General features: G+C 38.8%; 1 protein-coding gene across 8 annotated transcripts; it reads left to right on the forward strand.

The window, feature by feature from the left end:
* The first annotated feature begins 25,446 nt into the window (after positions 1-25,446).
* Positions 25,447-56,983, forward strand: CD163 (CD163 molecule). Of its 8 annotated transcripts, none has more exons than XM_004766614.2 (17): positions 25,447-25,602; positions 26,921-27,007; positions 27,946-28,266; positions 31,084-31,404; positions 34,731-35,051; positions 35,769-36,089; positions 45,976-46,290; positions 46,390-46,704; positions 47,085-47,177; positions 47,259-47,573; positions 48,707-49,027; positions 50,186-50,494; positions 50,839-50,874; positions 51,078-51,185; positions 52,601-52,711; positions 53,509-53,642; positions 56,775-56,983. In XM_004766614.2, the coding sequence occupies exons 1-16, from the start codon at positions 25,572-25,574 to the stop codon at positions 53,583-53,585; spliced, it is 3,402 nt and encodes a 1,133-aa protein (XP_004766671.1). In that variant the 5' UTR covers positions 25,447-25,571; the 3' UTR covers positions 53,586-53,642; positions 56,775-56,983. The 8 variants fall into 8 exon arrangements, with proteins under 8 accessions (XP_004766671.1, XP_012919064.1, XP_012919066.1 ...); XM_004766615.3 differs by having other exon boundaries at positions 25,562-25,602; positions 52,616-52,711; XM_013063610.1 differs by having other exon boundaries at positions 45,976-46,704.
* The last annotated feature ends 15,106 nt before the right edge of the window (positions 56,984-72,089 follow it).

Here is a 72,089-nt window from a genome sequence, read left to right on the forward strand (position 1 = left end):
TATATCAGTTATAAATAAAGTACAGTTCAACTGATTACTTTAGAACTTTTAGTATGTGCATGGATGTGTCTGTGCAAATATTTTCAGACATTTGTAAAATGTAATCATACTATAATGTTCTGTATCCTGATTTTCTCACTTATAAAATGGCATGGTTTTTACAAGTTCGTACATAAAAATGTGTCATATATTTTTTTAAGATTTTATTTATTTGACATAGAAAGAGCACAAGCAAGGTGAGTGGGAGAGGGAGAAGCAGGCTTCCTGCTGAACAGGGAGCACATTATGGGGCTCGATCATGACCTGAGCCGAAGGCAGCTGCCTAATGACTGAGCCACCTAGGTGCCCCCCCAAAATGCCATATTATTCTTAACAACTGCATGGTATTCCACTGAATGGATTTTTTTTTTTTAAGAGAGTGTGAGTGGGGACAGGCAGAGGGAGGAGAGAGAATCTCAAGCAGGCTCGGTACTCAGCACAGAGCCCAACACAGGGCTCAATCCCACAACCCTGAAATCATGACCTGAGCCAAAATCAAGTTGGATGCTTAACTGACTAAGCCATTCAGGCATCTTTAGATGTCCTAAATTTTGCTGACAACTTTCTTCTCTTACTGGAAACATGCTTGTTTCAAAATCACGCTATGCTAAATAATTTTGAGTAAATTTATTGGTATACTTGTCCACTTGCTTCCCTAAAATCTAAGTCTGTGGGTAAAATCTTAAATTTCGTGGACGTAAGATTTAATAGTAAACGCATGGGGGGGGGGGAATCTGTGTTGTGTACATTTTGTACTCAATTCTTATTATGGAATAAAAGAGTGAGGTTTTCAGCAAATAACTGGATGTGATGTTCCTGGTTTTCACAAACAGCTGCTTTCAAAAAGGGAAGAACATTACACTCCTAAAAAAATCAGTGTATGAAAACATTCAACTCTATGCTGACAAAATATAAGGCAATTAATTGTACAAGGATGAAGCTAGAGCCCACATACCACTGTTGGAACTCAATAGGAAGACTAAGTGTGGTTCTCACCTAATTTATTGCTTTTTTTTTTCTAGAGAGAATTAGAGAAAAGATTCATTTTACCAAAAATAAGTAACAACACCTTTATACCAAGATTATTAACAATAAGAAAAATCACAAATACCTCAGAAACCCACGAAGTTATAATTTGCCCATTTGTACTGGCACTTTTCTCAGGATTTAAGTTTTGCTAGGGATGTGGATTTTCCCTTCTTTCCACTCTTTCAGCCTAAATGAGTTTCCAGTTTTGGGAAATGTGGTCTTCACAATGGAAAGCCATTGTGCAATTTTCTTTCTCCTTGCTCTAAGGATTGGGAATCTTTTAAATTTTTAAAATATTTTTAATTTTAATTTTTTAAAAATATTTTTTAAAAATATTTAATTTATTTATTTATTTGACACAGAGAGAGAGACAGTGAGAGAGGGAACACAGGCAGGGGGAGTGGGAGAGGGAGAAGCAGGCTTCCTGCTGAGCAGGGAGCCAGATGCGGGACTCGATCCCAGGACCCTAAAAAGATCCCAGGTGCCCCTAAAAAGATATTTAACTATTTATTTGATGGAGAGATATAGAGAGAACACAAGTAGCAGAGTGTCAGGCAGAGGGAGAGAGAGAAGAGGTCAGGGAGCCCAACTTGGGGCTCCATTCCAGGACCCTGGGATTATGACCTGAGCTGAAGGCAGACACTTAACCAACTGAGCCACCCAGGCGCCCCTGGGGATCTTTATTATAGAGTTCCAAAGGTATTTTAAATCTGAGGAGGATATATTTAAATGGAAAGGAAAATGGGCTTGAAGTCAAAATGTCAGTTTCAATCCTTATTCTTCTACATAATAAGCAAGTTGGGCAAGCCATTTAGTTTATAAACCTTGGTATTCTTATCTGCAAGATGAAGAAATTACTGTTTCACAAGGTAGTTGGCAAGATTAAATGAGGCAACCTGCCTGAAACTGAACAACAGATCACCTGAGTAAGAACGGGTCATCTGCAATTGTTAGCAGACAAGATTGGCTTGATTTTCACTAAACCTTAGTTTCCTTCTCTTTGTTCATTACACGCCAGAATTCAGTATTTGCTATTCCCATTTGTCCCTGGGAATGTTTTGTTTTCTCGTGTTCAATATCTGATTTTTTAAAAGATTTACTCGCTTATTTTAGAGAGAGAGAGAGACAGAGAGACAGAGCACAAGCAGGAGGGGCAAAAGGAGAGGGAGAGAGAATCTTGAGCAGACTCCCAGCTGAGCATGAAGCCTCACATGGGAATGGATCTCATGACCCTGAGATCACGACCTGAGCAGAAACCAAGAGTTGGTGGCTTAACCAACCACACCACTCAGGAAACCCTCAATATCTGATTTTTGAAGTGACTTTTTCTTAATTTTAATAGAAAAGGTCTCATGCTTTCCAATTTTAATATCCATTTTCCAGACCTTATCATTTTGCAGGAAGTATAAAGACTTCTGCAATGTCTTTTTTCTCTTCTGTATATCCTATTCTGCAACCCACTCACTGGCACTCCTGCTTTCTCACATGTGTATAACATCAGCGTATTCTAATGAACCAAGAGAAGTGCCCTCATTCCTGCAGTCTTGCCTGACGGACAGCTACAACTGGTTTCCGCCCCGCCTCAGATTCTGTTTCGGGTATTAGCACTCAAAGGAACGCTTGCTCGGCCCTACATCCAAGGCAGTCTCTCTTACTTGGTCAGACTGCCCTTTTTTTTCCCCCCACTTACTTATTCCTGCTCTTTCACTATTTACTGGACCTAATTTTGAAATGACTTACTTTAGATCCTGCTTTTTTTTTCTTTTAACTTTAAATCATTGAGAATTAACTTATTAATGTGTGCAAGGTTGGCCATGAAATAATGAGGCCGAAAAGCCAAAGCATCTAGCTCCAAAGACATATTTGGAAATGCAGTGAAACTCCACCATTTGGGACGGTCTCCAGGGGCAACTTCTAATGTAATAATATGCTCAGCTTAAATATTTTTTAGTTTTCTTTCATTTTATTACTTATTTACTCATATCATTATTTAAGATGGGGTCATCTCACATTATTGAATCAGAATTTGTTTTGAAGACTTAAGTAATAAGAACAGAGTTAATAGACTCTTTTTAAAAAACATGCTCTTATATGATTTGTATATAAACCTAATGACATTGTGGAGTGTCTGAGTGACTTGGTCAGTGAGCAGCCAACTTTTGATTTGGGCTCTGGTTGTGAGGTCAGGGGTATCAACTGAGGCCTGGGTTGGCCTCCACACTCTGCAGGAAGTCTACTTGAGATTCTCCCCCTTGTCCCCCAACCATGCACTCCCTCTCTCTCCCTCTCTCTAAAATAAATAAATCTTTAAGAAAGGAAAATAAATCTTGGATGCCTTAGTGGCACAGGTGTTAAGCATCTGCCTTCGGCTCAGGTCATGATCCCAGGGTCTTGGGATCCAGCCCTACATGGGGTTTCCCGCTCAGAGGGAAGCCTGCTTCTCCCTCTCTCACTGCCCCCTGCTTGTGTTTCCTCTCTTGCTGTGTCTCTCTCTGTCAAATAAATAAATAAAATCTTAAAAAAATAAAAATAAAAAAATAAATCTTAAGACATTGTAATTGACTAAGCTCTAGATTAGATTGTGAATTCTTTGAAGGTAAGGATTATGCTTATTTTATTCCTTGCACTCACCAGAGCTGCTGGCATACACCAAGCTGCATGAACTAAATTACAGAATGAATGTGCTAACAAATCCATTAAGTGAAAAGTTTCTCCATGGCATACTCAGACATTATCTTAGAATAAGACTCAAATGAGGTATATTATAAAAAAATGTTGAACAAGATACTTTGAAACTACAATATATTATTTTATTATTTATTAATTTATTAAATATTAAACACATTTTCATTTAGTGCTTAATATTATGTGCCAGGCTCAAACAAATTAGTGATATATGAGTGGCTCTTAACTCTATCCTATGGCCAGTTTTGTAGAACTAAAATTTTTTTTAAAAGATTTATTTATTTGAGAGAGAGAAAGAGCACACATGCATGTACGTGCACGCACGCACGGACACACACGGGTGCACAGTGGGGAGGGAGAGAGAGAATCTCAAGCGGACTCACTTCTGAGCATGGAGCCAGATTTAGGGCTGGATCTCACAACCCAGATCATAACCTGGGCTGAAACCCAGAGTTTAACTGACTGAGCCACCCGGGTGCCCCTAAATTTTGTTTTAGATAATTTTGTTCTGGGGTTTACATTCTACATGTCTATTGCTATTTTCTATCTCTTGCAATTTTCCTTACAGCTCTTGATGACACAGTTCTACTATCCTCTATATTTTATTCCAAGATCTTAACTTTTTAGAACTGAGCTTTTCTTTACCTCCCCTGAGTTTCACTTGCTGTTAGCTACTTATTTGGTAAAGAAATTTCTGTTAGATTAGTAGTAGATACCAATGAGTTTATATGTTATTACTTTGTGACATAATATTTACATTTTTATCTCAGAATCAGCTCATTATATTTTCCCCCATAATATTCCCTGATTCAGATAGTTTTTCCCCAAGTAAAATTGCTTTGTACACATCTTAGCCTTGTGTATGAAAAGGTAAAATTTGACATGTATTTCAAAAATTGTTTTATCCAGATAGTTTAATGTTATAAATTGTCACCCAAAGGTGAAGTTTTTACTATCTGAAAATATCCTCGTAAAAACTATTGACTTTTAAAAAAATTTTTATATTATTTTATTTTTTCCTTAACAAAACAAGGACTTTTTAAAAAATTTAAATTCAATTAATTAACATTATATTGTATTATTACACTATGGTTTCAGAGATAAATTCAGCGATTCATCACTGCATATAACACCCAGTCCTCATTACATCAAGTGCCCTCCCTAATGCCCATCACCCAGTTACATCTTCCCTCTACCCACCTCCCCTCCAGCAACCCTATAGTTTGTTTCCCATTATTATGAGTCTCTCTCTCTCTCTCTTTTTAAGATTTTTATCTATTTATTGGATAGAGAGAGAGATCACAAGTAGGCAGAGAGGCTGGCAGAGAGATGGGGGAAACAGGCTCCATGCTGAGCAGGGAGCCTGATGCCAGTCTCTATCCCAGGACCCTGAGATCATGACCCGAGCCGAAGACAGATGCTTAACCATCTGAAGCACTCAGGTGTCCCTGATTGAGAGTTTCTTATGATTTGTCTCCATCTTTGATTTCACGTTGTTTTATTTTTCCCTCCCTTCCCCTATGCTTCTCTGTTTTGTTTCTTAAATTCTACATATGAGTGAGATCATATGATAATTGTCTTTCTCTGATTGACTTATTTTGCTTAGCATAATACCCTCTAGTTCCATCCAACTTTTTAAAAAATATAGACATAAAGTAAGTTGTAGGAAAATTTTGGCCAAAAAATAACTAGAAGGTAAAAGTCATGTTTGATTGGACAACTTTTGAAAGTGGGTCAAAGAAGAGAAAAAGAAAATTTAAAAATCTGTGGAAATATTTTTCTGAATTAAAAATAGTAGATAAGCAAAAGATTCTTTTTTTAAAATTTTTTCAATTTATTTATTTTCAGAAAAACAGTATTTATTATTTTTTCACCACACCCAGTGCTCCAGGCAAAAGATTCTAAAATATAATGTTTCTGTACAAATACAATGTTCTGTAAGCTATAGAGTGTCATAGCACTAAGTATAAACCTCAGATACACATGCAGATTTTAAAGGTGTCTTTTTAGGAAGCAAGTGGCTTGAATGATCTTTCAGAGCTCTGGCAAATAATAGAACTCGAGCTTCTCCCTCCTCCTCTTACCAGTTCAACCTAGCACACCAAGAATTCAAACTCCTGTTCATGGTGATTCCATTTACATCTCAGCACTGGTTACATCTATAAACACTTTCTCCTTTCTGCAAGATCCCATTGGAGTTCCACACATGCTATAGTGTTAGGACTCAAATCAGCGCAACTACCTGGGGCCTTTCATCCACTCCAGGTGGTGGTTTTTCTCCTCACTCAACTGATGAGAAGTTAAAAATTATCTTCCTGTAACTGAGACCACACAAGTTGAACTCTTGGACATTCCTTCAAGACACACTATATTCCCATTACTGAAACCACTAACCCTTGAGTTTCCTTTCAGCCACACTGTGCATGTTGCTGGAAATTGCAGTGGCCAGTTGAGAATGAGATGAGAACTTGTCATCCCTAGCGTTTCTTTAGAATGTCTCACAGGAGCTAGAAATTATTTATGCAATAGGCTGTTTAAAAAAAAAATAGTGGAATGGAAAGAATGGGAAGTAGCCTTTTCTTGGTAAAATTGCAGTGTCACTGCTTCTGGAATTAGTAATGACGAATTGTTACACAATGATGGGGAAGTGACCCAGAGAGATACTGAGTCTAGATTTTATTCTGCCCCCATTGCTCTTCTTGTTTACCTCCCCTGGCTGTGATCACTGCTGGAAAAAAAAATGAGCAGGTAGAATCACTTTAAATAATAATATCAATCCTCCTCTGGGCCTTCTGTTTGGTTATGGCCTCACTATCCCACAATCTGTGCTATGTCATGTGTTCATACTTCACACATAAAAATAAAATTACTGGGCACCTGGGTGGCTCAGTGGGTTAAGCCTCTGCCTTCGGCTCAGGTCATGATCTCAGGGATCAAGTCCCACATCGGGCTCTCTACTCAGCAGGGAGCCTGTTCTCACCCCCCACACCCCCACCTGCCTCTCTGTCTACTTGTGATCTCTGTCAAATAAACAAATAAAATCTTTAAAATAAAATAAAATGAAATTTCTTCGCTGACATTCTACACCAATTCATTATTGAGCTCTACATCACAAATCCAAAAAATTCTTTAGAGTCCTCATCTCATTCAATATGTCAAATCATTTGACACATGGATTGTTTTGTTTTTGTTCCTAATATTTTCTTTTCTTGACTATACAGCCTCACTCTCCAAGATTTTTCTCAAGGCATCCGAGCGTTCCTTCTCTGTTTCTCTGGAAAAACTGTTTCTTCTCTGTCCCATCATTCCATGTTGGAGTTTCTTGGATATTCATCACTACCCATGCTCTCAGGGAAAGTGATCTCATTAATTTTTACATCTTTAATTGATAGCTAAACACTTTAAAACTTACATCTCCAGTCTCATCTGCTCCTTTGCAATTTTAAAAAAAATTTTTAATTTAGTTTTATTTCTTTCCAGTGTTCCAAAATTCATTGTTTATCCACCACACCCAGTGCTCCATGCAATATGTGCCCTCCTTAATACCCACCACCAGGCTCATCCAACCCCCCCACTTCCCTTCCCTCCAAAAATCTCAATTTGTTTCTCAGAGTCCACAGTCTCTCATGGTTTGTCTCCCCCTCCAATTTCCCCCAACTTACTTCTCTCCATCTCCCGATGTCTTCTGTGTTATTCCTTATGCTCCACAAGTAAGTGAAACCATATGATAATTGACTCTCTGCTTGACTTATTTCGCTCAAGGTAATCTTTTGTGATTCTTTTTTTTTAATTTTTGCAATTTAATTTTATTATTTATTTGATAGAGATCACAAGTAGGCAGAGAGAGGAAAGCAGACTCCCTACTGAGTGGAGAGCCCAATGTAGGGCTCAATCCCAGGACCCTGACATCATGACCTGAGCCGAAGGCAGAGGCTTAACCCACTGAGCCACCCAGGCACCCCAATCCTTTGCAATTCTTAATTGCATGTATATAACTTTCTCATTGTTTCCTCCTGGATGTTTGAAAGAAACTTCAACTGTCGCATGCCCACTTCTAACCCACTGCCTTTTGTTCCAGTCTTCCTCCAGGATTCCTTACCATAGTTAATGACAAACTAATCTGTTCAATCCTTCAAACTTTAAATCCTCTCACCCCTCATCATCAACCATCAAAGTTTATCTTTTAGACTACCAATATGCATTTTGCCCACATCCACTTGTTTTCTTCTTCCTCTTTTCTTGGATTTCAGGTAGATAAAGTCAAATCAGTGATAATCCTTGAGCTATGGCACATTGTCATTATTGGTACCCATACACATCTTATTTATTCAGTCATTTAAAAAAAAGATTTTATTTATTTATTTGACAGAGAGGGAGCATAAGTAGGCAGAGCAGTAGGCAGAGGGAGAGTGAGAATCAGGCTGCTCAACTTAAAGGACGCTGTTCTTGGGTGTCATACAAATCCTTTTAAAGTTGTTTGCAGGATTATAAATCCCCTTGCTATCTATGCTCCTGCCCTCTATCTTACATAGAATACTTTATTAGTATTATGTCTCTTCCCACCATTCCTCCTAGACTAAATGCTCAATGAGATCAGAAGTCTTGAAGGAATTAATTTCTAATGCATTCCAAGAAACTAACAGAGTACTTGACACAAATATCACTTAAATGTATTTGTTTATTAAATGCAAAAACATAAAATAGGGAGTAGAAACCATATTGAACTGAGTTCAGTTGGATGAAAGGAAAGCAAATTATGAGTATGAATTGCTTATTTACAAATAAATTATAAAAGGGGAAAGCTTGAGTTGCAAGTCTATGCTGAGGAACACTGGGAAATTCAAATATCAAATTCTGAAAGTATTGGGTGCAACATTAAATCTAAGCTCCCAGGGATAAAATCAGAGACCAGATGGAGAGCAAAAAGTTTCTATTCCAGGAGATGTGGAGAAAGAGCAAGAAAAGATTTTGAACAAGGAGAAAGGTCAGTATGGGATTATCCATCACATGTAATTCAAAAGCTGTTCCGTACATAGGGTGCAGTTGTGTTTGACTAGCTTAAAAAACAAAATAAAAGCTAAGAAAATAATAATTTTCAGGAAGCCATAAATGCATAGCAGCATTTATAATGTTACTTTGTAGAGAAAAACAATTTAGACTCAATATGGGAGTAATATATTCTATTTATAAACCATAAAACTGTGATATTAGGTTAGCTTAGCGATGGCAACTGCTGGAATAAAGAGAAAGATATCCAGCCTCTGTCTGGTAGTAAAACAGCATGAAGACAGTATCTTGTTTCTGTTTCCTACATATTGCTTGAGGCACTCCTTGATCTGGAGAGGTAATCAAGATAGTAAGTGAAGCATAAATAGACATCTGAAAAAATTACTGGAATTACTTTGGTACATGACAAAGGCTGTTGCAAGGCTGGAGCAAAGCAGAAGTCCAATTACTAGAATTGGGGAAAAAATACCAGAGAATGATGGAATCACAGCCAGCTATTAGGCAATAAGCAGCCTGTGATGTATTACTCATATGCAACATGCACATTTTTTATGTTCAATGTAAATGAAGAGTTTCTGTAGTTTAAATTTGTGCTCAGTGTGGTAGAGTGTTAAAAATAATCTGAGAACAAGGGCAATATTGACTAAGGGCCAAGAGGACAGAGGAGTCAGAAGACATTGAACATTGGGGTTTTGAGGGGGAAAAATAAAATCAGATACAAGGGGTGAAGAACTTTCCAGAAAGGCTAAAAAAAAAAAAATGATAATTGAAGAACCTGGGACCAAAAGAGTTTTCGCATTCTGTCACAAAGGATAATCAGGTATAAGTGACTATTCTCCATTAACTGCAACAAAGATTGGACAATTAATGTAACTGCTTATTCAGTGAATGGCAGAACCTAAAGAAAGGAAAAGTTGAACTTGAGCTTGCTCAGCTCTATGGAGGCTGTATCTTAGACACATTAGGAAGAGAACCCAGATATTCTCTATGGGTGGGTGATGGAAGACAAAGGAAAAAGCATTAATTTGTTCCTGACTTGTATAATCATGCTATCAATCTGCAATTTATATGTAGAGATTTTAAACACAATAATAAAGTTTATTTCATTATAAGCCATTAGGTGAAGCTAATGACTTTATTTATAGAAGGGACACAATGAGAATATGGGCACAGTGGCTTTACTAATAAGCCCCAAATCTGTTTAAAAATTCGAAAGAAGGGGGTGCCTGGGTGGCTCAGTGGGTTAAGCCTCTGCCTTCAGCCTTGGTCATGATCTCAGGGCCCTGGGATGGAGCCCTGCCATCAGGCTCTCTGCTCAGCAAGGAGCCTGCTTCCTCCTCTCTCCTTCTTTCTTTCTTTCTTTCTTTTTTTTTTTTACAAGAATATTACATTTTTATTTTTTATAAACATATATTTTTATCCCCAGGGGTACAGGTCTGTGAATCACCAGGTTTACACACTTCACAGCACTCACCAAAGCACATACCCTCCCCAATATCCATAATCCCACCCCCTTCTCCCAAACCCCCTCCCCCCAGCAACCCTCAGTTTGTTTTGTGAGAGTCACTTATGGTTTGTCTCCCTCCCAATCCTATCTTGTTTCATTTATTCTTCTACCCACTTAAGCCCCCATGTTGCATCACCACTTCCTCATATCAGGGAGATCATAAGATAGTTGTCTTTCTCTGCTTGACTTATTTCACTAAGCATGATACGCTCTAGTTCCATCCATGTTGTTGTAAATGGCAAGATTTCATTTATTTTGATGGCTGCATAGTATTCCATTGTGTATATATACCACATCTTCTTGATCCATTCATCTGTTGATGGACATCTAGGTTCTTTCCATAATTTGGCTATTGCTATAAACATTCGGGTGAACGTGCCCCTTTGGATCACTACGTTTGTATCTTTAGGGTAAATACCCAATAGTGCAATTGCTGGGTCATAGGGCAGTTCTATTTTCAACATTTTGAGGAACCTCCATGCTGTTTTCCAGAGTGGCTGCACCAGCTTGCATTCCCACCAACAGTGTAGGAGGGTTCCCCTTTCGCCGCATCCTCGCCAGCATCTGTCATTTCCTGACTTGTTGATTTTAGCCATTCTGACTGGTGTGAGGTGATATCGCATTGTGGTTTTGATTTGTATTTCCCTGATACCGAGTGATATGGAGCACTTTTTCATGTGTCTGTTGGCCATCTGAATGTCTTCTTTACAGAAATGTCTGTTCATGTCCTCTGCCCATTTCTTGATTGGATTATTTGTTCTTTGGGTGTTGAGTTTGCTAAGTTCTTTATAGATTCTGGACACTAGTCCTTTATCTGATATGTCGTTTGCAAATATCTTCTCCCATTCTGTCAGTTGTCTTTTGATTTTGTTAACTGTTTCCTTTGCTGTGCAAAAGCTTTTGATCTTGATGAAATCCCAATAGTTCATTTTTGCCCTTGCTTCCCTTGCCTTTGGCGTTGTTCCTAGATAGATGTTGCTGCGGCTGAGGTCGAAGAGGTTGCTGCCTGTGTTCTCCTCAAGGATTTTGATGGATTCCTTTCGCACATTGAGGTCCTTCATCCATTTTTAGTCTATTTTCGTGTGTTGTGTAAGGAAATGGTCCAATTTCATTTTTCTGCATGTGGCTGTCCAATTTTCCCAGCACCACTTATTGAAGAGGCTGTCTTTTTTCCATTGGACATTCTTTCCTGCTTTGTCGAAGATTAGTTGACTGTAGAGTTGAGGGTCTATTTCTGGGCTCTCTATTCTGTTCCATTGATCTATGTGTCTGTTTTTGTGCCAGTACCATGCTGTCTTGATGATGACAGCTTTGTAATAGAGCTTGAAGTCCGGAATTGTGATGCCACCAACGTTGGCTTTCTTTTTCAATATCCCTTTGGCCATTCGAGGTCTTTTCTGGTTCCATATAAATTTTAGAATTATTTGTTCCATTTCTTTGAAAAAGATGGATGGTACTTTGATAGGAATTGCATTAAATGTGTAGATTGCTTTAGGTAGCATAGACATTTTCACAATATTTATTCTTCCAATCCAGGAGCATGGAACATTTTTCCATTTCTTTGTGTCTTCCTCAATTTCTTTCATGAGTACTTTATAGTTCTCTGAATATAGATTCTGTGCCTCTTTGGTTAGGTTTATTCCTAGGTATCTTATGGTTTTGGGTGCAATTGTAAATGGGATTGACTCCTTAATTTCTCTTTCTTCTGTCTTGCTGTTGGTGTAGAGAAATGCAACTGATTTCTGTGCATTGATTTTATATCCTGACACTTTACTGAATTCCTGTACAAGTTCTAGCAGTTTTGGAGTGGGGTCTTTTGGGTTTTCCACATATAGAATCATATCATCTGCGAAGAGTGATAATTTGACTTCTTCTTTGCTGATTTGGATGCCTTTAATTTCCTTTTGTTGTCTGATTGCTGAGGCTAGGACTTCTAGTACTATGTTCAATAGCAGTGGTGATAATGGACATCCCTGCTGTGTTCCTGACCTTAGCGGAAAAGCTTTCAGTTTCTCTCCATTGAGAATGATATTTGCGGTGGGTTTCTCATAGATGGCTTTGATGATATTGAGGTATGTGCCCTCTATCCCTACACTTTGAAGAGTTTTGATCAGGAAGGGATGCTGTACTTTGTCAAATGCTTTTTCAGCATCTATTGAGAGTATCATATGGTTCTTGTTCTTTCTTTTATTGATGTGTTGTATCACACTGACTGATTTGTGGATGTTGAACCAACCTTGCAGCCCTGGAATAAATCCCACGTGGTTGTGGTGAATAATCCTTTTAATGTACTGTTGAATCCTATTGGCTAGTATTTTGTTGAGTATTTTCGCATCTGTGTTCATCAAGGATATCGGTCTATAGCTCTCTTTTTTGATGGGATCCTTGTCTGGTTTTGGGATCAAGGTGATGCTGGCCTCATAAAATGAGTTTGGAAGTTTCCCTTCCATTTCTATTTTTTGGAACAGTTTCAGGAGAATAGGAATTAGTTCTTCTTTAAATGTTTGGTAGAATTCCCCCAGGAAGCCATCTGGCCCTGGGCTTTTGTTTGTTTGGAGATTTTTAATGACTGTTTCAATCTCCTTACTGGTTATGGGTCTGTTCAGGCTTTCTATTTCTTCCTGGTTCAGTTGTGGTAGTTTATATGTTTCTAGGAATGCATCCATTTCTTCCAGATTGTCAAATTTATTGGTGTAGAGTTGCTTATAGTATGTTCTTATAATAGTTTGTATTTCTTTGGTGTTAGTTGTGATCTCTCCTCTTTCATTCATGATTTTATTTATTTGGGTCCTTTCTCTTTTCTTTTTGATAAGTCGGACCAGGGGTTTATCAATTTTATTAATTCTTTCAAAGAACCAGCTCCTAGTTTCGTTGATTCGTTCTATTGTTATTTTGGTTTCTATTTCATTGATTTCTGCTCTGATCTTTATGATTTCTCTTCTCCTGCTGGGCTTAGGGTTTCTTTCTTGTTCTTTCTCGAGCTCCTTTAGGTGTAGGGTTAGGTTGTGTACCTGAGACCTTTCTTGTTTCTTGAGAAAGGCTTGTACTGCTATATATTTTCCTCTCAGGGCTGCCTTTGTTGTGTCCCACAGATTTTGAACCGTTGTATTTTCATTATCATTTGTTTCCATGATTTTTTTCAATTCTTCTTTAATTTCCTGGTTGACCCATTCATTCTTTAGAAGGATGCTGTTTAGTCTCCATGTATTGGGGTTCTTTCCAAACACCCTCCTGTGGTTGAGCTCTAGCTTCAGAGCATTGTGGTCTGAAAATATGCAGGGAATGATCCCAATCTTTTGATACCGGTTGAGTCCTGATTTAGGACCGAGGATGTGATCTATTCTGGAGAATGTTCCATGTGCACTAGAGAAAAATGTGTATTCTGTTGCTTTGGGATGAAATGTTTTGAATATATCTGTGATGTCCATCTGGTCCAGTGTGTCCTTTAAGGCCTTTATTTCCTTGCTGATCTTTTGCTTGGATGATCTGTCCATTTCAGTGAGGGGAGTGTTAAAGTCCCCTACTATTATTGTATTATTGTTTATGTGTTTCTTTGATTTTGTTATTAATTGGTTTATATAGTTGGCTGCTCCCACATTGGGGGTATAGATATTTAAAATTATTAAGTCTTCTTGTTGGACAGACCCTTTGAGTATGATATAGTGTCCTTCCTCATCTCTTATTATAGTCTTTGGCTTAAAATCTAATTGATCTGATATAAGGATTGCCACGCCTGCTTTCTTCTGATGTCCATTAGCATGGTAAATTCTTTTCCACCCCCTCACTTTAAATCTGGAGGTGTCTTCGGGCTTAAAATGAGTTTCTTGGAGGCAACATATTGATGAGTTGCTTATAGTATGTTCTTATAATAGTTTGTACCGCACTCCTTGGTAGGTGAACTTGGTATTGGCTGGATTTCTTGTTGTTGTTTTTATCCATTCTGATACCCTGTGTCTTTTGGGCATTTAGCCCATTAACATTCAGGGTAACTATTGAGAGATATGAATTTAGTGCCATTGTATTGCCTGTAAGGTGACTGTTACTGTATATGGTCTCTGTTCCTTTCTGATCTACCACTTGTAGGCTCTCTCTTTGCTTAGAGGTCCCCTTTCAATATTTCCTGTAGAGCTGGTTTGGTGTTTGCAAATTCTTTCAGTTTTTGTTTGTCCTGGAAGCTTTTAATCTCTCCTTCTATTTTCAATGATAGCCTAGCTGGATATAGTATTCTTGGCTACATGTTTTTCTCGTTTAGTGCTCTGAAAATATCATGCCAGCTCTTTCTGGCCTGCCAGGTCTCTGTGGATAAGTCAGCTGCCAATCTAATATTTTTACCATTGTATGTTACAGACTTCTTTTCCCGGGCTGCTTTCAGGATTTTCTCTTTGTCACTGAGACTTGTAAATTTTACTATTAAGTGACGGGGTGTGGGCCTATTCTTATTGATTTTGAGGGGCGTTCTCTGAACCTCCTGAATTTTGATGCTCGTTCCCTTTGCCATATTGGGGAAATTCTCCCCAATAATTCTCTCCAGTATACCTTCTGCTCCCCTCTCTCTTTCTTCTTCTTCTGGTATCCCAATTATTCTAATGTTGTTTCATCTTATGGTGTCACTTATCTCTCGAATTCTCTCCTTGTGGTCCAGTAGCTGTTTGTCCCTCTTTTGCTCAGCTTCTTTATTCTCTCTCATTTGGTCTTCTATATCACTAATTCTTTCTTCTGCCTCATTTATCCTAGCAGTGAGAGCCTCCATTTTTGATTGCACCTCATTAATAGCTTTTTTGATTTCAACTTGGTTAGATTTTAGTTCTTTTATTTCTCCATAAAGGGCTTTTATATCTCTCGAGAGTGTTTCTCTAATATCTTCCATGCCTTTTTCGAGCCCAGCTAGAACCTTGAGAATTGTCATTCTGAACTCTAGATCTGACATATTACCAATGTCTGTATTGATTAGGTCCCTAGCCTTCGGTACTTCCTCTTGTTCTTTTTTTTGTGTTGAATTTTTCCGTCTTGTTATTTTGTCCAGATAAGAGTATATGAAGGAGCAAGTAAAATACTAAAAGGGTGGCAACAACCCCAGGAAAATATGCTTTAACCAAATTACAAGAGATCCCAAATCGTGAAGGGGGAGAAAGGGGATAAAAAGAGGTTCAGAAAGGAAGAAAGAAAAAAAAAAGAAAAAAGATTAAAAAGAAAAGAAAAGAATTAAAAATAGAAAACAAATAAGAAAAATATAAAAAAAGAAAAAATATATATATATTAGATAAACTAGTTAAAAAACGTTAAAAAAGAAAAAGGAAAAGTTAAAAAAATTTAACTAGAAGGTGAGAAAAAAAACAAAAAATGAAAAAGAAAAAAATTAAATTAACTGCAAGACTAAAAAAAATCACAGGGAAAAAGCCATGAGTTCCGTGCTTTGCTTTCTCCTCCTCTGGAATTCTGCTGCTCTCGTTGGTATTGAAACCGCACTCCTTGGTAGGTGAACTTGGTATTGGCTGGATTTCTTGTTGATCTTCTGGGGGAGGGGCCTGGTGTAGTGATTCTCAAGTGTCTTTGCCCCAGGGGGAATTGCACCGCCCTTATCAGGGGCTGGGGTGAGTAATCCTCTCGGGGTTGCTTTTAGGAGCTTTTGTCCCTGAGCGCTTTCCGTAGAGTTCCGGAGGACAGGAATACAAATGGTGGCCTCCAGGTCTCCGGCCCGGAGGAGCCGAGAGCCCAGGGCCCCACTCCTCAGTGTCCTCAGAGAACAGTGCCCAGTTACTCCTGTCTGCCTGACCTCTGGGCGCGCTCCGAGATCACCAAGCCTGTGACCGGTTCAAGGTCACCCCGAGCTGCGAGCTTACTGTCAGCCTGTCTCTCTAGCCGGCTTTCCCGTTACAATACCCGCAAGCTCTACGACACTCAGACACCCCCGATCCTTCTGTGACCCTGCGGAACCTGAGGCCACACTAACCCCGCGTGGGCTTCGCCCTGGTTTAGTCTCTGGAGCGATGTCCCTCAGCGGAACAGGCTTTTAAAAGTCCTGATTTTGTGCGCGGTTGCTCCGCCGCTTGCCGGGAGCCGGCCCCTCCCCCCGGGGTCTATCTTCCCGTCGCTTTGGATTCACTTCTCCGCCAGTCCTACCTTTCAGAAAGTGGTTGTTTTCCTGTTTCCAGAATTGCTGTTCTTCTTCTCTTCGATCTGCTGATGGATTTTCAGGTGTTTGCAATCTTTAGATAAGCTATCTAGTTGATCTCCAGCTAGCTGAAATAGTCTCAGCCTGCTACTTCTCCGCCATCTTGACTCCTTTCTTTCTTTCTTTCTTTCTTTCTTCTTTTCAGCATAACAGTATCATTATTTTTTGATCACACCCAGTTCTCCATGCAATCCGTGCCCTCTTAATACCCACCACCTGGTACCCCGACCTCCCCACCCCCACCACTTCAAACCCCTCAGATTGTTTTTCAGAGTCCATAGTCTCTCATGATTCACCTCCCATTCCTATTTACCTCACCCCCCTTCTCTCTAACTCCCCATGTCCTCCATGCTTTTTGTTATGCTCCACAAATGAGTGAAACCATATGATAATTGACTCTCTCTGCTTGACTTATTTCACTCAGCATAATCTCTTCCAGTCCCGTCCATGTTGCTACAAAAGTTGGGTATTCGTCCTTTCTGATAGAGGCATAATACTCCAAGTGTATATGGACCACATCTTCCTTATCCATTCATCCGTTGAAGGGTATCTTGGTTCTTTCCACAGTCTGGCGACTGTGGCCATTGGTGCTATAAACATTGGGGTACAGATGGCCCTTCTTTTCACTACATCTGTATCCTTGGGGTAAATACCCAGGAGTGCAATGGCAGGGTCATAGGGAAGTTCTATTTTTAATTTCTTGAGGAATCTCCACACTGTTCTGCAAAGTGGCTGCACCAACTTGCATTCCCACCAACAGTGTAAGAGGGTTCCCCTTTCTCCACATCCTCTCCAACACATGTTGTTTCCCGTCTTGCTAATTTTGGCCATTCTAACTGGTGTAAGGTGATATCTCAATGTAGTTTTAATTTGAATCTCCCTGATGGCTAGTGATGATGAACATTTTTTCATGTGTCTGATAGCCATTTGTATGTCTTTATTGGAGAAGTGTATAAGAAAACCACTGATTTCTGCACATTGACTTCGTATCCTACCACATTTTTGAATCTTCAACAAAACAGGAAAAAATATACAGTGGAAAAAAGACAGTCTCTTCAATAAATGGTGCTGGGAAAACTGGACAGCTATATGTAGAAGAATGAAACTTGACCATTCTCTTACACCGTACACAAAGATAAACTCAAAATGGATTAAAGACCTCAACGTGAGACAGGAATCCATCAGAATCCTAGAGGAGAACATAGGCAGTAATCTCTTCGATATCAGCCACAGCAACTTCTTTCAAGATATGTCTCCAAAGGCAAAGGAAACAAAAGCGAAGATGAAGTTTTGGGACTTCATCAAAATCAAAAGCTTCTGCACAGCAAAGGAAACAGTCAAGAAAACAAAGAGGCAACCCACGGAATGGGAGAAGATATTTTCAAATGACAGTATAGACAAAAGGTTGATATCCAGGATCTATAATGAACTCCTCAAACTCAACACACACAAAACAGACAATTATATCAAAAAATCGGCAGAAGATATGAGCAGACACTTCCCCCTCTCTCTTTGTCTGCCTCTCTGCTTACTTGTGATCTCTCTCTCTGTCAAATAAATAAATAAAATCTAAAAAAAATAAAAAATTAAAATTCAAAGAAGTTCCAAAATCTGGTACCACCCTCCTTCTTTATTTCTCTTCCTTCTTCCATATGCCACGCACACACTGATATAAATATGTCACAGATTTCCTACCAAATTAGGTTCTAATTTCCAGATCCTCCTACATCTTTGTACATATCTAGTTCCCGCAAACATGATTCTCACTGCAGGGTTTGCCCTGCCCCATAATGTGTTGTAAAGATGGGGCTGACTTCTCCCTTTCCTTTACCTTCCACTAATAATTGCTCACTGAAATTTTCCAAACAGCTGTATAAGGGTATAAATGATAGACACCAAGCTGTACATGCTTATAGGATTCAATTTTTTTACTTTTGTTATAGGTGTACACCTAAAGCCATCAACACAATGAAGACAATGAGCATATCATTTGCTCTAAAAAGTTTCATCATAATTACCTCCTATTGTAATCCCTCCTTCCCACCCTTCCCAATCCATGTCTAAGTGACCACTGCTTCCAGTCACAAGAGATTGCTTTGCATTTTCCATAATTCTTTAGAAATATAATCACAAAGTATGATTCATTCCTGCTGTAGCCTGTTGCAATAGTTCATTCCCCTGCTTGCTCACCCATTCACTGGTTGAAAGACCTTTGGTTTGTTTCTAGTTTTTGTCTATTACAAATAAAACTGGCATAAATATTCATGCACAAGTCATTAAAGGGACATATGTTACCATTTGCCTTAAGTAAAAACTGAAGAATTTGCTTAAACTTTTTTTTAAAAACTGTCAAACTGTTTTTTAAAACTGGTTGCATCATTTAAATGCTCTTTAAAACTATATGACAGTTCCAGTTCCTCAGCATTCTCGACACGTGGTATAGTCAATCTTTGTAGTTTTAGATGTTTTAAAAGGTATATAAGTTGTATTTCATTGTGATTTCTCAACTTGCATTTCTCCTGTTGAGAATCACTCCATGTGCTTATTTGCCATCTTACACATTCGTTGGTGAGGGGTCTGTACAAAATTCTTGTATTATTTTTTTAATAAGGCTGGTTGTTTTCATAGTATTGAGTTTTGAGAATTCTTTATAAATTTTGAATATAAGTCCTTTATCAAATACATGATTTGTAAATCTTTTCTCTCTTAGTCTGTGGCTTGCCTTTCATCCTTTTGTGACTTTGAAGAGCAGAGTTTTAAAATTTTGATGCTATCCAATTTATCAAATTACCATTTTATGACTCATGCTTTTGGTATTAGAACATTTTATAGAACTTAAGGTCACAGAGATTTTTCTCCTCTCTTTTCTTTTAAAAGCTTTCCCATTTTAGGTCTTCAGTTTATGTTTCTGATCCATTTTGAGTTAATTTTTGTATCATAAGAGGTAAGGATTGAAATTCATCTTACATGACTAATTGGGAGCTGGAATCAACCAATGATAAAGCAAAGCAAAACCAGAAACAAAGCAAGGGGCCTACATTTGGCTAGTAAGAAGGTACAGGGAAAGAAATGATGGGGTAAAGAAAAAAAATAAATTCACAAGAGAAAATATTTTATCTGTAAGTCAGACCCTGAACAACCCTTCTCATCCCCTTAAAATTCCTAAATCTCAATGCTCTAAAAACCCAAAGAACAATAATTACTGAAAACCTAACAACTTACCCTGAAAACTCTTCTGAAAAAGCAGTAGGCCACCCATGGAATGGGAGAAGATATTTGCAAATGACAGTACAGACAAAAGGTTGATATCCAGGATCTATAAAGAACTCCTCAAACTCAACAGACACAAAACAGACAATCATATTAAAAATGGGCAGAAGATATGAACAGACACTTCTCCAGTGAAGACATACAAATGGCTATCAGACACATGCAAAACTGTTCATCATCACTAGCCATCAGGGAGATTCAACTTAAAACCACATTGAGATATCACCTTACACCAGTTAGAATGGCCAAAATTAGCAAGACGGGAAACAACATGTGTTGGAGAGGATGTGGAGAAAGGGGAACCCTCTTCCACCAGGTGTGGGAATGCAAGTTGGTGCAGCCACTTTGGAGAACAGTGTGGAGATTCCTCAAGAAATTAAAAATAGAGCTTCCCTAGGACCCTGCAATTACACTACGGGGTATTGACTCCAAAGATACAGATGTAGTGAAAAGAAGGGCTATCTGTACCCCAATGTTTACAGCAGCAATGGCCACAGTCGCCAAACTGTGGAAAGAACCAAGATGCCCTTCAAGGGACAAATGGATAAGCAAGATGTGGTCCATATACACTATGGAGTATTATGCCTCCATCAGAAAGGATGAATACCCAACTTTTGTAGCAACATGGACGGGACTGGAAGAGATTATGCTGAGTGAAATAAGTCAAGCAGAGAGAGTCAATTATCACATGGTTTCACTTATTTGTGGAGCATAACAAATAGCATGGAGGACATGGGGAGATAGAGAGGAGAAGGAAGTTGGGGGAAATTGGAAGGGGAGGTGAACCATGAGAGACTATGGACTCTGAAAAAACAGAGTTTTTCTGGTTTTGAAGGGGTGGGGGGGTGGGAGGTTGGGGTACCAGGTGTTGGGTATTACAGAGGGCACGGATTGCATGGAGCAGTGGGTATGGTGCAAAGATAATGAATACTGTTATGCTGAAAATAAATAAAAAATAAATTTTAAAAAATGAATACTGTTATGCTGAAAAGAAAATTAAAAATAAATAAATAAATAAATAAAGTTTTCCAAAATATTTTCATTATTGATTTTTAATTTCAGTCTGTTGGATCTTTTAAAGATTTACTTATTTATTTTAGAGAAAGAGTGAGAGCAGAGGGTGGAGTTAGGGAGGGGTGTGTAGTGAGAAGGAGACAGGCAGACTCACTACTGAGAGGGGAGCCTATGCAGGACCCTGAAATTATGACTTGGGCCAAAATCAAGAGTCGGACACTTAACTGACTGAGCCACCCAGGAGCCCCTAATTTCATTCCATTGTGATCAGAGAAGATATTTTGTATGTTTTGAATTACTTTAAATGTGTTGAGAAATTTTATATGTCCAGAAATATCTTCTAGGCAAATGTTTTGCTTGCACTTGAAAAGAACCTATATTCTCTAGTTATTGAATAAACTGTCCTCTACATGATTAATTTGATTGATAATTTTAATTCTACTGTCTTCTTACTGATTTTCTGTCTGATTTTCTATCAATTATTGACAGAGAGAGATGGAAATCTCCTACCATAATTATGGATCTGCTATTTCTCCTTGCAGTTCTATAAATTTTTGCTTAGTGGGTTTTGAAGCTTTCATGTTAATTTCATAAACATTTAGGATTGTTATGCACTCTTGATAAATGGACTCATTTACTATTATGAAATGGTTTTCTTTGTTACTAGAAATATTTTTTGCTCTGAAATGCACATTCACTGATTCTAATATAGCTATTCTGCCTTTCTTTTCATTGATGTTAGCATGGCATATCTTTTTTCATAATTTTACTTTTAGCCTATTTTATTTTTTATTTTACTCAGGCATTGTATAGTTGAATTGTGATTTTTAATACAAGCTGCTAATTTCTGCCTTTTAATTGGGTGTGCCTAGATCATTTATAGTTAATGCAATTATAAATATATTTGAGTCCAAATCTATTATCTTGCCTCTGTTTTCTATTTGTCCAATCAATTCTTATTCCTTTTCTCTATTTATGGCTTCTTTTGGATTAAATACCTTTGATTCCACTTAATCTACTTTTTTGGCTTATTAGCTACGACTCTTTGTTTTGTTATTTTAGTGGCTCTTTTAGGTTTATAGTATACAATGTAGCTCATTATAGTCTACCTTCGAAAGATATTTTGCCAATTTATAAGTATAGTACCTAAATTTTATAATAATATTCTTCCATTTATCTACTTATTCTTTGTGTTATTATTGTTACTATTACTATTGTCTTTTCTTATTTATTTTTTTTAGAGAGGGAGCGAGGGGGAGCAGAGGATAAAGAGAATCTCAACCAGGCTCCACGCTTGAACATGGGACTCAGTCTCATGACCTTGAGATTATGACCTGAGCCAACATCAAGAGTCAGATGATTAACTGACTGAGCTAACCAGGTTCCCCTTTTACTTTTTAATTATAACATACCATTTATGTAATTTAAAAACACAAGCAGGCAAAACTCATTTTACAAGTCTGTGTATATGTGTATTTGAGGATCTGCATCAAATACTGGAGTGTTGGTCCATGACAAGGACTGGTGAGAGAAAAACGTGCAGGCAGCAGGATTGAAGGGCAAAGGGAAAAAATCAAAGTGACAAGAAATAATAAATAGAGGAGTCATATATTCAACTTGTTGAAAAATAAGACACTCTTCTTATCCTTGGTATATTGACTAATGTAAGATGAACAATAATTATATAAAGTATGAGTTACCATTTTCAAAGTACAGGTTATATATAAATAAATAATGACAGTAAATGTTTTTCAAAATTATAGTATCAAAAAGATGTTTTTTGGGAGAAGATATTTGCAAATGACAGTACAGACAAAAGGTTGATATCCAGGATCTATAATGAACTCCTCAAACTCAACACACAGGAAACAGGCAAACATATCAAAAAATGGGCAGAACATATGAACAGACACTTCTCCAATCAAGACATACAAATGGCTATCAGACACATGAAAAAATGTTCATCATCATTAGCCCTCAGGGAGATTCAAATTAAAACCACATTGAGATATCACCTTACACCAGTTAGAATGGCCAAAATTAACAAAACAGGAAACAACATGTATTGGAGAGGATGTGGAAAAAGGGGAACCCTCTTACACTGTTGGTGGGAATGCAAGTTGGTACAGCCACTTTGGAGAACAGTGTGGAGATTCCTCAAGAAATTAAAAATAGAGCTTCCCTATGACCCTGCCATTGCACTCCTGGGTATTTACCCCAAGGATACAGATGTCGTGAAAAGAAGGGCCATCTGTACCCCAATGTTTATAGCAGCAATGGCCATGGTCGCCAAACTGTGGAAAGAACCAAGATGCTCTTCAATGGACGAATAGATAAGGAAGATGTGGTCCATATACACTATGGAGTATTATGCCTCCATCAGACAGGATGAATACCCAACTTTTGTAGCAACATGGATGGGACTGGAAGAGATTATGCTGAGTGAAATAAGTCAAGCAGAGAGAGTCAATTATCACATGGTTTCACTTATTTGTGGAGCATAACAAATAGCATGGAGGACATGGGGAGATAGAGAGGAGAAGGAAGTTGGGGGAAATTGGAAGGGGAGGTGAACCATGAGAGACTATGGACTCTGAAAAAACAGAGTTTTTCTGGTTTTGAAGGGGTGGGGGGGTGGGAGGTTGGGGTACCAGGTGTTGGGTATTACAGGGGGCACGGATTGCATGGAGCACTGGGTGTGGTGAAAAAATAATGAATACTGTTTTTCTGAAAATAAATAAATTGAAAAAATTGAAATAAAAAAGATGTTTTTGGCGTGTGTATTTAAAGTTTTATTTATTTATTTTAGAGAGAGAGAGAGCAAGTGAGGGGAGGAGCTGAAGGTGGGGATCTTCAACCAGACTCCCTACTGATCACAGAGCCCAATGTGGGCTCAATCTTACCACCCTGAGATCGTGACCTGAGCTGAAACCAAGAATTGGATGCTTACCCAACGACACTACCCAAGCATCCTAAGCATCGTGTTTTACATTTTACCTTGGTAGCAATATTGAAGATGATTGGAGGCATGGATGGTAATAGAAATGAGGGCAAGAATAAAATGCAGTGAAAGTAGAATGTTATTTATTAAATTTGTTAAGATTATAAGAAAAGCCTAATTGGAAAAAAAAATGTAGTAGCAGAGTGGAAGGACTAGACCAGTGCAAAATTCAAAAGATAAAAATCTTAGTGAGCAAAAAATTTCTGCTTCCATTAAGAAGGAAGAAAAAGGAAGTGCATTTATTCTCCCACCAGAAATAACTGAAAAACAGATGAAATAGGCAACAAGAGACAGTGATCCATGAGAGATGAGAAACTAACAAGATAAGTCCCATGGTTGCTCTAGTTTACTGCCTCGAGAGAGTTCCATGCCAAGGCATAGGACTTTATAACATAGGATACAGGATGCCTTTCTTCATGTAAACTTCATGTTGCAGTTTATCTCTGCAACAGTAGCAGCATTATCATTTTTCACAATAACAAAAAAATAAGTATTATCAAGTGCCTACCCTTTGGCAAGGGCTGATGGATGTCTTGCTGAAAAAGAAGACACACTTCCTCTCCTTAGTGTTTTAAGACCAACAAGTAAGATGAACAATAAATAATTATAAAAACTGTAAGTTATGATCTCCAAAGCACAGGTTACCATGGAGAACACATTTTCCTGAATAATTCAAGGTTAAGGTTCTTTTTCCTAGCAAAGTGGTTTTTAACTAAGAAATAAAAGCTGGATGAGTAAGGGTTAGCTCATGCAAGAAGACAGTGGTGGGAAGCAATACATACAGAAGGAAATGTAAGTAAGAGGTTAGTTGTGTCCAAGAAATGGAAAGACTCCAGCATGCCCTTGTTGACCAGATTGTAGGGAATATCTCCTTGTAAAACTGGTGATGCTTCTTAAACTTCCCTCTTCTGGCCCACCACTAATACCTGAGAATATTTATGCCACCATGGACCATCAAATTTCCATGTTTTCACATGGTTGTGTTGTTTTGTATGTGTTTTTTCTTATGCCTTAAATCCCTTTATCTTTTTTCTTTGAGGCAAAGCCCTTCTCATATTTCAGGACGTAATTTAAGCATCTTCTCACAGAAAAGAGTTTTCTGACTGTTCATTCCTGTCTCCCAGTTGATATAACCATTTTTTTCTCTATTTTTCACCTTTTGCTTTGAACTTCTGCTTATTATTGCTAATGTATGTATTCCTGTCACTTGAATTTGAGATATTTAGAGCTTAAATTATGTCTTATAAATTTGTATTGCACCATTTTCAGACTCCATAATGGTCATGGCTAATTTTATTGCTGCTCTTCATCTCATTAGCAAAGAAAAAGCAAGTTCTGTACATAGTCTATAGAAAATTATTCATTTGGTACATTTGATTATAGTAATAGTATTACAAATGATTTATAATATTATTTAATTATGCTTTGCTTATTTCACTTTAGTTTTTTGACATAACTACATAATGATTGCCATTTTTGTTTCTATTAGTCCAAAACACAGTACTGAAATCTAAATATTCATTTCAATAACAATAGTACATGAGTTAATATTTCGCCTTAATTTCTATAAATCTGTAGTAAATGTTTCTCAATTTATTTTGGTTATTTCATATCCCATATTGAAGAAAACGTGAGTATGAAAGGGAACCTCAGTTTATGAATGACTTCCCTTTTTTTATTGACTGACTCCACCTCCATTATGTAGCCTTTCTGGTTTTTTGTTTTGTTTTGTGGAAGTGAGATGATTTTTAGAAGTCTTAGTGGTCCTCCTCTTTAGCAGAACATTTCTAAAGAAAAATACAAGAAGATTTAGAAATCATTAGAACTTTGGACTGGACAAACTCAGAATGGTCCCACATGGAAACTCTGGATCTGCTGGTAAACTCTTCTCATTTATTCTACATTTACCTTTAAATGTAGTATGAAGTTAACAGTCAGTGAATCTTATTTAATAGTGATTGGCATTGGGAAAGTAAGGAATGGAAAGTGGGCATTAAGCTTTTATGGCAGTAACTTGTATCTGCCATAGATTCAAAATTGAAAATGGGGGATAAAGATTAGACTTGGCACCAAAAAAGATTACTTGGCATCAGTTTTGTAAAATTGCTGAGGCAAAATTAAGAAAGGAGTTGAAATGAACTGAACCAGATTGAGTAGGAAAGCAACAATTGTTAGAAAACATGGACAGACCATACAAGAATGAATACTGATTACAAGTTGATCACTTAGGGAAATTTAAATAGCATCCCTGAGTGTTAAAATCTGCATTGTGATTTTTATGGATATGATAGACTTGTTTAGCATTTAAAATTTTTTCAGAGCTTTTCTTTTAAAAGAAGATTTTATTTCTTTATTTGAAAGAGAGAGAGCATGAGCAGTGGGAGAGGGAGAGGGAGAAAGCAGACTGTCTGCTGAGCAGGGAGCTGGCTGATTGGGGACTCGATCCCAGGACGCCAGGATCGCAGCCTGAGCCGAAGGCCAGTGCTTAACCAACTGAACCACCAAGAGGCCCATTTTTCTAAACTTTTTAATCGCAGTATAGCGTACCACATGAAAGTGTGTCCAAAGGGCACACTTCAGTGACTTATCCCAAAGTGTGTGCTCCTGTGTGGCCACCAACGCGTGCTAGCTTTTATGTCAGGTTAGAGTAAGTGAGAGTAATAAAAGCTTTAGAGCTTTATGCTCTATCTAGGGATAAGATCCAGTAATTTAGTTTTTCACATATAAACATTGTCACTTTAGTCCATCAGTGTTCAGCTACTGTTTAACAGACATGGTGTCAGTACTGGTGAAGCAGAGCTGAACTTGATACAAAGAATCTGTTCCCTTCTGGAACTTAACCATCTGGATCCAGTGGGCTTGGAGATCTCAGTAGTTGGCTATCATTCTGTGCCCCTGCTAATCTTCATCGGTGCTTTTTTGATTTTCCAGGTTTTAAGGTCTGCTCTTGAAATTCTTTTCCATACGCAACTTGCTCCTAACTCCTCATCCCTAGGTCGCCTGTAAACATGAACATGTCCAAAGCTATTTCACTGAGACTATAGGATCCTGATCCTATGAATATTTCCTGTCCAACTTGCCATTTTGACTTTTCTTGCTAACCTTGAATCTCTGAAACCATCTGTCTTCTCCAAAGCCTCTTTTTGGGAAGGCAATACTTTTGTCCTTTTCTTCCTTTTTTTTTTTTTTTTCACAGACTGTAGAAGATGTTTCACCCTCTTGAGTCCCTCCACTATGGCTGTGGTCTCCATCCTTGGTACCTGTTTGATCACCAGTTCTATCGGTGAGTGCTTTGTCAAATGCAAATAATGCTTCATGAAAACATGCTTCATGATTTCAAGGGATCAGATATTAAAAGCAGAAAATAGGTCCTAACCATGTGACACTAAAATATGAACAAAATAGCATGGTTTCCCCCAAAATAAAATAAACTTTCACAGGAAAAAAATGTTCACTTCGCTTAGAGATTTAAAATATGTCTACCTAAAAAATAGGGAACAATACAGAGGAGGAAAAAACTCAGAATTATTGGGATGAAATGGAATTTGAGGAACACTTTAATAAATTCAGTGCCAAAATTTACCTTAAAATGTATTGAGGGTGGCCAGATAGACATCAGTGAGGGCACAGGTTCCTATGTTAAAGTAATCATAGGATGGTAGCTGGGACATTTGAGGGGGGTAGTTTGGGGGAGGGTGAGGGATTTTTTTCAAGATAGGAGGTAATAGGAAAATACCTCCATCTCGACTTCCATTTAAGTAGAAAAGTTTCAGCCAGATTTCAACTAGTATTTTAAAAAATTCTTGATGTTTTCCCTATATGTGTATAATGGGCATTAAATTACTTAAGACTGGTTTTTTCATCTTCATCAGGAGCCTTCTTTCTATCCATCTTAGGAATTTGGAGAAACTTACATGGCTGGTACCTATAAAATTTTGTAATATATTATTTACATAGTAAACTCTCTGTGGAGATTATATAAATCAGCATTATTGCATTACTTAGCTTAGCTGGTTTTATGTCCTTGCTTCATCTGAAGCCTGTGATGCTGATATTTGTACTTGGGTACCCATGAAATAGCATTCTCCTATTATACCATGGATGAGTCTGGGAATGCTTCTCAAATCTGGCTTTGAAAAAATAAATAAATAATCTAAGAATGATAATTCTCCACGTGCTCTTTGGATCCTGACAAATGGCTGTCTTTATGCATTGTTGCAGGGGGAGAAGAGAAGGAGCTGAGGCTCAAGGATGGTGAAGACAAGTGCACCGGGAGATTGGAGGTGAAAGTCCAGGAGGAATGGGGAACTGTGTGCAATAATGGCTGGGGCATGGATGAGGTCTCTGTGATTTGCAGGCAGCTGGGATGTCCCACTGCTGTCAAAGCCACTGGATGGACTAATTCCTGGGCGGGCTCTGGACGCATCTGGATGGATCATGTCTCTTGTCGAGGGAATGAGTCTGCTCTCTGGGACTGCAAACATGATGGATGGGGAAAGCATAACTGCACTCATCAGCAGGATGTTGTAATAACCTGCTCAGGTAGGACTTGCGAAAGTCAAAGCCTCGACATGAAATGCTTTGTGGGGGAGAAATATGTAGATGGGTTAAAAATGAAAAGGAGCCAGTTTTCATAAGTCGTCTGTTTCCTATATAAAATCACCCAAACGGTTACCAAAAGAGCGGATGAAAAGAAATCATTGAAAAGAAATCAAAAGAGATTATGAGTACCACAATCGATGAGGAAGTGACCAGCCTCATTTTACAGTTAGGAATCTTACTGTAAGTCTCTACTCCTACTTAAAAATATCATATCTAAGTGAATTCTTTGTCCTCTTTCTCAGTATTGCTTTTGGACTTTGAACTTTTTGTCCATTCCCTGATAATCAACTTACTAAATTGAGAAATAAATATTCCTAGCACTAATCCTTTGTTGAAGGAAGGATGTTTTGCTAAGTATAATTACTTTTTTCAGTATATAATTCTATTCATTTCATTTAATGGTGAATTGTTGTATGTGGGGGGGGTTAAGATTTCTTTATTTGTGAGAAGTGAGAGAGCTGGGGAGCACAGAGGGAGAAGGAGAGAGAATATAGAGAGAATTCTCAAACAGCCCCCCTCCCTGAGGGCAGAGCTCAACACAGGGCTTGATCCCAGGACCCTGAGATCACGACCTGAGCCAAAATCAAGAGTCAGATGCTTAACTGACTGAGCCACCCAGGTGCCCCATGGTGGTTTTGATTTATAAAACATTTCAAAAATTTCACCTCAGTTGACCTTACAATAACTCAGAAAGTTCTGTGTCAGACCTTTCTTCTATAAATCCCAAGGTCATATTTATGACCTAGTTCAGAATCTTGGGCTTCCCATTTCTCCTTGTTCATTTCTCTGGCCTCTCTCTCCTATCCCCCTTCTCAGAAACCGTCTCCTCTACGGGATTGATTTTTAGAAAGGACTCATCTCTCCCCAAGCATTGGGGTATATTGGGAACAGCACAGGCTAATATCTAGAAAAATGTGGAACTGAATTCCAGCTCAGCCACTCATGAATGTTATTTTGAGCAAAGTTCTTAAAATTTTTTAAACTTCAGTTTCTGAAAACTCGGTGCTTTAATACATGTAGAGCTCTACCTTTTTCTTCTTCCTTCCTTCCATCCCTGCACTCCCCACTCCTCCTCTTCCCCCTCCTCCCTCTTCTAATTTTTTATTGTTAATCATTACACCAGAAAGATAGGGAAGAACAATAGTAACATCTGCAGCAAATTTAAAAATCATAAGTCTTGCCAGGCTCAGGGAACCTAGGTGGCTCAGTTGGTTGAGCATCAGACTCTTGGTTTTGGCTCAGGTCATGATCTTGGGGTGGTGGGATGGAGCCCGTGGTCTGGCTCCACACTCAGCACAGAGTCTGCTCATTCCCCTCCATCTGCTCCTCCTCTCCACACTCTCTTTCCCAAATAAATGAATACATAAAATCTTAAAACAAATAAGCAAACAAACAACTCTTGCCAGGCTCTTACTAGTATTATTGCAGCCTACAGAGCCAACGGTTTAAGCTAAGCCATCAGTGTAGCACTTTAAACTCTTGTTTTCTGTTTTTTCATACTTAAGGATAGATTTTATCAAATTTTCTTTTTGAAGTTTATACAGTGAATGCGTCAACTGGTGCATGCCTAGCCACCCAAGGACTCCCTAGTTTCATGAGATTTCAGAGGCTGTATCTAATGCTTAATGCTCAGAACCTCTGTCTCTCAGGAGGTTTTGCTATTACCACACACACAGGGACAATAGAGCATAGCAGTCAGGAAAATAAACGCTGGTGTTAGACTGCTTTTTCTTTTCACCTCCGAGCTTTGCTCTTTTCTGGGTGGGTGACACTGTGATGATGAGGCGTATCAAGAATACTTATCTGTGAAGTAGAGTTAATGGGAATAACCCAAAATGTGCAGTGCTGTGAAGATTGATAGCATAGGTGATACACTGGAGTGCCAGATACATATTTTAATTGTGAACTATTGCTTTTATGATTATTAATTGTCCAGAGTAAAAAAGAAATCCTGTTAAGTAAGAGATCTTTGCCTGGTATTTAGAGCTTTTAAAAGCAACTCCCTTTCTCAAAAAGAGAGCCTCTAAAATTTTGTTCAAGCCCAAATAGTTTTTGCTTTTCAAGTGTCCCCAGATTTCATCCCACATCTCCTTTTCTTGGGTATTTTAGTCCTCATAGAAAATCTAGGGAAGAGTGTATAGAGAGATTTTCCTTTATGAAAAAGCTGTTCTTTGCTAAAAATGGTACCAGATGCTTTGGGGGTAGGGGAAGCTTTGATTCAAACAGGAGATGGGTAAGAAATGAATTATTTTGATTTATTTTTCCTTAATTTTTATTAATTTGGTATACCATAGGATGATTTGCAAACTATTGTGCATGCTTAGGCATTTTTATTTTTCCCTTTTTCCTGTTTTCTAATTTTATACTTGACCTCAGTTTGCCATTTTTGCTTCTTTGTTGGAGGAGCTAATTTTACTTTCTCTAGTTTTTAAAATAAGTGCTTTAAGTCAAATTGACCAATTTCTATATAAAAGGGTGCTTACTTTGTCTTAATAATGGAAGGAAATAAAACAAAGCAGAAAGAAAATTTTAATCTGTAAAACATTTTCCTTGGTGAGTAGGTGTAGATGAAAGTGCTAGTTGTTAGCTGGTCTTTAAACAATTACAATTTTCCAATATGTAAAGATGGGCAACATCCAAAATGAGGCACCATTTTTAAGGACAGCATCAAATCTCAAACACACAGAGCAATCTTGTTTCCTACAGTCACTTCTGAATGAATATGACTTCTGAACTCTGGTCTTTTCTCTGCTCTAGATGGATCCAATTTGGAGATGAGGCTGGTGAATGGAGGAAACCGGTGTTCTGGAAGAATAGAGGTCAAGTTCGAAGGACAGTGGGGAACAGTGTGTGATGATAACTTCAACATAGATCATGCGTCTGTGGCTTGTAAACAGCTCGAATGTGGAAGTGCTGTCAGTTTCTCTGGTTCAGCTAATTTTGGAGAAGGTTCTGGACCAATCTGGTTTGATGATCTTATATGCAGTGGAAATGAGTCAGCTCTCTGGAACTGCAAACACGAAGGATGGGGAAAGCATAACTGTGATCACTCTGAGGACGTTGGAGTGATTTGCATGGGTAAGGACTGGTCTGGGTTTGTTCTGTTCTTCCTGAGAGGACAAAAGAATGGGGGTGAGGGTCTGAAAAGCCTGAACTCTTAAAAACAGATTGAGACGTGCATCCTCCATCATCTTATTATGACCCATTTCAGGTTCCCCACCTGATACCTGTGGAGATTTTACCTTAACTGAAAGGAGAATAACTAGGTTAGGGAGGAAGGATGAGCAGTGAAACTGAGATTCCAGTCATGAGGAAAGAGGGAGGTGTTTGGAGAATACCCCAGTCCTCCTCCTTCACCCCAAGCCCCCCAAAAAAGAGAAGAAAGAAAAAGAAAAAGGGAAAAAAAACAGCCTAACTAGCAAATTGTACTTTTGGGATGAGTTTTAAAAATGAATCACACTCCTTACCATCCTCTCCCTGCAAAAAGCTTAACCGACACCTTCCCAAAAATATTAGTTCAAATTTACAGAATCAAATGATAAAAAATAGTTTGGTTTTCTATTAAAATCTCATTTAAGCTAGTGTTATGATAGGAACAGACTCTGTGTCTAGAGACTTCCGTGTTTCATGCTTGCTCAGGGGACAGGGACATTGAATTTGTGTGTGCAGGGATGACACCCCTTTTTCACCTGAGTTCTTAGTCTGAAGCTGACCTAGTAGGTCCTGAACCCCAGAGAACATTCAGAAAAATATAATAGAGTAAAAATGTCTCTGTATTCACCAGATATCTTTTTTTGTTCTAATCAAGAAAACTTGATTCAAACTTTAACTAACTAGCTGACTTTAAGGAAAGAGGATACTGACTCAGAAAACTGGGAAATTGAGAGGGTACGCTTGGCTGCAGGCATGGGGGCACTCAAACACTTACACAGTGTCATGGGGATTCTGGCTCTTTTTCTGTTTCTTACATTGGCCTTTGTTGTTGTTGGACAACATGACCATCTATTATTTAAACTACAAAGAATGAAATTCCTAAGGAAGAGATGGAATTTGTTAGCTGAAGAAAGCAAGAGAGACTGGGGATTGAAAAGAGCACAGGACTTACCTTTCATTCTCCTTTCTCCACCAAAATCTTTCCAGGTCCCCAGTCAGCACATTTCTTCTCAATGCTTAGCACTCACAGTAAACAGTACTGGGGCAGCAAATGCTAAAATTGCCAGAAGGAAAAGGCAACTTATTTATTATAAGACATTGCTCAAGATCAAGCTCTGTTCTCTGAGGAATATTGATTGGGGGAGGTGAAAGTGGTAATGCTGAGGTCCCCTTTTCTCTTTGCTTGCTTTTAGACTTAGGAAGTGGTCACAAAGGGACCAGGCATTTGATGCAAACTAGGTAGTTACAGATACTTAAGGAGTCAGAGGCAGAAGTCATTGTTGAGTCCTGGGCAACCAGGAGTATGCCCAGGTTGTCCTGGGCAACCAGGCATACCGCCTGAATGCATGCAAATATGGATTTAGCAAGAAAAAACAAATAATTCCAATAAAAACTCTGTGATAGTCAAACAAATCTCTAGATAAAATGTAGCCCCTGGATCTCATTAGGAAATTTTTACTTTCCTTTTTTTTTTTTTTTAAGATTTCATTTATTTATTTGATAGAGGGATTGAGAGTAGGGGGAGCGGCAAAGGGAGAGGAGAGAAGCAGACTCTCCAGTGAGCGCAATACCTGACATAAGGTTTGATCCCAGGACCTCAAGACATGACCTGAGCCAAAGTCAGACGCTTCACTGATGGAGCCACCCAGGTGCCCCAGGAATTCTTTTTATAGTACATGTTCTCTGTACTGAAAAGTCCTGTCTTCTTCTTCCAAAAAAGTTATTATTGAAGCATCATTGACATAAATGCTACATTAGTTTCACGCGTACAGCATATTGGTTCAATGACTCTATAAATTACTCGCTGTTCATACAATAAGTGTGGTCACCATCTGTCACCATACAGAGTTATTACAGCGTCATTGACTGTATTCCCTATGCTTTACGTTTTATCTCTCTGACTTATTTTATAACCAGAAGTTTGTATCTCTTGATCCCCCCCACCTCTCTTCTGGCAACTACCAGTTTGTTCTTTACAGTTAAGAGTCTATTCATTTGTTTTGTTTTTTAGATTCCACATATAAATGAAATCCTATGATATTTGTCTTTCTTTGTTTGTATTATTTCACTTAGTATTATACCCTATAGGTCCATCCATGTTGTTACAAATGGCAAGATCCCATTCTTTTTGATGGCTGAGTAACATTCTATCGTATATATACACCACATCTTCTTTATCCATTCATCTATAGATGGACATTTGGGCTGCTTCCAAATCCTGACTATTGTAAATAATGCTTCAGTAAACATAGAAGTACATGTATTTTTTCAAATTAGCATTTGCATTTTCTTTGGGTAAATAGCCATTAGTGGAATTATGGGATTATATGGTATTTATCTTTTTAATTTTTTTATTAAGTGTTTTATTTAAATTCCAGTATAGTTAACATACAGTGTTATATTAGTTTTAAGTGTACAAACTGGTGATTCAACAATCCTATGCATTACTCAGTGCTCATGTTGATAAGTGTACTTCATCTGTTTCACCCATCCTCTCTCCCACCTCCCCTCTGGTGACTGACACTTCTCTGTAGTTAAGAGTCTGCTTCTTGGTTTGCCTCTCTCTTTTTTCCCCTTTGCTCATTTGTTTTGTTTCTTAAATTCCATATATAAATGAAATCATATGATATTTGTCTTTCTCTGACTAACTTATTTTACTTAGCATTATACTGTCTAGCTCCATCCATGTTATTGCAAATGGCAAGATTTTATTCTTTTTATAGCTGAATAATATTCCATTATAATATAATATATTATAATATATAATATAATATTCCACTACACACACACCATACCTTCTTTATCTGTTTATCTATCGATGGACATGGGCTGCTTCCATAATTTGCCGATCATAAATAATGTTGCTATAAATATAGAGGTTCATAGATCCATTCAAATTAGTGTTTTTATATTTCTTTGGAAAATAACCAGTAGTGCAATTCCTGGATCATAAGGTAGTTCTATTTGTAATTTTTTGAGGAACCTCCATACTGTTTTCCATGGTGGCTGCTCTAGTTTTCTTTCCCACCAATAGTACAAGAAGGTTCTCCTTTATCCGCATCCTGGCCAGACTTGTTATTTCTTATCTTTTTGATACTAGCCATTCTGAAAAGTCCTATCTTCTTGCCCAAGCTACCCTTTTCTCCACCTTTAATGATTTCCAGTGTTATTATATGTTTCTCTGTCCCTACTTAGAGTCCTCCCTTATTTTTGTTTTTTTAATCATGATTTGTTTTGTGCCTCTCTTACAGATGGAGCAGATCTCAGCCTGAGATTGGTAGATGGAGTCACTGAATGTTCAGGAAGATTAGAAGTAAAATTCCAAGGGGAATGGGGGACAGTGTGTGATGATGGCTGGGATAGTCATGATGCCGCTGTCGTATGTAAGCAACTGGGATGCCCAACTGCCATCACCGCCACTGGTCGAGTTAACACCAGTGAGGGAACGGGACACATTTGGCTTGACAGTGTTTCCTGCCATGGACACGAATCTGCTCTCTGGCAGTGTAGACACCACGAATGGGGAAAGCATTATTGCAATCATAATGAAGATGCTGGTGTGACATGTTCTGGTAAGTTAAAATAAAAAGAAAAACAGAGAAGGAAAGACCTGTGTTCTTTAGGAGTAGGAATGGGCAAGATGGGAGAGATAGAAATAACTAATTATTTCCTTGTTGTAAGGAATCGTAAACACATTCTTTTTTTTCCTTTCTTTTTAAAAAGAGTTTATGTATCTATCTATCATCATTTGGAGAATATGGGCAGAGGGAAAGGGAGAGAGAGAATCCACAAGCAGACTCCATGCTGGGGCTTGATCCCACAACCCCAAGATCAGGATCCCAAGATCGCAGATCTGAGATCACAACCTGAACTGAAACCAAGAGTTGGATACTCAACCTACTCAGCCACTCAGATGTCCCCATTCTTTATTTGACTAGTTTGGAGGGTCGTCTGATTATTTTCTGTAGTAATTATTCAGGGTGCTCTTAGGGACCACATTTCAGATTCTAAGTCCGAGACACAGAATGTTATGTCTTTTTAACAAATCTCTGACTTGCTCATATTTTTCTGCCATCAACAGTTTTTATTAACCCTTGCAACTATAATCCTGTTTATAACCAAACTCATGGCCTATACTGGCTATTAAAAAAAAGTCAGGAGATGGATATGTCATCATTTCCAATGCCTCAGTATCTGGGAAGGAGCAAGATAAAAACAAACAAACAACTCTATCCTTTGGTTGCTAACTCCATATGTCTCTATGGACTAAGTTTTTGTTTCTTTTGCAGATGGATCCGATCTGGAGCTGAGACTTGTTGGTGGAGGCAGCCGCTGTGCCGGGACAGTGGAGGTGGAAATTCAGAAGCTGCTAGGGAAAGTATGTGACAGAAGCTGGGGACTGAAAGAAGCCGATGTGGTTTGCAGGCATTTGGGATGTGGATCTGCTCTCAAAACGTCCTATCAGAGTTATTCCAAAGTTAAGGCAACAGATACCTGGCTATTTTTAAGCAGCTGTGTTGGAAATGAATCTTCTCTTTGGGACTGCCAGAACTGGCAGTGGGGCGGCCTTAGCTGTGATCACTATGAAGAAGCTAAAGTTACCTGCTCAGGTAAGACTTTCAGTCAACGTGTGAAGATGTCGAATTCCAGGAATGTAAATTTCCAGTAAGATCCTTGAAACTGATGAGAAACATTGGTCCTTATGACTAGCTCTCAGGAAGGAAACCAGAAAATGTCTATTTCATCATGTGTTTCAGATGAATTATATCTTTATAATGCATTTTGTGACTTGGTCAAAGGTATGACTTGTTTTATTTTGTGTTTGTTCACTTTAGTTTTTCAGTAATTTTTTAAAAAGATTTAATTATTTATTTGGGAGAAAGAAAGAGACTGAGCAGAGGGAGGGGCAGTGGGAGAGAAAGAGAGAAACCCAAGCAGACTCCCCACTGAGTGCGGAGCTCATTCTCACAACCCTGAGGTCATGACCTGAGCTGAAACCAAGAATTGGATGCTTAACCAACTGCACCACCCAGGTGCCCTGTTTTTGTTTTTATTTAAATAACAATTAGTTAAGGGGCACCTGGATGGCTTAGTTGGTTGAGTGATCACTGCTTGATTTCGGCGCAGGTCATGATCTCACGTTCATGTCAGCCCTGCATTGCGCTCGTTAGGGAAATGAGTCTGCTTGGGATTGTCTCTCCCTCAGCCCCTCCCTCACCTTTCCTTCTCTCTCTCCCTAAATGAATAAATAAAATCTTAAAAATATGCTAGTTAACATACAGTGTAATATTAGTTTCTGATGTACAAATAAGTGATTGGACACTTACAAAGAACACCCAGTGCTCTTCACAAGCGCCCCCTTCCATCTCATCGGCCCCACCTTCCCTCTGGTAACCATCAGTTTGTTCTCCGTAAAGAGTCTGTTTCTTGGTTTGCCTCTCTCTCTTCTTTTCCCTATGCTTGTTCATTAAGAAACAAAACAATTGAGTCATTTTTAAATCCATGAAAGTATTGAAAGATTAAGGATTAAAATTTTGAAGATAGAACTTAAATGTGTTTCATGGGAATGTCTCCAAATGATTTTAAAAATATGTTGGATTAACATGCATGACTAACCCTTGGGCTCCATCTTTCTATGTAAGAACTTCTTTTTTCTGAATGCTTTTGTGTATTTCACTGCAACCTCTGTTAGCAGTTCCAAAGTGAGCTGTGAGTTGGCCAGGTTTAAGGAAAATCTCTAATATTTTATATTAATCACATTTACACAAATGCTAACGTTGAAAAGTGATGCCTTCTTTAACAACTGTCAGGTAACATATTGACGTAACGATTACCAATATGGTAAAAGAAAGACTCTAGGGAAAGCCACCTAACAGCAAAACCATTCACCATGTAGAGATGTGGTCATGTGATGCTCTGTGTCCAGTAACCGAAGGCTTTACTTCAGATACATCCTGATCTACACGTGCTCCTATGTGCATTACCTGATGTTGTAAATGGTGTCTACCTCTAGTTACATAGAAATTATCCTCTGATTGGAAAATGACAGTCTTCTAAGGTACAAATCTGAATATACATATCTGCTTTTCAACCATTCTTCTTTACCTTTTAAAAGAGATTTCTTGATTAGACAATATAGTCACATGGTTCACACTTTGTGTGTGTGTGTGTGTGTTTAATGGTTCACACTTTGAAACGAAAGTGTAAGCTCTTTCTGAAAGATATCCCCAACTGTCTAGTTCTGCTCTTCACGGGCAACTTCCATGGCGCATATATATATATATATATATGTTTGTATTTACACAATATATCTCCAAAAGAAAAAAATACATATATTTTATATACATATAACATATATATAGTATATATTGTATTTACATTAATATGTATAAATGTATTTATATGTATAATAAATATAATAAATGTATTTATATGTATAAATGTAAATACAAACAAATCTATATATAAGTTTCATGTCATTTTGTTGTTCAAGTGATGGCATATTTTGTAAATTGTTCTGTACCTTATATTCACTTAGTACAATATCTTGACCATAATTTCATATCAATATTTAAAGACCTTTCTGAAATTACTTCTCTATCAATAACATTTCTCTTATCTTTTATTATGTGTGATTTTATTTATACTTTTAATTTCTTTTATTAGATAAAATTAGTTTGGTTTTGCTTTTTTTTAATGAACCAGCATTTGGATTTTTGAAGATTAATACTATTTTCATTTTCTAATTCATTATAATTTTTCTTTCTTTTAATTCCTTTCTTATTTCTGACTGATTTAACTTCTTGAGTTCAGTGCCTAATTAATGTTGATTCTTTCCTAGTTCATAAATTCATAAGGAAAACCTTATAGGTTTTCCACTGAGTATACCAGTGACTATCATATAATTGATGAATTGATGCTCTGTGCATCTCAGACATAGATCTTCCTATGACCTTTATGTGGTCATTATGAATTGTGCTTTTTAGTATTGCAGACTTTCCCATTTTTTATGGTTTAATGATTCTTGTTCTGAATCAAATTGTCTGATGTTAATAACACAATTGCTTTATTTATTTTCTATTCTCTTATTTTCAATCTTTCTGTATCATTTTGTTCTAGGCACATCACTTGTAGTCATCCTAGAATTCAGATTTATTTTAAAAAGAACTCTGATTGGATTACTTTTTAGAGATGAGAGACATATCTGACCTTAACTTAGTCATATTATGCAACTTTATGTTGTCATATTATGTCTCCATAATATTTTGTCATCATATATCAGGCTACAACTAACTATGGACTATATTATCTCTACATAACTTTTCTGGGGGGACTTTGCCTGTATTTGGGCATGTGTAAGCATTATTGTATGTCAGACTGATCATTTTCTTCTAAATGTTTTCCTATGAATTGTATTTTATATTAGTTAGCATGAAGTTTAACAGCAACCAAAAGAAAGCCAAGTAAGAGTGGATAAAAAAAAGTTTATTTTTCTTACTAAAATAAGCCAAATAGATAAGCAGTTTAAAGCTGTTTGTGTGATTCTGTGGTCACCAAGAAGTACCTGGAGTTGTTTTTCTGCAGTAATTATCAAATCCTGTTGGTCAAGAATGATAAGTTGAGAGGCGACCGAGGGAGCTCACAGTAAACCAGTCTGATAGGCCAGGCTCTGCCCTCTGAGAAGCAGTCCTCTGTCCATGTCCTTCATGGGCCCAAGTGCTATTCTCGGGGCAGTTCCTACTACTGCATGCTCTCCACAGTCATATCTGAGTGTGGTTTGGAGGCTGCACACCTTTCACAACCCACTTTCTGCTGACATCGGTTTAGAGACCTTTGGATTGCTTTACAGGTTGACTCATCATTGGCCGATATCCACTGTCCTCAAAGTCAGCAAAAACAATTCTCCCCAAACTTAGTGCCCTTCTAGACAATTTTCTTTCATCTAATGCCACATGAAAGTAACCAGAGTCAAGAAATGTATTTACAAACTCTGATCTTTGCTATGACCAGCCCCTTCCTCTGAATTTATTGGCTGCTCCCCTAAGGTCATTTAAAACCTAGGGTTTGGGAGGAAAAACAAGACCACAGCCCCGGTCTTGCTGGTAGGCTATGAACTTTGTATGTGGAGTGTCGGTTCTATGTTCTGCTAAGCCTACAGTTTTATCACCACCTCAGTTTGGGGTGTAGGATACTTAGGGTTTTGTTTTTTGTTTTTGTTTTTTTTCAGTCCTGCAAGTTCCAAATTACAGATCTCTCATTACATTATGTAGTAGTTGTAGGCAGAACATGTCTTCCTTACAAAATTGGTATTTTTCCTTCAATTTTTTAAAAAATATTTTATTTATTTATTTGACAGCAAGAGAGGGAATACAAGCAGGGGAGAGGGAGAAGCAGATTTCCTGCCAAGCAGGGAGCCCAATATGGGGCTCAGTCCAAGGGCACTGGGATCATGACCTGAGCCAAAGGCAGATGGTCAACCACTGAGCCACCCAGATGTGGTCTGGGTGGTTTTTTTCTTGTAGTCTGGCTACTTCAAGTCTGAGTTCAGCTCTCTCTTGTAAGTACTAGAAGTGGCAAGGAGGATTTATGCCGTGCCAGCATTCCAATTTTTTTTCCAGTCTTTTTGTTCTCCAAGTATATCCTCTGATTTTTCAGCTTCAGAGAGCACATGGTTTTCTTTTCAAGGTGACATTTATTCAAATATCTTATCAGGGATAACAAGGCATCAGCTTTCCAACCTACAATATCTGAATTATTATGTATTTTTTCCACCCATTCTGTTCAACTGCATCCAGAATTTAGGTTTTATTACTAGAGCACTTCAGTTGGGTAACATTCTGAATTATTTAGGATTCTATTCAACTGCATCGAATAGAAATCCCAAATATCGTAAATTTGCAGCTGAAAGTGGGCCCTCTGTTTACAGAGCTTTATTTTTGTTTGCTAAGCATGTCATGCATGCTATTTGCCTTCTTTTGTAAACTCTTTTGTTATATTTGTGTAGCTTTTAGAAGCTCTTCTACTTACGTGGGTACTTAGGTTTTAGCACTCTTCTTGTTTTGCTAGAAATAGAATTTGTAATATTGTTTCTTTTTTGAAGGATTTATGTATTTATGAGAGAGAGTATGGGAGTGCCCACAATTAGGGGGAGGGGCATAGGGAGAGGATCCCAAGCAGACTTCCCACTGAGCTGAAAGCTGGAAGTAGAAATGGAGCTTAATCCCATTAACCATGAGCTCATGACCTGAGCCAAAACCAAGGGTTGGTCACTTAATGGACTGAGCCACCTAGTCGCCCCTGTAATTTTATGTCTTGATTTCTTGGTACTTTAGAAGGCTTCCAGGGGAGAAAATCATGGAAATACTGTCTCTGTGCCTGCCAAATGCAAACTACAAATTCCATTATCTGTTTAAATAATTAGAGTTTTTAGTTGTGTACAGCACAGGGTTTTAAGGCTAAAAGGGGCCAAAGAACTCAAAAAAGCTGGAAGACTAGAAAGATAAAGCAAAAATTTATCTCTGATGTGCAGTTTCAATCAACCAGTCACAAACTGGTCTAAGAAAATTTGCTACAAAATTACTTTGACTCCCAGACATTTTATTTGTGATGTCTGAGTATGGACCACAGAGAACATCTGAACTTAAGAATCAGTTTTTTTTAAACCTATTTTTAATTTTTAGAGAAAGAGAGCACAGGGTGGGAGAGGGGCAGAGGAGGAGGGAGAGAGAATCCCAAGCAGACTAAGCACTGAACACAGAGCCTGATGTGGGGCTTGATTTCAAGACCCTGAGATCACGACCTCAGCCGAAACCAAGAGTTGGTTGCTTAACCAACTGTGCCACCCTTGTATTTACTAAGGTTTGAGAAATAGTTTCTTTTTTAAGATTTTATTTATTTATTTGACAGACAGAGATCACAAGCAGGCAGAGAGGCAGGCAAAAAGAGGAAGGGAAGCAGGCTCCCTGCTGAGCAGAGACCCCCCCGATGCCGGGCTCGATCCCAGGACTCTGGGATCATGACCTGAGCCAAAGGCAGAGGCTTAACCCACTGAGCCACCCAGGTGCCCCGAGAAATAGTTTTGATACTAGAATGCTTTATACTTCTTCAGAGTCTGGAAAGAAATAAATGATAATATGTTAATGTTTCTTTAAATCATACTGTGTAGTTTATTACTAAACAAAAGGAAATAATTCTAAGGAATTCTTTCTCACATTTGTTCTTCATGTCTTCATTTATTTACTTCTAGAGAAAGAAAGAAAGACAAATTCAGTTACTTATGCCACAGGGGAAGTTTAAATTATTGATCAAAGGAACTACTAAATCCAGGTACAAAAATCAAATGAATAGCTTCTATGTTAAAATGCAGTCACAGGTTTAGCTGGAAAGAAATCTCTTAAAGGAGTAAATTTTGGATAGTCTAATCATGTACACAGAGTAAGCGATATGAGGAAGCCATTTATGGTGTAGATTAATGTGTTACTAACAGATTCATGAATAAAGAAAAGCTAGAATGGAATCTTGAAGTCACTTCTGCATGGAAGAATTTCCCTTTGCCCAGGGTTCAAACACTTTAGGAAAAATGAAAGAAGAGGATATTTATAGAAAGGATCTCTTTTCAAGTGCTTAATAAGTTTTCACCACAAAAGAGATTATCGGTTTGATTTCATTTTTTGGTTTGTTTTGGCACCAGCTATGTTTTATTTTGTTTGAGATGAAGCCAGATGAGAGAACAAGAGTTCACAAGAAAGATGACTTTGGCTCAGCCTAAGAAACTGCCTTTATGGGGTGCTTGGATGGCTCAATCCTTAAGCATCTTCCTTCAGCTCAGGTCATGATCCCAAGGTCCTGAGATCGAGCCCCTAAAAGGAAAGAAAGAAACTTCCTTTATTTAAAGGTTTATATCTCTTCCAAAGTGGAAGGGGATCATATGCATGCTAGCTAATGATATCTTAGAGGAATTTCATGCCCAGATGATGGTTTAACAAGAAGAAATTAAGGATTCAACTCAAGAGTCTTTCATTATTTGTGGGGTAGAAGAATCATATCTGCTTTACACTTGGAGCTGTGTTTAGAAAGCGATGTGTTCTTCGACCTACATTTGAGTAGAAGCTTGCTTTGTTCAAATTTAATGATAAGTGGCAAAATCTTCACGTGCTGGGGTATTTTATACTGCTGCAGTACAGCATATAGTCAGATCTGAAACGTTTTCAGAAACTGGCAAGTGCTGATAGGATATCTGTGTCATGCTGAGACTAACATCAAGGGAATTAGTGCTGTTTGACAGCAGGCATTTCTAAAAGACGTATGTCTTTCAGATGGTCCTTCAAATGCACTTCCTTCCTTTAAAAATTAATTAAAGGAAATAGTTTATATCTCCCAAATAGTTTGAATCATCTCTGAGAATATCAAAAGAAACTCCTATTTATCTTAGAATTGTACTTGGCAAAGAGTGTTCTTAAAACCTGAGCCCCATTTCTTTAGCTTTATTTCTTCTCTTTTTTAAGATTTTATTTACTTATTTGACAAAGAGAGAGAGAGATCACAAGTACGCAGAGAGGCAGGCAGAGGGAGAGGGAAAAGCAGGCTCTCTGCTAAGCAGAGAGCCTGATGCAGGGCTCGACCTGAGATCATGATTTGAGCTGAAGGCAGAGGCTTGACCCACTGAGCACCCAGGTGCCCCTAGCTTTATTTCTGGTGTGCCTTTTCTTTACATTTTATCCCATCCATACCAGATTATTCATAATTCCTCAATTATGCCGTATTTCAGGACTATAGCCTTTATTTTTTAACATTTTATTTATTTATTTATTTGTTTGTTTGTTTGTTTATTTATTTGAGAGACGGAGAGCAGGGGAGGGGCAGAGGGAGAGAGAGAGAGAGAGAGAGAATCCCAAGCAGATTCCCCACTGAGCACAGAACCCCACACAGGGCTCATTTCATGACCCTGAGATCATGACCTGAGCTAAAGTCAAGAGTAGGACACTTAACCAACTGAGCCATCCGGGTGCCCCTATGACTATGTCCTTTAAATGTGGATCTACAATCGCTTACTTGGCAAACTCCTGATCTTTTTATTTCCAAACTCAGCTCAAATTTATAGCTTTCTCTATAGTTTTCCTGCAAAGCCTCAAACAGAGCTGATGACTCCTTCATTTACTAGTTTCATATCTAACATATAGTTTTAGTTTTGGACTCATCATTTTTTAAAAATATTTTATTTGAGAGAGGAAAAGAGAGATAGCATGAGGTGGGGGGAGGGGAAGAGGGAGAAGCAGACTTCTTGTGAGCAGGGAACCTGATGTAGGACTCAAACCCAGAACCCTGAGATCATGACCTGAGCCACAGGCAGATGTTAATCTAAGGAGCCACCCAGGCACCCCTGGACTCATCATTATTTGAACATGTATATCTTCTGCTCACTTGTGTGTTTTTGAGGGAGAGGATGATCAGTGAGAAATTGAGCAGCCCTGGAAAGAAGTAGCTTTTTCCCAGGTACATAGGTTAGGAAATACACTGTAAGTATAGAGCCACGCAAACATGGCATGACCAGGCCTCTTTAAGGTTGGAGCGTCAGGTATGATTGATAAGTGAGAGCTTAAAAGTGCTTTAAAAGTGACAGCATAAAGTATTTTAAAGCATGCTAAGAAAATAATGTTTATCATCTCTAATTTTAATAGACAGGTGACATTGGAGAATCTCCCAAAGCTCTCTCTGCTTCAATTTCCTCAAAAGAAAAGTGGTGATTATAATTCCTGCTCCATAGGAATCACACAGCAAGTGATCAATACATGTTCATTGCTATGGTTATGATTACTATTAGTAGTAGTAGTAATAGTAGTATCTATTTTTACTGATAGACTAAACTGTGACAGAATTTTTAGCCCACATAAATGCCTAAAACATTGTAGGTCCTTAATACTATTTGGTGAAAGGGTAAATTATTGCATAAATAGTAAAGAAATGATGAATTGCCTTGAAGACAAAGAAATCATGTGAAATACTTGAACATAATAACATGTGCAGGCATGACATAGATTCATTAGAAAGATGGCTTAGAGACAAGATAACAGGATTGCTTAGGACACCATTACAAGGGTCTACATGATATATGAAGACAAAAAAGAAAAAAGACAAATTATATGAAAGTAGTAGCAAAAGGAGCATCTACCTGGGTGGCTCAGTCAGTTAATGGTCCGACTTTTGACTCAGGTCATGATCTCACCATCACGAGAAGCTCACTATGACGTGAGCTGTGCTCAGCGGGAGGTCAGCTTGAGATTCTCTCTCTCCTCCTTCTGTCATGCCCCTGGCTCGTGCTTTCTCTCCCTCCCTCTCTCTAAAATGAATAAATGAATCTTAAAAGAAAAAGCAGTAGCCACAAATAAGGAGGAGAAATATACTGGAGGACTGCCAGACCTTGGTGATATTCCACATGAGCTGTGTATTGAGAGGGTCAGGATTCTAGGCTCTGGAACATACTGTCTGCCTTCAAATCCTGGCCCTTCAGGAACTCCCTGTGTGATCTCAGCAAGTTACTACACCTCTCTGTTTCCATTTCCCTGTTTGTAAAATTGGAATGATACTAAAAAATTCTCCCCTGAGGAGATTGTAAGGATTAGGTGAAATAATGTTTGTTCAACATTTAGTAAAGTGCCATAAATAAATTAGGTGCTCATTTAATGTTCTCACTGTCATTATCATTATCATTTCTGAGATAAAGAAGTGGTTCGATTTTTAAGTGATTCTAACTTGGTCTGGATATCATTAATTGAGTAAAGAATATTGTGGTCCTGTCAGTAAAATAATTCATTCAATTTTGAACACCTTATGTGCCAAATGTCCAAGTAGATATGTTTATGAATATAAATTTAAAGAGAAACATATAAATGAAAAATATTTATTGGCAGTTAAGAGAAAGTGAGGGAGTTGAGGACAACATTTTGGTTAGGGAATTCATGAAAGGTTCTGGTAAAGTACTTTCAGAGGGGAAGGAGGAGAAAATGGGAGAAAGGAATATCTCATGTATCAAGTTAACACATATCAAAGAGAAGAAGAAATCCCATGTTCAATTTGAAAACAGGAAGTATATTGCAACACTATATTTAAAACCATTCAAAAAGGTTGGGGCCAACACCAGATAGCAGTAGGTAGAGAAATGAATATAGGCTAAAAAAAAAATAATAATTATATATATATGTATATATATATATATATATATAATCTATGGTCTCCAGTGTTATGAATAATGTACACAAAATATTAAAAAGAAAGAGTTATCATGTTTCTAGGAATGGCTGATGCCAAGAACCAAAGTTCTAAAATTCTCTCAGATGAATTGGTCCAGTGAGGAATGAAGATATCTAGAATCTGCTAGGACAATTCCAGGCAGAAAAGCCAAGGCAAACAAGTATGAAAAATCATTAAACACCCCAGCATCCCCTTTCCACTCCCATCATGAAGGAAAATCGAAGAATCATGTCATTTCTCATTCTTCAGCCCACAGGGAACCCAGACTGGTTGGAGGAGAAGTTCCCTGCTCCGGGCGTGTGGAAGTGAAACATGGTGACAGGTGGGGCACCGTCTGCGACTCTGACTTCTCTCTGGAAGCTGCCAGTGTGCTGTGCAGAGAGTTACAGTGCGGCACAGTCATCTCCATCCTAGGGGGAGCTCATTTTGGAGAAGGAAATGGACAGATCTGGACTGAAGAATTCCAGTGTGAGGGCCAGGAGTCCCACCTTTCGCTCTGCCCAGTAGCCTCCAGGCCCGATGGGACTTGTAGCCACAGCAGGGATGTTGGAGTCGTCTGCTCAAGTGAGACCCAGAGAACATGTTACAGTTGTTCCTGTGCTGTGAGGAGGGCAGGGTTAGGTAATTGCAGACATCTTTTTAAAAGCCCTATTGTCCTTCCAGGATACACAGAAGTCCGCTTGGTGAATGGCAAGTCCCAATGTGAGGGAAGAGTGGAACTCAAGATACTTGGAAACTGGGGATCCCTCTGCAACTCTCACTGGGACATGGAAGATGCCTATGTTTTGTGCCAGCAGCTCAAATGTGGAGTTGCCCTTTCTACCCCGGGAGGAGCGCATTTTGGGAAAGGAAGTGGGCAGATCTGGAGGCACATGTTTCACTGCACGGGGACTGAGCAGCACATGGGAGATTGTCCTGTCACTGCTCTGGGTGCGTCGCTGTGTTCTGTTGGGCAAGTGGCCTCTGTAATCTGCTCAGGTAAGAGGATGACGGACCTCTGGTGACGAACCTTTCTCGTGGTGGTCAGCCATCAGAGCCAGTGTACTTATAGGGACAAAGAACAAAAGAGAAAAGGCATGATCTATTTTAAGAGATCATGAGAAATGTGCCAGAACAGTAACCTCATGTGTCTTTTTAGAGGAAAAGTACACTTAGTTTTCACAAAACTCATAATTACCTATCTGGTGCTTACCATGTACCTGCCCTTCTCAAAGCATTCCCAACCTGGTTGACCCACCACCATCCCCTCTCTCTAGAGCTCTTTGTTCTCAGCTCATCTGTCTTACACTCTATTGGGTCTCCCTTCCACACCCTAACTTCTTTATATCTTGTGTGACTGAGCAGTTTGGTGTTTTCAGGAAATCAGAGTCAGACCCTATCCCCGTGCAACTCCTCATCTCCGGACACAACGAGATCTATCACTCCAGAAGAAAGTGGTGTCACTTGCATAGGTGAGAATCAGTGACCAATCTGTAAAAATGATCTCCATCCTTATGAAGGTGTTTCATTAACATTTTATTTTCTCTTTCCAGGGAGTGGTCAGCTTCGCCTGGTAAACGGAGGCGGTCGCTGTGCTGGGAGAATAGAGGTCTACCACGAGGGCTCCTGGGGCACCATCTGTGATGACAGCTGGGACCTGAGTGATGCCCACGTGGTGTGCAGACAGTTGGGCTGCGGAATGGCCATTAATGCCACTGGCTCTGCCCATTTTGGGGAAGGAGCAGGGCCCATCTGGCTGGATGAGATGGACTGCAACGGAAAAGAATCTCGCATTTGGCAATGCCGATCACATGGCTGGGGACGGCACAACTGCAGGCATAAGGAGGATGCAGGAGTCATCTGCTCGGGTGAGTTCTATGCCGAAGCTCTGGTCACAATGACTCAAGAAGGACCGAGGAGGAGCCAAGGGGAGTAAGGGATACTGGACTGAGAATATTTCCTAAAAAGCAGGTTTAGAGGGAACTATTTCTTGAGTCAGGGTCCCAAAGTGTAGATTTGATTAATTAATTAATGCTACCCCAAGTGCAAGGCAGTATAACATCAGAAAGAGAAAAATACAGAACTAGGCTTGCCTATCGTGAACATGACAACAAAACCAAAATCAAGAACTTTTATGAATATATATGGAACTATATTCAGCACACCACTTGTATCACTGTATAATGTAGATTAGAAGGAACAAGAATAAATCCAGCACTACTTCTATAGGGCAAAAGATAATCACCATTCCCAAGTAATTTTCCATGATAAGCAAATGAAACTTACTTGTTATAGGAGCAAAAATTATCAAAAGAGCCCACTGCTTTTATTCTGTATACGTGGCAAGGCTTAAAAACTATTGTGAAGTTGAAAACTGTACTCAGTGGTGATATATTGGGACAAACAGAAATATGACTTTGTTACTTAAGGAAGTGAAAAATTCTATATGCCAGAAGTGATTTGATATCATTCACATTTAATGACATAAACTGGCAGAGGACATATGCAGCCAACTACAAAGAGTCAGAAAAGGAAATGTTTCATTTTAAGGTGATGTGCACAACATTGGTTTTAGTGTCTGAGTATCTTACTAAATTTTAACTATCAAGAGACCTACAAAAAGATTAATGAAATAAGTTTCTTGAGGCTAAAACTGCAATAATTTAGGGAGAAAAATCCAAGCTATGCAATTGATATAAAAGGCTCCGAGCCCTTGGTTAAGATTTAGAAATCAATTTAGAATCATTGGTGGCCTTCTAAAGAGGTCCCTAAGCACAAAACCCAATACCAGAACACCATAAGCTATTTATAGAACCATACTATATATTTAGTGTAGAACATACTACTTTTCACCAAAATCTACTAAATCTAGAAGTTACTAAAGAATTACTAATAATTGACATGTTGTACCTAATTTTAAAGCCATTCTCACCTTAAAGGGAGGGAGCCCTGTGAATCTTCAGAGAAGATGTGAAACCACTAACTCTGTATTTCACCCCAGAGTTCATGTCTCTGCGACTGATCGATGAAACCAACAGACACAGCTGTGCAGGGCGTCTGGAAGTTTTTTATAATGGAGCTTGGGGCAGCGTTGGTAAGAGTGGGATGTCTGCAACCACCATGGAGGTGGTATGCAGGCAGCTGGGCTGCGCGGACAGAGGAGACCTCATTCCTGCATCTTTAGACAAGCCAACATCCAGGCACATGTGGGTGGACAATGTCCAATGTCCGAAAGGACCGGACATGCTATGGCAGTGCCCATCTGCTCCATGGAAACAGAGAGTGGCCAGACCTTCAGAGGAGACCTGGATCACATGTGCCGGTGAATATCCTCTGGCTGATATGAGAATTCCATTTTGTAATTCCACGATCATCTTCTGATCTCGTTTACTAGGAATGAATAACATCTGCTATGTATTCTACCCAGTTGGCGTAATTCTTTTCATTTAATTCAGCTTATAGGTATTCAGGATCATGGATTAGTTGTCCAAAAAGCATTACACTTCCCATGGTCTTCTTGAAAGTTTTTATCTAATTGCTTTCTCAGAGAACACATGAGGAGCAGAAAATAAATAATTCAGTAGTTGAATATTAAACGGTCTACCTTACCATTCTCACTTTTCTTTCAAATATTATCTTGCTTTACTAATGGAAGAAGAGAAGCAGTCAAAAAGATCAGTCCTGAAGTATTTTGCCATTCTCCATCTTCTTACACTGGAAGAGGTTTTTTACATACCTGGCAGTCTCCTAAATCATTTTCTTTTTGAGAAAATTAACATTATACCATGTTAACTTCATTTATTTCACATTTCCTGAGTCACACTAATTTTCTTTTCTTAAAAAAAATTATTTATTTATTTGAGAGAAAGGGGGAGAGCAAGCAGGAGAGAAAGAGAGGGAAAAGAGAGAGAGTACACACCAGGTGGGGAGAGGCAGAGGAAGAGGGAGAAGCAGTTTCCCTACTGGTTAAGGAGCCCAACTCGGGGCTCGGTCACAAGACTCTGGGATCATGACCTGAGCTGAAAGCAGACACCTAACCAACGGAGCTACACCTAACCACGGATGCCCCCAAACTAATGTTCTTATGTCCAGGATGAAATACACCTAGCTTGCTGAAAGAACATAGGCTTTCATAAAGGACAAATTTTGTTAAAAGTATATTATTTTTAAAAGCAAAGTATTAAAATAGAGATTTTTAAAAAGATTTTATTTATTTATTTATTTATTTATTTGACAGAAAGAGTCACAGCAAGAGAGGGAACAGGGGGAGTGGGAGAGGGAGAGGCAGGCTTCCCACTGAGCAGGGAGCCCGATGAGGGTCATGATCCCAGAATCCTGCAGACACTTAAAGACTGAGCCACCCAGGTGCCTCTTAAAATAAAAAAGATTTAAAAAGATTTTTCAAATCTGTCTTTTCTTCTGTGACCTCTTAAAAGTTTTTATATTCTCAGAAATGATCTAGGTGTCTGTGATTTTTCAGACAAAATAAGACTTCAAGAAGGAAACTCTAATTGTTCTGGACGTGTAGAGCTCTGGCACGGAGGTTCCTGGGGAACAGTGTGTGATGACTCCTGGGACCTTGAAGACGCGCAGGTGGTGTGTCGACAGCTGGGCTGTGGCCCAGCCTTAGAGGCACTAAAAGAAGCAGCGTTCGGTCAGGGGACTGGGCCCATCTGGCTCAATGAATTGGCATGCAAAGGAAATGAATCTTCCTTGTGGGATTGTCCTGCTAGACCCTGGGGGCACAGTGACTGTGGGCACAAGGAAGATGCTGCTGTGAGGTGCTCAGGTGAGTGCCAGGAGTCTGGAGTAAGCTTGGAATCTCAGGCAGCAATAAGGGGGTGGGCAAGACTGGACACCTCAACACAGGGTTCTGGTGGGGAAAGAGTGATGATGTTTCAATCCAAGGAACCATGAGAGTATTTGTTCTTACTCGTTGGCTTTCGCCAAGGAAAAGCATATGACTTACATGTCTCTCGGTGCAGAAGGAGTAAAGGATAAGGGGACCCTAGTTTGAGGTGGGAAGGAGTAGGTTACTTGGTTGAGAGACACCAAAGTCTCACACCAAAAAATAGAAATATTTGTTCTACACATTACTCCCCAGACTGAGTCTCCTTCTCTTTTCTCCTACAGAAATTGCGATGGCCCAAAGATCATCAAATGCTGGAGGTATAATCGTGGGGTTTATGAACACGGGTCCAATTGTCTGCATTATTTAGAATCTTTTTTGTTAAGAGACTTTGGATCAGAAGTCTTTCTGAGGATTGGGAAGAAGCTTACTTCAGCCATCCTGTATCTAAGAGAGGGATGGTACCAGGGACCTCAGTCTCTCAGCTAAGAGGTCATTTCTCGTGATGCTTTCTTGCACTTAGGTCGCTCATCCGTTGTTGCATTGGGGATCCTTGGCGTCATTGTGTTGGCTTTTCTCATTGCTCTCCTCTTGTGGATTCAGAGGCGAAGACAGCAACAGCTGCTTACAGGTCTGAGCCAAGCTATGGTCTTTCTAATGTCTCAATGGGATAAGAAGATTCTTGGGATAAAATACATATTATCAGCAATAGATACACCTATTAAAAGCAAGTGTACACATATTAGACTCAAGCATCAACAGCCAAAAGGATGAAACCTAGAAGAGGTTCAAGTAGTTTCTCCAAAAAAGGAAACAAGATTTCAGAGGAGAAAGGGGTTTGGGGTGGTTGATTCCTGAGCTCTAGCTGTATGTTTAAGTAGGCCATTATAGAATTTGTAGTTTCAGATGAATATGCTTATATGGTTTAGGAGGAATCCTTTATTTCCCAAATATTTATTTGCTCTTACTATATACTTAGTACTCATTTTACTGTTTGTTTAAGCAATGTACTAGGCTCTGAAGGTATAGACATCAATAGTCAAGTGTTTGAGTAGTCATGGGATTTCAAGTCTAGCAGAAGAGATACATATGCAAACAATAAGGCACCTTGTAGTATTATTTATTCATGGGAATAAGGAACACAAGTGGCACAGAGAAGACAGTAATTAACTAGGGCATGGAGAGAATTGGAGGCTTCTAGGAGGCTTTGAGACATTTTGATAATTCAGTTCAAAGAACTGGGTGAAGGGAAAGAGAAAAATACATACAAATGTAGAGAAGCCACCTGCCATTTTGAGGGGAAGTAAAAGTTGAGTTCAAGGAGAGAAGCTACAATAAGACTGTAGAAAGATGGGGAACAACGGATGAATCATGTACTTTATGGTAAGAAGATGACTAGTCAAATAGTATTATGTGGTAGAGGGGGTGAAATAGTCCAGCTGTTTTTTAGAACATTCTTTTTTTTTTAAAGATTTTATTTATTTATTTGACAGATAGAGACCACAAGCAGGCAGAGAGGCAGGCAGAGAGAGAGGAGGAAGCAGGCTCCCTGCTGAGCAGAGAGCCCAATGTGGGGCTTGATCCCAAGACCCTGGGATCATGACCTGAGCTGAAAGCAGAGGCTTTAACCCACTGAGCCACCCAGGTGCCCCTAGAACATTCTTTTTGATGACAGGATGTGTGAGGGGCTGTAGGGGTAGCATTTTGAAATAGTTGGCATGAAAGATGAGAAGGACTTGATAGTGAGCATGGAGAAGAGAGGATGGATAGGTTTCCTAGAGATTTTTTTTTTTTTTAAAGCTCCAAGTTAGAGAAGACTGCCACCTGGTTGGGGGAAGAAACTGGAGTGGCATATGATGACAGTAGGGGTGGTTTGGTCTCACCCTGCTGCCTTTGAGTTTGTAACATTATAAGAGAAAAGTTTGGCCTTAGAAGGGATGGAAAAAAGACAAGGGCATGGATAAAGATTGAGTATGTGTGCACTGCTGGGAAAAAGCCCTGGTAGGGAGGGCAAGTTTTATTATGATCTGTTGATCCCTAACCTAGGACCTCTGTTGTCAGTTTCCTTGAGAGGAGAGAATTCAGTTCACCAAGTTCAATACCGGGAGATGAATTCTTGCCTGAAAGCAGATGATCTAGACGTGCTGACTTCCTCAGGTCTGTGGGTTCTTTGAGGGTCTATAGCCCTGGGGTTCAGACCAGTAGCTACAATTGCAGCTGAGCCATTGTACTTTGCATAGCAATGGAAAGAAATCTCAAACATGTCATAGGAAGCTTATGATGCATATAAGGAAGAAAGGCAGGAACTAACTACATAAAAGCTGCAATCATGCGATATGGCTTAGAGGTCTATGATTATTTCTGGTGGAGGTACAGAGAGCAATGCAAGTAGAATATTATGACTCAGACTTCATCTTACTGAACAAATTAATCTAAAAGGTTTCACTTTTCACTTCTCTTTCACACTTCCTTCCATTCTCACTTCCTGCTCTAACTTGATATTTATGATATTTTCCCCTAAAAATCTAAAAGCTTAAACTTCCTATATCTTTTTCCCATAGAAGCCAGCACTATTTCCGATTACATTATACAGGTTTCTTTGTCCTCCAACTTCTGTTTAGCACCAAAGGACTAATTCTGCCTCTGGGCAGCCTAATTCTGCTGGGTTGGAAGAAATAGTCCAACACCCACTTACTCTATGAAGGCTCAACACCTTCTCTGTATTCCTTACCTTCTGGGAAGGCCCTGCCTCCCTTCTTCAATCCCAGGGACTTGGTATTTGCTGCAACTATGTTAGGAAAACATATTTACTTCATGGAAAAGACTTCCTGTGCCCCGTAAATCACACGTTTGTCTTCCTAATTGTGAGCAATGGGCTTAAATGTTCAAAGAGGTGTTACGACACTTGCGGGGAGGTCTGATTTATTTCCCAGTAATTATTTTCTTCTTTTCAGAAAATCCCAATGAGTCAGATGATTTTAGTGATGCTGAGCTAATTTCTGTGTCTAAATCTCTTCCTGTTTCCGGATGAAAAAGAAGACCATTCTGAGGTACACTGAAAAGAAAAATGGGAATTAAACTCAAGAAGGTGAGTGAGGAGAAATTATTCAATGTTGTTCAAAATAGGTACATGTTTTTGAAAATTGAGAACTCCTCTGGTATTATAAAAAAAGAATCTATATACATATATTTCCATACATATGTGTATATATTTATGTGTGTATATCTATATTCAGAATACATAACAGCTCTTTATAAATGTGACTCTTATCCAACTCTTTGTTATATATTATTATTTTTAAAGATTTATTTACTTATTTGAGAGAGAAAGGGGGGAGAGACAGAAGGAGTAGGGAGAGGGAGAGAATCCCAAGCAGACTCCTGATTGAGCAGAGATCCCAACTTGGGCTTGATCCCACGACCCTGAGATCATGACCTGAGTTGAAATCAAGAGTCCGAGATCTGAGTTGAAATCAAGAGTCAGGTGCTCAACAGACTGTGGCACCCAGGTGCCCCAACTCTTAGTTATATATCCTAAGCAATAACAATGGTACATCGTGGAATTAAGGAGAAACTGGGTACATTTATAGGATTAAATCTTTTGAAGATATTGTATTGGTCATTTTGTGAAAGAGAAAAGACTTATGTCAACACTTGTGTAATGCATGTTAATGGTAAAGGTAGTACAAGATGTCATAAGAACATAGAAAGTTTTCCTAAGAAATTGGGGGAGATTCTGAAGGTGTGATATTCAAGACAAGCATCAAATGACTGAAAGACAATTTCAGGGCAAGGACATAGCATGTACAAACTATGGAGGCATAGGAAAGAACCACATCTTTGGGGAACAGTAAGAAGTTTTTCTTTCAAAAACATGTATTGAATTGGGGTGCCTGGATGGCTTTGTCAGCAGAACAGGCACTTCTTGCTCTCAGGTCTGTAAGTTTGAGCCCCGCATGGGGTGTAAAGATTACTTAAAAATAAAAATCTTAAAAGATATGTATTGATCATATTTACAGTAACAAGTGGTTTTCTGAGCACCGCAGACACATAAATAAAAGATACTACTGACAAAGACATGATTGTTTAAAGTAAATCCCAAGAGAGAGGAAATAGTGAGAATCTAAGCTTGAAAAGGCCACATAGAGCTCCATCATGAATGGCCTTGTATTGTAGTTCACATTCATGTTTTATTTAAGGGACTGTTAGAGAGGCAGTGAGCTTTGAACGATTAAGCTGGGGCAAGACAAAATCAGATTCGCATTTTATAATTTGCTTTCATGTGGAAAGTATAACAGAAGAAAATAGTGAATAGACGAGGAATTTGTTAAGTTACACATCAAAAAGAAAAGATGGTGAAATGAGGTAGTGGATATATTTTCCATTAAAATAAAAACAATTTGGGGAGGACTATATATTTACAAATGATATATACCGAGGTATGGGTTTTGTTTTGGCATTTTTTGGTGGGTATAATAAATATGAATTGAGACACAGGATTAAAGTTGGTGAACCATGAGAGACTATGGACTCTGAAAAACAATCTAAGGGGTTTCAAGGGGCGGTGGGGTGGGAGGTTGGGGGAACCAGGTGGTGGGTATTAGGGAGGGCACAGATTGCATGGAGCACTGGGTGTGGTGCAAAAACAATGAATAATGTTATGCTAAAAAAAAAAAGTTGGAACTCTTAAAAGTATATAAATGCAAAGTGTTAAATTATACATATACACATACACACATAGAAGGTAATAAATGGTATATAGCATGAAAGGGATAAATATACATATACATGCATCTTAATATATATCTTAGCAATTATTAAAGGATAACATCTGATGATGGATCATCACTGGGCAAAGCTATGAAAAGACAACTCACACAGAATGAATTTCAGTGACAAATAGACCTTTATAAATGCTCAAATTCACCACTATATCCGGGCAATTCAAGTTACCATTAACACAGAGGTGTCACTTTGAGTAAATCAGACTGCCAAACATTTAAAACAGCACCACTATTTATTGCTGGTGGGGATACAGGGAAAATCGTAATTTCAAAAAATTGTTATTGGAAATTGGAGGTGTGGTAGCCTTTGCAGAAAGCAATCTGTAAATGTCTAGGAAACATTTTTTTAAATGTTCCACAAATCCTTTCGTGCAAAATTCTACCCCTGAGAATTTCTTCCATACAAATAAAGCCACTAGTGTGTAAGAACTTATATGTAAGGATTCCTATTTACATCATTGTAAGTAGTGGCAAAAAACTGGAAACAGAATGAGTATCAGTGAGCTGATGGCTAGAAAATTATGGTATGGCCAACTGAAAAAGGAAGAATCATCCTCAAAAATGCAGCATCAGGGACAGAACTAGAGGGTATTATGCTGAGTGAAATAAATCAGTCAGGGAAAGACAATTTTCATATGCTCTCTCTGATATGAGGAATTTGAGAGACAGGGAGGAGGGTTGTGAGAGGTTAGAAAGTAAAAAAGGAAACAAAATGGGATTAGGAAGGAGACAAATCATAGGATACTCTTAATCTCACAAAACAAACTGAAGGTTGCTGGGGGTTGGGGGGTAAGGATTGGGTGGTTGGGAAGGTATGTGCTATGGTGAGTGCTGTGACATGTGTAAGCCTGATGATTCACAGACTTGTGCCCCTGGGGTAAATAATAAGTTATATGTTAATAAAAATGATTTAAAATGTAAAAAAAAATGCAGCATCATTCCATTTATGGGCTCATGTTATCAGATATAATTAAATGTTTATACCTATAAGAGTATATGTGTGTATATGTATATGGAAACATTAAATATCAAACTTTGCTAGATTAGGACTACAATAGACTTGTGATTTATAATCTTGGACATATGAATATTATTCTGATGTAATGAATAAGGATTAAACTACTTTTTCCTTGAAGAGGAATCACGGCTGAGTCACTGCTTCAGAATCAGATGGGGGTACTTTTAAAAATGGCATTTTGGGGTGCCTTCTTCATTCTATGAGCTAGAAATTATTCTCATGCAAGGTGAAATCTGCAAATCATTGCTTTCAAGTTTTCTGTTCAGGGAAGTAGTAAGCTTTTTAATACATGTGAGTTTGTGTGTGTGTTTGGTGGGTGAATCTGTGTGTGCTGTAATATAACACATCATATTTCAACATAATTCTATGTAAGCCTGCACAAAGAGGAAAATAACAGTTTTTCTATTTATGGTTTTAGTTCAGCCTTGAAGACCCCATGATGAAGACCTGAACAATGGAATGGAGCAAGAATCCACCTGGTTCACTGAGGATTCCAATACTTTCTTTGTCTCCTAGTGTCCTGAAGACTGCTGCTGAATTTATAAAAATTAAATTGGTGAATGTGACTAGAAACTGTTTATAAGACTTTCAAGGGGATTAAATAAAAAGGAATATTGCTGATTTGAATTTGTCTTAACTTCCTGCTCTTGATTTTATGAATTTCTGAGTAGGCTTTCTTACTTTTTAAGGGTTTCATAAATATAACATGATGTCTTTTTGTTTGTGTTTCCATTTGCATATAATATATATGTTTTCTACTTTGGTTTAAATAATAATTTTCTTCTTATTACAAAATCAAAACAAATTTGTTTTATTTTTCAGTTTTTTTTAAGAAAGGGAAAGTTAATGATTATTGAAAGGTTAATAATATATTGTTACCTCTACAAGGGATGAATATCATCAGTTCTTAATTGCTTTTTGTTATTGTGATTCTTGTCACTGACAAAATATGCACAGCAATGCCTGGTAAAGGTACAAAGACTCAAAGGCTCACTTCCTTGTTCCTTAAGACAGTGTAACTAAAACTGAACTTAATGTGTAAATTACATCTTTTCTATATAAATGTAAGTTATCATAATGAAATTTGATATTTTGTCAAAATCATGTATCCATATTTTTCTTATAATTTTTTAAAAATTTATTCTATTTATTTATTTATATTTTTTATTTTTTATAAACATGTATTTTTATCCCCAGGGGTACAGGTCTGTGAATCGCCAGGTTTACACACTTCACAGCACTCACCAAAGCACATACCTTCCCCAATGTCCATAACCCCACCCCCCTTCTCCCAACCCCCCTGCCCCCAGCAACCCTCAGTTTGTTTTGTGAGATTAAGAGTCACTTATGGTTTGTCTCCCTCCCAATCCCATCTTGTTTCATTGATACTTCTCCTACCCCCTAACCCCCCACATTGCATCTCCACTTCCTCATATCAGGGAGATAATGTGATAGTTGTCTTTCTCTCCTTGACTTATTTCGCTAAGCATGATAGGCTCTAGTTCCATCCATGTTGTCGCAAATGGCAAAATTTCATTTCTTTTGATGGCTGCATAGTATTCCATTGTGTATATGTACCACATCTTCTTGATCCATTCATCTGTTGATGGACATCTAGGTTCTTTCCATAGTTTGGCTATTGTAGACATTGCTGCTCTAAACATTCGGGTGCATGTGCCCTTTGGATCACTACGTTTGTATCTTTAGGGTAAATACCCAGTAGTGCAATTGCTGGGTCATAGGGCAGTTTATTTTCAACATTTTGAGGAACCTCCATGCTGTTTTCCAGAGTGGCTGCACCAGCCTGCATTCCCACCAACAGTGGAGGAGGGTTCCCCTTTCGCCGCATCCTCGCCAGCATCTGTCATTTCCTGACTTGTTGATTTTAGCCATTCTGACTGGTGTGAGGTGATATCTCATTGTGGTTTTGATTTGTATTTCCCTGATGCCAAATGATATGGAGCACTTTTTCATGTGTCTGTTGGCCATCTGGATGTCTTCTTTGCAGAAATGTCTGTTCATGTCCTCTGCCCATTTCTTGATTGGATTATTTGTTCTTTGGGTGTTGAGTTTCCTAAGTTCTTTATAGATTTTGGACACTAGTCCTTTATCTGATATGTCGTTTGCAAATATCTTCTCCCATTCTGTCAGTTGTCTTTTGATTTTGTTAACTGTTTCCTTTGCTGTGCAAAAGCTTTTGATCTTGATGAAATCCCAATAGTTCATTTTTGCCCTTGCTTCCCTTGCCTTTGGCGATATTCCTAGGAAGATGTTGCTGCGGCTGAGGTTGAAGAGGTTGCTGCCTGTGTTCTCCTCAAGGATTTTGATGGATTCCTGTCTCACATTGAGGTCCTTCATCCATTTTGAGTCTATTTTCGTGTGTGGTGTAAGGAATGGTCCAATTTCATTTTTCTGCATGTGGCTGTCCAATTTTCCCAACACCATTTATTGAAGAGGCTGTCTTTTTTCCACTGGACATTCTTTCCTGCTTTGTCGAAGATTAGATGACCGTAGAGTTGAGGGTCTATTTCTGGGCTCTCTATTCTGTTCCATTGATCTCTGTGTCTGTTTTTGTGCCAGTACCATGCTGTCTTGATGATGACAGCTTTGTAATAGAGCTTGAAGTCCAGAATTGTGATGCCACCAACTTTGGCTTTCTTTTTCAATATCCCTTTGGCTATTCGAGGTCTTTTCTGGTTCCATATAAATTTTAGAATTATTTGTTCCATTTCTTTGAAAAAGATGGATGGTACTTTGATAGGAATTGCATTAAATGTGTAGATTGCTTTAGGTAGCATAGACATTTTCACAATATTTATTCTTCCAATCCAGGAGCATGGAACATTTTTCCATTTCTTTGTGTCTTCCACAATTTCTTTCATGAGTACTTTATAGTTTTCTGAGTATAGATTCTGTGCCTCTTTGGTTAGGTTTATTCCTAGGTATCTTATGGTTTTGGGTGCAATTGTAAATGGGATTGACTCCTTAATTTCTCTCTCTTCTGTCTTGTTGTTGGTGTAGGGAAATGCAACTGATTTCTGTGCATTGATTTTATATCCTGACACTTTTCTGAATTCCTATACAAGTTCTATCAGTTTTGGAGTGGAGTCTTTTGGGTTTTCCACATATAGTATCATATCATCTGCGAAGAGTGATAATTTGACTTCTTCTTTGCTGATTTGGATGCCTTTAATTTCCTTTTGTTGTCTGATTGCTGAGGCTAGGACTTCTAGTACTATGTTCAATAGCAGTGGTGATAATGGACATCCCTGCTGTGTTCCTGACCTTAGCGGAAAAGCTTTCAGTTTCTCTCCATTGAGAATGATATTTGCGGTGGGTTTCTCATAGATGGCTTTGATGATATTGAGGTATGTGCCCTCTCTCCCTACACTTTGAAGAGTTTTGATCAGGCAGAGATGCTGTACTTTGTCAAATGCTTTTTCAGCATCTATTGAGAGTATCATATGGTTCTTGTTCTTTCTTTTATTGATGTGTTGTATCACACTGACTGATTTGTGGATATTGAACCAACCTTGCAGCCCTGGAATAAATCCCACTTGGTCGTGGTGAATAATCCTTTTAATGTACTGTTGAATCCTATTGGCTAGTATTTTGGTGAGAATTTTTGCATATGTGTTCATCAAGGACATTGGTCTATAGCTCTCTTTTTTGATGGGATCCTTGTCTGGTTTTAGGATCAAGGTGATGCTAGCCACATAAAATGAGTTTGGAAGTTTTCCTTCCATTTCTATTTTTTAGAACAGTTTCAGGAGAATAGGAATTAATTCTTCTTTAAATGTTTGGTAGAATTCCCCCAGGAAGCCGTTGGGCCCTGGGCTTTTGTTTGTTTGGAAATTTTTAATGACTGTTTCAATCTCCTTACTGGTTATGGGTCTGTTCAGGCTTTCTATTTCTTCCTGGTTCAGTTGTGGTAGTTTATATGTTTCTAGGAATGCATCCATTTCTTCCAGATTGTCAAAATTGTTGGCGTAGAGTTGCTCATAGTATGTTCTTATAATAGTTTGTATTTCTTTGGTGTTAGTTGTGATCTCTCCTCTTTCATTCATGATTTTATTTATGTGGGTCCTTTCTCTTTTCTTTTTGATAAGTCTGGCCAGGGGTTTATCAATTTTATTAATTCTTTCAAAGAACCAGCTCCTAGTTTCGTTGATTCGTTCTATTGTTTTTTGTTTGTTTGTTTCTACTTCATTGATTTCTGCTCTGAACTTTATGATTTCTCTTCTCCTGCTGGGCTTAGGGTTTCTTTCTTGTTCTTTCTCGAGCTCCTTTAGGTGTAGGGTTAGGTTGTGTACCTGAGACCTTTCTTGTTTCTTGAGAAAGGCTTGTACTGCTATATATTTTCCTCTCAGGACTGCCTTTATTGTGTCCCACTGATTTTGAACCGTTGTATTTTCATTATCATTTGTTTCCATGATTTTTTTTCAATTCTTCTTTAATTTCCCGGTTGACCCATTCATTCTTTAGAAGGATGCTGTTTAGTCTCCATGTATTTGGGTTCTTTCCAAACTTCCTCCTGTGGTTGAGCTCTAGCTTCAGAGCATTGTGGTCTGAAAATATGCAGGGAATGATCCCAATCTTTTGATACCGGTTGAGTCCTGATTTAGGACCGAGGATGTGATCTATTCTGGAGAATGTTCCATGTGCACTAGAGAAGAATGTGTATTCTGTTGCTTTGGGATGAAATGTTCTGAATATATCTGTGATGTCCATCTGATCCAGTGTGTCGTTTAAGGCCTTTATTTCCTTGCTGACCTTTTGCTTGGATGATCTGTCCATTTCAATGAGGGGAGTGTTAAAGTCCCCTACTATTATTGTATTATTGTTTATGTGTTTCTTTGATTTTGTTATTAATTGGTTTATATAGTTGGCTGCTCCCACGTTGGGGGCATAGATATTTAAAATTGTTAGATCTTCTTGTTGGACAGACCCTTTGAGTATGATAAAGTGTCCTTCCTCATCTCTTATTATAGTCTTTGGCTTAAAATCTAATTGATCTGATATAAGGATTGCCACTCCTACTTTCTTCTGATGTCCATTAGCATGGTAAATTCTTTTCCACCCCCTCACTTTAAATATGGAGGTGTCTTCGGGCTTAAAATGAGTGTCTTGGAGGCAACATATAGATGGGTTTTGTTTTTTTATCCATTCTGATACCCTGTGTCTTTTGATTGGGGAATTTAGCCCATTAACATTTAGGGTAACTATTGAGAGATATGAATTTAGTGCCATTGTATTGCGTGTAAGGTGACTGTTACTGTATATGGTCTCTGTTCCTTTCTGATCTACCACTTGTAGGCTCTCTCTTTGCTTAGAGGACCCCTTTCAATATTTCCTGTAGAGCTGGTTTGGTGTTTGCAAATTCTTTCAGTTTTTGTTTGTCCTGGAAGCTTTTAATCTCTCCTTCTATTTTCAATGATAGCCTAGCTGGATATAGTATTCTTGGCTGCATGTTTTTCTCGTTTAGTGCTCTGAAAATATCATGCCAGCTCTTTCTGGCCTGCCAGGTCTCTGTGGATAAGTCAGCTGCCAATCTAATATTTTTACCATTGTATGTTACAGACTTCTTTTCCCGGGCTGCTTTCAGGATTTTCTCTTTGTCACTGAGACTTGAAAATTTTACTATTAGGTGATGGGGTGTGGGCCTATTCTTATTGATTTTGAGGGGCGTTCTCTGAACCTCCTGAATTTTGATGCTCGTTCCCTTTGCCATATTGGGGAAATTCTCCCCAATAATTCTCTCCAGTATACCTTCTGCTCCCCTCTCTCTTTCTTCTTCTTCTAGAATCCCAATTATTCTAATGTTGTTTCGTCTTATGGTGTTACTTATCTCTCAAATTCTCCCCTCGTGATCCAGTAGCTGTTTGTCCCTCTTTTGCTCAGCTTCTTTATTCTCTCTCATTTGGTCTTCTATATCACTAATTCTTTCTTCTGCCTCATTTATCCTAGCAGTAAGAGCCTCCATTTTTGATTGCACCTCATTAATAGCTTTTTTTATTTCAACTTGGTTAGATTTTAGTTCTTTTATTTCTCCAGAAAGGGCTTTTATATCTCCCGAGAGGGATTCTCTAATATCTTCCATGCCTTTTTCGAGCCCAGCTAGAACCTTGAGAATTGTCATTCTGAACTCTAGATCTGACATATTACCAATGTCTGTATTGAATAGGTCCCTAGCCTTTGGTACTGCCTCTTGTTCTTTTTTTTTGTGGTGAATTTTTCCGCCTTGTCATTTTGTCTAGATAAGAGTATATGAAGGAGCAAGTAAAATACTAAAAGGGTGGCAACAACCCCAGGAAAATATGCTTTAACCAAATCAGAAGAGATCCCAAATCGTGAGGGGGGAGAAAGGGGATAAAAAGAGGTTCAAAAAGAAAGAAAGAAAAAAAAATGAAAAGAATTTAAAAAAAGAAAACGAATTAAGAAAAATATAAAAAAAGAAAAAATATATATATTAGATAAACTAGTTAGAAAACGTTAAAAAAATAAAGGGTAAAAGTTAAAAAAAATTTTAGCAGAAGAGAAAAAAAATGAAAAAGAAAAAAATTAAATTAACTGCAAGAATAAAAAAATCACAGGGAGAAAGCCATGAGTTCCATGCTTTGCATATCCTCCTCTGGAATTCTGCTGCTCTCCTTGGTATTGAAACTGCACTCCTTGGTAGGTGAACTTTGTCTTGGCTGGATTTCTTGTTGATCTTCTGGGGGAGGGGCCTGTTGTAGTGAGTCTCAAGTGTCTTTGCCCCAGGCGGAATTGCACCGCCCTTACCAGGGGCCCGGGCTGAGTAGTCCGCTAGGGCTTGCTTTCAGGAGCTTTTGATCCCTGAGCGCTTTCCGTAGAGTTCCTGAGGACAGGAATACAAATGGAGGCCTCCTGGTCTCCGGCCTGGAGGAGCCGAGAGCCCAGGGCCCCACTCCTCAGTGTGCCCTCAGAGAACAGCGCCCAGTTACTTCTGTCTGCCTGACCTCCGGCCGCGTTCCGAGTTCACCGAGCCTGCGACTGGTTCAAGGTAACCCCCGAGCTGGGAGCTTACTGTCGGCTCTGTCTCTGTGGCCGGCTTTCCCGTTCCAATACCCACAAGCTCTGCGACACTCAGACACCCCCGATCCTTCTGTGACCCTGCGGGACCTGAGGCCACACTAACCCCACGTGGGCTTTGCCCCCAGTTTAGCCTCTGGAGCAATGTCCCTCAGCGGAACAGACTTTTAAAAGTCCCAATGGTTGCTCCGCCACTTGCAGGGAGCCGGTCCCTCCCCCGGGGTCTATCTTCCCATGGCTTTGGATTCACTTCTCCCCCAGTCCTACCTTTCAGAAAGTGGTTGTTTTTCTATTTCCAGAATTGCTGTTCTTCTTCTCTTCGATCTGCCGATGGATTTGCAGGTGTTTGCAATCTTTAGATAAGCTATCTAGCTGATCTCCTGCTAGCTGAAGTAGTCTCAGCCTGCTACTTCTCCGCCATCTTGATTCCTATTAAATTTATTTTTTATTTTCTGAATAACAGTATTCATTATTTTTGCACCACACCTAGTGCTCCATGCAATCTGTGTCCTCTATAATACCCACTACCTGGTACCCCGACCTCCCACCCCCCGCCCCTTCAAACCCCTCAGATTGTTTTTCAGAGTCCATAGTCTCTCATGGTTCACCTCCTCTTCCAATTTCCCCCAACTCCCTTCTCCTCTCTATCTCCCCATGTCCTCCATGCTATTTGTTATCCTCCACAAATAAGTGAAACCATATGATAATTGACTCTCTCTGCTTGACTTATTTCACTCAGCATAATCTCTTCCAGTCCCGTCCATGTTGCTAGAAAAGTTGGGTATTCATCCTTTCTGATGGAGGCATTACTCCATAGTGTACATGGACCACATTTTCCTTATCCATTCGTCTGTTGAAGGGCATCTTGTTTCTTTCCACAGTTTGGCGACTATGGCCATTGCTGCTATAAACATTGGGGTACAGATAGCCCTTCTTTTCACGACATCTGTATCTTTGGGGTAAATACCCAGGAGTGCAATTGCAGGGTCATAGGGAAGTTCTATTTTTAATTTCTTGAGGAATCTCCACACTGTTCTCCAAAGAGGCTGCACCAACTTGCATTCCCACCAACAGTGGAAGAGGGTTCCCCTTTCTCCACATCCCCTCCAACACATTTTGTTTCCTGTCTTGTTAATTTTAGCCATTCTAACAGGTGTAAGGTGATATCTCAATGTGGGTTTTTTTTTAATTAATTTATTTATTTTTCAGAAAAAATAGTATTCATTCTTTTTTCACCACACTCAGTGCTCCATGCAATCTGTGCCCTCTCTAATACCCACCACCTGGTACCCCAACCTCCCACCCCCCCCTGTCACTTCAAACCCCTCAGACTGTTTTTCAGAGTCCATAGTCTCTCATGATTCACCTCCCCTTCCAATTTACCCCAACTCCCTTCTCCTCTCTAACACCCCTTATCCTCCATGATATTTGTTATGCTCCACAAATAAGTGAAACCATATGATAATTGACTCTCTCTGCTTGACTATTTCACTCAGCATAATCTCTTCCAGTCCTGTCCATGTTGCTACAAAAGTTGGGTATTCATCCCTTCTGAGAAAGGGGAACCCTCTTCCACTGTTGGTGGGAATGCAAGTTGGTGCAGCCTCTTTGGAGAACAGTGTGGAGATTCCTCAAGAAATTAAAAATAGAACTTCCCTATGACCCTGCCATAGCACTCCTGGGTATTTACCCCAAAGATACAGATGTCGTGAAAAGAAGGGCCATCTGTACCCCAATGTTTATAGCAGCAATGGCCATGGTCGCCAAACTATGGGAAGAACCAAGATGCCCTTCAACGGATGAATGGATAAGGAAGATGTGATATTTTCTTTTTTTTTTAAGATTTTATTCATTTATTTAACAGAGATGGAGAGACAGCAAGAGAGGGAGACCACAAGCAGAGGGAGAAGTAGGCCTCCCATGGAGCAGGGAGCCTGACACAGGGCTTGATCCCAGGACCCTGGGATCATGACCCAAGCCTAAGGCAGATGCTTGATGACTGAGCCACCCAGTTATTAATCATTAATTCTTGACCATCATTTCTTCTGCTCCATTCCATTATTCCACTGTTACATATCGTCCCACAGTTTTTGGATGTCCTATTTATCTTTATTCAGTCTTTGTTGTAGATTCTTCCCAAAATGTTTCCCAGTTAAGTCTTCAGGTGCCCTATGTAATCCCCTCCCCTTGTGGGTGGACTGGACTTAATGACTTGCTTTAATGAATAAAGTATGGCAAAAATGCTTAGATGTCATTTTGAAGATTAGGTTATAAATAACCATGATTCCATCTTTTTATTATTCTCTTTCTTGTTGTGAGTTCAGACTCTCTCTCTCTCTAGAGAGAGGTCAATATGGCAAGGAACTAAATGCAGCCTCTGTCAGAGCAAGAAACAGTATGCCTCAAATACAACATCCCATAACACACTGAATCCTGCTGACAACCTTATTTGTTCCATTTTAGTCTGCTTGGGCTGTGTAACAAAATACCATAGATTGAGTGCCTTAAACAAATATAATTTATTTTCTCACATTTCGGGAGAATGAATTCCACGATCAAGGTGTAGGCAAATTCGGTGTATAGTGAAAGCTCTTCCTTCCTTGCAGATCGCTACCTTCTCAACAAGTTCTCGTACAGTCTTTCCTCTGTGTGCACCCAGAAGAGAGATCTCTCTGGTGTATCCTCCTTTTCATATAGACACACCAACTTACTGGTTTGGGGCCCCACCCTTATAAACTCATTTAACCCTATATCTCCCTAAAGGCCCTCCAAATGTAGTCATGCTGAGGGTTAGGGCTTCAACCTATAAATTTTGGGGGGACACAATTCAGTCCATAACAGTGACCATGGAAGCAGATCTTTCCTCAGTCGAATCTTTAAGTGAAACCACAGCTCCATTTGACAACTTATGAGAAACCTTAAAGCAGCTATTGCCAAAGGAGAAGGTTGTCACTTTTGTTGTACCTGTTCGTTGTAAAGGTGAGAAAGAGACTCAAACCTTTAGATTGGAAACTGCTACCAAGCATGTCAGGGAGATAACTTTGGGAGATGGGAAATGGAGGAAATCCAAAACAGAAGCAGGTTTGTTGTGAAGGCAAGTATCAGTACATATGTACTGTCAAAGAATATTAATAACCAGGTTTTCATTTTTCTATGTTTTTAGTTCTCACTTCTGTAAGATCAAAGTTTACTCATTTACCAGCAATAGTTTACTCTAGAGTGTGTCAGCATGAAAATGTCAAAGAAGGGAAAATGTTTCCAGCTACCCTGTATTTTGAAAATTTCAGGAAGTTGTGGCTGAGAAACAAGGTACCAGACCAAGTTTCAGTACCCTCCCTTGTATCCTCCATTCTCTTGATCATATGACCTTGGGCTGGATCATAAATTATATTTCTCCAATACTTGTTTCATTTCCAGCTTTTCTAGAAAAGAGTCTCTCTGTTTTTCTTCTGATTGTTTCTGGCTTGGGCATTTGCCTCTGCTCTTCTGAGAATAGAAAAAGAGACAATGTCAGAGGCATAGCTATCTTCTACCTAGCAAGCACTGAGATTTAGTTAGACTTCCTCTTTTCTTCTTCTTCTTCTTCTTCTTCTTTTTTTTTTAGGTACTTGCCATGCGCAGCCTGGAGCCCAATGGAAGACTTGAATTCACAGCCCTGAGGCCAAGACCTGAGCTGAGATAAAGAGTCAGATGCGGGGGCACCTGGGTGGCTCAGTGGATTAAAGCCACTGCCTTCGGCTCATGTCATGATCCCAGGGTCCTGGGATTGAGCCCTGCATCAGGCTCTCTGCTCAGCAGGGAGCCTGCTTCCCCACCCCCACTGCTTCCCTCTCTGCCTACTTGTGATCTCTCTCTGTCAAATAAATAAACAAAATATTTTTTTTAAAAAAGAGTCAGATGCTTGGGGGAGGGAAGAGGGTGGGTGCTGGGTGGCTCATTCAGTCAAGCATCTGCCTCCTACTCAGGTCATCATCCCAGAATCCTGACATCTAACCTTGAAGGGTGCTCCCTGCTCAGTGGGGAGTCAGCTTCTCCCTCTGCCCCTCACCCTGCTCATGCTTTCTCTCCCTCACTCTCTCTCTCAAATAAATAAATAAAATCTTTTTAAAAAAGAATCAGATGCCTAACTGACTAAAACACAGGCAACACATTGTAGCATAATTTTATTTAACCTTTGTTATATGGTCTGCCGTGTATCAAAGTTGACAAGGAAGGACAAAGCTTTTGAATTTAGCAATGGAAATTTATAAGGGCTAAGTTATTTAAAATCTTTATTTCCTTATGTCTCATTTTAATTTATGTTAGCTCCGCTTTTTAAAAAGATTTATTTATTTTATTTTGAGAGAGAGAGAGAGAGCATGATTGGGAGGGGCAGAGGGAGAAAGAGAGAGAATCTCAAGCAGACTCTGTGCTGAGTGTGGAGCCTGATACAAGGCTCTATCCCAGGACTTGGAGATCATGACCTGAGCTGAAACCAAGAGTCATACGCTTAACCAACTGTGCCACCTAGGCACCCATAGCTTTGTTTTTCTTAATCAGCCTACTCTGTATAGAAGTATGGTATGAAAAACCCTAACAAGTACACTGATGGTCTTGTTGGTTTTTCCTTGGATCTGTCACTATAATCAGGGAGACATGAGCTTATAAGAAGATGTGAGCTCTAACTATTAACATATTGAACATGAGGGAGAAAAAGAAATTTTCCCCAAGAAGCAGGGTAGGATGTATAAGCCCATTAGAACAATAATCACTATGAGCTGAGACACGACTTCTGCTGGTTTCCACATATATATATATGTATACATATATATATATATTTAAATTTTTAAAGATTTTGTGTATTTATTTGGAAGATAGAACAGGGGCGGGAGTGGTGGTGCAGGGGATGGGGAAAGCATACTCCACACTGAGAACAGAGCCTGATGAAGGGCCTGCTCCCATGACCCTGAGGTCATGACCTGAGCCCAAATCAAGAGTTGGAGGCTTAACTGACTAAACCAACCAGGTGCCCCAGGAATTATTACTTAAGACTCAGGAACAGATAACCTCGTAATGATGCAACCTCAGAACTCTTGGCATATTGGTAAGGATTTGCTTTTATTTGCTCTGCCATTTGGAAGAGAGTGGGTATGGTACGAGTGCGTACATCAACAGACAGCTATAAATATTGTGCAGTAAGGATAAAAATAGAGAGGAAATAAGAAATATAGAAAATATATTTTTTTAATTTTTTATTTTTTATAAACATATATTTTTATCCCCAGGGGTACAGGTCTGTGAATCACCAGGTTTACACACTTCACAGCACTCACCAAAGCACATACCCTCCCCAATGTCCATAATCCCACCCCCTTCTCCCTAACCCCCTCCCCCCAGCAACCCTCAGTTTGTTTTGTGAGATTAAGAGTCACTTATGGTTTGTCTCCCTCCCAATCCCATCTTGTTTCATTTATTCTTCTCCTACCCACTTAAAAAAAAAAAAGAAATATAGAAAATATTGGAAGCTTTATGGGGCTTAGTGAAGCAGCAATATTGGAGGCAGAATTTAAATCCAAGAAAAGAGAAAATCACTAATAAAGTCAAGAAAAATAAATGATAGAGCCATGGATTAGGAGTCACACAAGGATATGAAGTTATAAAAAGGAAAATAAGGTTTGAATGAGAAACGTATATTTATTGTTACCAAATGCTAAGTATAACAGTAAATACTTTACATCATTTCAGTTTAATTCTCATAAGTAATTCTCATAAATAACTCATAAGATGTAGGTATTATCATTCCCATTGTTAAATAGAAAATGAATGTTTATAAAGATTATCTAGTTGATGTAAGGTCATATAGTAAATTCCAAAATGTAATTTAAACCTAGGACCAGCTAAGTCTGAACTCTTGATCTTCCTGCTATAAATTTTAGTAAGGAAAAATAAAAAGACATTCTAAGGTGGAAAACAAAGACCAAGTCTTTAATGGACTCTGAAGACTAAGAATGGACCAAGGAAAATATGGCTAGGAAGTAGTTCAGAGCACATATGAAATTAAAGGTGACCTTTAAACTTACATGACATCGACATTTAGTGGAAAGAAGGAATGGCAAAGGATCACGAGGCTGGAGTGAGTTTTCTGTTGTATCTGAGACTTGAGCCTTAAGTGTAAGGCTTTTGAAAATGCAATGCTATTTCTATTGGTGCAGTGTGCTGTTGCTACAAGTCAAATTATAAATATTTTATGACTATTTTGCTTATGCCTGAAGACCAGAATCAGCAGAATGTCTGACTTTTAAAAAAGATATCTTGGGGTGCCTTGGTGACTCAGTCAGTTGGACATCTGCCTTCAGCTCGGATCGTGATCCTAGGGTCCTGGGTTCCAGCCCCGCATTGGGCTCCCTGCTTGGCGGGAAGCCTCCCTCTCCCTCAGCTCCTGCTTGTGCTCCCTCTCTCACTGTGTCTCTCTCTGTCAATAAAATCTTTAACAAAAAAAAAAAAGAAGAAGAAGAAGAAGAAGACATCTTTTTGGGAAAGACTTACTATAGGTCAAGAGCCACAGCAAGCTCCCATGCAGCAAAGTTGGACCTAATGAATTACGGTTCTTCACAATTTATGTGTATTACTTAAAAGATTATTTTATTTAACCTTTTACATATTGCATGACATGCCTTTAATTAGAAAACGAACAAGGAAGCTGAAAATGTTGAATTTGGTAGGATGGTATTAGGTCTAGGGAGGTTTATGAGTTCTGTTTACAATACTTTACAAATTGTAAAGAACAATTGCAAGAACCGAGGAGAGGTGAACAAATAGCATGGTTCTGTCCAGAAGGTCCAGTCTTCATTACCATTTTTTCACCTCTCCTCGGTTCTTGCATGTTGGTATCAGCTCACTAAGTAGCCTCCTTTTCCAATGCTGTGCATTACCCTTATAAATTTACACATAATCCTATACATTTCAATGATTAATTCTACCATCTGGATTTTATTTTTTTAAGATTTTATTTATTTACCCCAACCTCTTTCTCTCTAACTCCCCATGTCCTCCATGCCTCTGAAAAACAATCTGAGGGGTTTGAAGTGGCGGGGGGGTGGGAGGTCGGGGTACCAAGTGGTGGGTATTATAGAGGGCATGGATTGCATGGAGCACAGGGTGTGGTGAAAAAATAATGATACTGTTATGCTGAAAATAAGTAAATTTTTAAAAATTTATATATTAAAAAAAAGATTTTATTTATTTATTTATGAGAGGGCAACAGTGAGTGAGAGGAGGCGGTGAACAGCCAAGTGAGAGGGAGAACCAGACTCCCTGTTAGGCAGGGAACCCAACACCAAGCTCTATCCCAGGACCCTGGGATCATGATCTGAGCCCAAAGCAGATTTTTTTTAATTAATTTTTTATTTTTTATAAACATATATTTTTATCCCCAGGGGTACAGGTCTGTGAATCACCAGGTTTACACACTTCACAGCACTCACCAAAGCACATACCCTCCCCAATGTCCACAATCCCACCCCCTTCTCCCAAACCCCCTCCCCCCAGCAACCCTCAAAAGCAGATTTTTAACTGACTGAGCCACCCGGTGTGCCTCCCATCTGCATCTAAAATAATCTTTCTAAAAATGCTAGTTTTATAGAGCATACCTGATTAAATTATTTGAAGTCTCCAAATGATGTACAGAATAAGGTCTTGACCCCTTTAGCTGTATGTTGTTTCTGCCTATTTCAACTTGTTCTTTTCCCACACACTGATGCAAACTTTACTAGTTGCAGAGGTGAGAACAAACTGGAAAGGGAGAGAGAAGTGAGGAAAGTGACAGATTCTGTAGATGAAATAGTGAGATGCTCCTTTGAGATACAATTGACATATCCTTAAGTTAAAGGTATACAAATGCTGATTTGATACAATTTTTTATGGCAAAATGATTATCACCATAACATTACCTAACACTTCCCTCATGTCACATAGTTACCATTTCTTTTTGGGGGTGAGAACATTTAAGATGTACTCTCTTCCCAATTTCAAATACATAGTATAGTATTAACTAGTTAGACCTGAATTTATTCATCTAGAAAAAACCTGGGGGAAAGAAAGAAAAAGAAAAGGAAGGGAGGGAGAGAGAGAGAAAGAGGGGGAAAGGGAGAGTGAGACAAAAGGAGGGAGAGACGGAGAAGGGAGAGAGGGAAGGAAGGAACGAAAAAAGGAACAAAAGAAGGAAGGAAGATGGAAGGAGAGAAAAGGAAGGAGGGAGGGAAAGGAAGGAAGAATGGAAAAAAGAAACAGCAGCTATTAAGTAAAAAAGAAATAGTGAGATACAAGTGAAGTGGCTAGCTTTGGTGAATAATCATGACCTCCATCAGCAGTTATCATTAACAGTGAACTACTAAGTTTGGGTTGCTTGTACATTCCAGTACATGACTGTGAGATCACAACCTGGGCTGAAACCAAGCCTGACATTTGACTCTGCCATCCAGATGCCCCCCAAATTAAGATTTTTTAACTTATGAAATAAGATACTGATTGAATTTCATTTTTTTCAAATAAGGAATCAATTTTCTTCCACATAATTTATTGTACAGAATCCTTTTCATGTTAATTTGAAATGCTATCTATATTGTATATTGTAGTTTCATATAGCATGAGACTATTAGAGGCAGTCCATTTTCTTCCAATTAGCCAGTTGTCTATCCCTTCA

This window comes from Mustela putorius, unplaced genomic scaffold, assembly GCF_011764305.1.
Source record: "Mustela putorius furo isolate JIRA1106 unplaced genomic scaffold, ASM1176430v1.1 tig00003988_pilon_pilon_pilon, whole genome shotgun sequence".
NCBI lineage: Eukaryota > Metazoa > Chordata > Mammalia > Carnivora > Mustelidae > Mustela > Mustela putorius.

Coding starts and splice junctions, on each gene's coding strand:
- CD163 (XM_013063610.1), top strand. CDS start 25,572: ATGGTCCCACATGGAAACTCTGGATCTGCTG. Junction 35,052..35,768: donor TGCTGGTGTGACATGTTCTG/GTAAGTTAAAAT, acceptor TTTCTTTTGCAG/ATGGATCCGATCTGGAGCTG. Junction 50,495..50,838: donor TGCTGCTGTGAGGTGCTCAG/GTGAGTGCCAGG, acceptor TTTCTCCTACAG/AAATTGCGATGGCCCAAAGA.